The 70,351-nt window shown below is 38.7% G+C and overlaps 2 long non-coding RNA genes across 4 annotated transcripts; one reads left to right on the plus strand and one right to left on the minus strand.

Moving 5' to 3' along the window:
- Nucleotides 1-31,184: 31,184 nt before the first annotated feature.
- Nucleotides 31,185-36,590, plus strand: LOC118564978. 2 transcript variants are annotated; one of them, XR_004932108.1, is made up of 4 exons: nt 31,185-31,312; nt 31,882-31,923; nt 34,265-34,345; nt 36,196-36,590. It is a non-coding gene; the product is annotated as an uncharacterized LOC118564978 (long non-coding RNA). The 2 variants fall into 2 exon arrangements; XR_004932107.1 differs by lacking the exons at nt 31,185-31,312; nt 31,882-31,923 and having other exon boundaries at nt 34,234-34,345.
- A 5,704-nt stretch (nt 36,591-42,294) lies between these two features.
- LOC118564979 lies at nt 42,295-47,182 on the minus strand. Of its 2 annotated transcripts, XR_004932109.1 has the most exons (4): nt 46,901-47,182; nt 45,220-45,305; nt 44,988-45,109; nt 42,295-43,231 (listed from the first exon to the last, which is right to left on the minus strand). It is a non-coding gene; the product is annotated as an uncharacterized LOC118564979 (long non-coding RNA). The 2 variants fall into 2 exon arrangements; XR_004932110.1 differs by lacking the exon at nt 45,220-45,305.
- Between the last annotated feature and the right edge of the window lie 23,169 nt (nt 47,183-70,351).

Genomic DNA, 70,351 nt, shown 5'->3' on the forward strand with positions numbered 1-70,351 from the left:
ATATGAACTGTATTTACATATATGTTTGCTAAAATAACAAAATATTGACAATATTGCTACAATGGTATGGCTTAGATATTCAGGTGCAACATATATGTTGATTTTAAATGTTGAATCATACTGACCACCATGAACCAAGGAGTAAACATTATCATCTATAACCACAAGAGGGCGCTTCAGGCTTGTCAAAACTATATGCTGCTCTTGTACCTCTTACAAATTAATTGAATTATTAACTTATAGACAACAAGACACAACATATGTTTGTGTATTCTTTCGCTCTTTCAGTATGAATTCACGTGGCAGAGCATTGTGTGGTGCAGTTCAAAAGGAGAGCCCAGGCTAAGACAGAACCCGGGTATTGGGCTGTCCGTGAAGCTAATGACAGCTAGTGTTAGCTTACAGCTCTGTTGCCTGGGCAGTTTACAACTTCAGTTTATCATACTGTTAGCTTAGCACGTAGCACTGCTACGCTCACGGTCTAATTTCACCGTAATTTTTACCGTGACGGCTCGTTACGCTGAAATACACTGACAAGAACTTTCCAGTATGAAGTTAGTGGCTTGTTATGCTAATTTACCCCATTCAACCTCCCATGTATGTTTCATATCATTCTGCCAATTGTAGATGCAGCTGTGAACCAGTTTTTAGTTTGGATTGTATGAAATAAATGTATAAATAAATGTGATTTATAGTCTGGTGTGACTTATGTACGTTTTTTTCCCTCTTTTTAACTGATGCGACTTATATTCTGGAGCGACATGTAGTACAAAAAATACGTTACATATTTGATGGCCTAGTCAAAGTCCATGCATGTATCCATTGAAAATCTGCAGAAAGATTTGAACATTGCTCTCCAATGTGATTAAGTTTGGGCTACGCTGAAAAAAAGAATAGACTAATTCTCTATTCACCAGATAGGCAAGGTTGGTAGGAACCTAAAAAGACTAAGAGCTGCATTGCTGTGAAAGGTGATTATACAAAAAATTGACTCTGGGATGTTTTTTTTACAGCACTCTAAAAAAAAACTTCTATTATTTTCATGATTATACATGACATTGCGTTTATCTGTTGTAGTACAAATAAAATGAACACAAACCCTTGTACAAGTAACCTTGAAATTATTTTTTTCTTAACAACAAAATGTTTCACTGCATATTGCACAGTCATAAAACAGAAATATAATATGATTTTACTCTGGCTCTCTTCCCTTGTCAGCAGTTCAACACAGATGGTAGATTAGCACAAACTTGCTTGCATCAAAATGAAAAAACCTGAAGCAGAGCATCCCCCCCCCCCCAAAAAAAAAAAGAAAAAAATGCTTACCTTTTACTTTAGTTTGGTGAAAGTTTGGAAAAATGTCATTGCCTTAGTATCAAAGGATTCTAAGGGCTTGTTCCTAAACTGGACATAATTTCTACCATGGAGGATCTTTCTTTTTTCATCTGAGCGAATATTGAAGAGCTGGAGTTAGTTTCAAGTTGAACTCTTCGGTTGTTAAATCTATTCCAGATGAGACTAGAATAGGTGAGTGGCATTTGCGCAGGAGAAATGTTTGGCGAAGAGAGGTAGCATGTTTGGGACATGGTAGTAGGGGTGGAGGGGGAGGAACGGGACCAATGAATCCAAGATTGTGTTGACCCCTCACGACCTCATCCCAGTAACTCAGAAACCCCAGAGCAACAATGACATCACTCTCTCATTCCAAGACAAAGAATCAAAGCGCTGCTGTGCTAGAGCAGCACACTGCGTGCATGCACACTGAACTATTAGACCCTGCTTTAAATGTGTGTTTGTGCATGAGAGCAGTGATGACCATAGAAATGTGAGAACAGTGGGTGGGAACATTTTCAAAAGTAGAAACAGACTGGATTTTGAGGTGTATATGCTTACCAGTTATTTTACACTTGATCTCCTCCTGAATTCTACTCAGTGAAAACAATGACATGAAATGATATTTCCATAAGCCTTTGGCTTTTACATGTTATAATTTTTTCTTCATACCTATGTTTCCACTGTGCATACGCTAAGAAAACACAAGTCTGCTGTATTTCATAATTTATGATCCCAAAAAGTGAGAAGACTTGAATATATCAACACCACAAAACACCAGACACCACAAAAGTAATTTATGGGTGGTCTGTGCATTGGCTCTAGAACTACTATCACTATTACAAATTAATACCGGCAAATCACAGCGAAGCCCATAATAGACCACTGGATCTTTTCCATGACTCCATCTCAATAAGTCTGTATTTATTTTTGACTCCATACTTCACATTTTGCTTGTTTCTTTAAACAAAATTATCTTAAATAAAACAACAAATAAGTAGCATTGTTTTTCCTATTCTACATCACTCTCTTTATAATTACAGAGAGTGACCCCTCACGGCTAAACTGAGAGCTGTTTTCAGTCCAAAGCAGAGCAGAATGTGACTTAACTCAAGCTAAGCTAAACCCACTCTCTACCCTGCAGTAGATCAGCAGGTCAGTGACGTACTTTGTCCTTATGATGCATATGGAAGTTTAATGCAACAAACCTCATATAGCTTCTCAGTGTTCTTGACCTACAAAATAAAATTACAAAAAATCAATCCAACAATCTTCTAAAGGAGACATGCACCACATTTTTCGGACTATAAGTCATACTTTTTTTCATAGTTCGGTCGATCTTGTGACTTATATTCAAGTGTGACTATAAATTTTAAATAGTAAATCATACTGACCAGCATGAACCAAGTAGTAAACATTACTGTCTATAGCCGCAAGAGGGCACTCTAGGTTTGTGGACACTATATGCTACTCCTGTACCACTTAAAATTAATTGAAACATTAACTTATAGACCACAAAGACTAAACACGCTGTTAGACAACAACTTTCAGTGTTACCTGTGGTTACGCTGAAATGTGTTGATGAGATCCTTGCCGGTTGGAGTTGCTGGCTAGTTATGCTAATTTAATCCATTCAACCTCCCAGATATTGTTTATATTATTCAGCTGATTGTGGATGCAGCTGTGTAATTGAATAAGTTCCCTTACCAGATCAAATGCCAGTTTTTAGTCTTGGATTGTGTGAAATAAATTTCTAAATAAATACGACTTTTATTCCGGAGCGACTTATAGTCCGAAAAATATGGTTATACTGCATGTGCACATATTCAACTAATCTCCAGTGTAAATGTCTTTTGGTGTACAGTGTATGGAGAGTGTTGAAACCAGTGGTTTAAGTGAAAAAAAAAAGGCAAGGGCCAGTACTTCCCTTGATGTCATACAAATATGGAAAGGAAACATGGGTCATATTTTTATGTAGATCTAATGCTCTATGGATCAATTGTTTTATTGTTTGGAAATAATAACAAAAAACAACAATAAAACAACAAAGCCAGTTCTAAATCAAATTCATAAGATTCAATTTCAACGTGTTACGAAGCCATGGTTATTAACTTCAAGCCACATGGCCTTAACATGGACATAAAAAATAACATTAGAAATATATATATATATATATATATATATATATATATATATATATACGTATATTGTGGGCAATTTACTGATTATATGTTGGATGTATAAAGTGAAGAAGCCCTTCTGAAATAGAATAACACTATTATCTTTTTGTGTAGATTGAACTGTAAAAATAAATGTATTCCTGGGAAAATCTTTAATTACTTAGTAAGTATCTGCATAAAGGTAAATAGATGTTACAGTGCCTTATATGGTTAAATCTTATACAAACTAAGATTGTTAAATTTTACTTATCCATATATGGCTAAAAGCAGGAGATTAAACAGTAGACTGAAATGTCTAAACTGTGTTACCATGTAATATGACACTAAGGATCGTTCACAAGGATTGCGATATTTGTGTTCATGTAGCTTAGTTAAATGTAAGGTGAAGTTACTGAGGTATGAACAATTCATACTCTCCTGGAAGACAGTAAATGAAGACCATGTGATATGCTGAATCAGTGGTTATTCCTGAAATCTGTTGAAAAGGAAATAACCTTCCTGTAAGCTTAAAACAGCTTAGCGTGTCTTCCACTTCTATTCATACCACAGGTTGGCACATTTGGTGAATTACAACACCGCTGTCCTCTAACCAAGACAGAGCGGTAAACAACAGTAAAAAAAGTCAGGTGGGTAATGAAGTGTAGATTCCCACTGCAGGATTATTACAAATAACATTTTTCAATAGCACTGTGAAGAATAAAAGCTGCCAGTTCTACTTTGTGGGAATTTGGGTCAACGGTGTCACAGAGAATGAGCAACTTCTGACAGATTTTGCTTTAACCGTGACTACATTCACTTACCCAAACTACTTCTCTCTCCCTGACTGCCAAATGATGTGACCATTTAATAATTCTTCCCTTTGGTGTTGACTAGGATGATGGTGACTGTATTGACTATACTGCAGGTGCATGTAGAATTTGGGGGTAAGATGCAGGGATCTTCCAGGAAACATTGTTAGGATTTAAAAATCATCTTAATGGAACTCTCTACTAAATAAAAGTTATTTTGTTACTCCAAGATCTTTGAGCATGAAGTCTGTCCATTCCAGTCTATTCTTGTCCTCCTCAAAAACAGGTCCAAAATCTTTTATTCTTTCTAAAGAAAGAATTAAAGGTTTGGATTGTATCCTCTTGAAAGACCAAGTTATTGGTCAAGTTGTCGTTCTGTAATGAAAAGTAAATGTTTTTCCGTTAAAAGTAGGCTGATGCCTAGTTTCAAAAGATTAACTTGTGAAAATGCTAAGATACAATGGAAAACAGGATCATTATCTTTCTGAAAATTCAATATGCCCAAAAGTAACTGCATCAATTTGATTTGTTGAATTCCACAGAGAAGTGCTTTTTCACCATACCCTGCCTGCAGTTGACAATAATGTTGACATTAATTACATCACAATTCACAGGAAGGGTTATGTTTTCTTTCACACGAACAAAATAGAAGATACTAGTTTAGAAAAATATTTTGTTTAGTGTGGACAGAGGTTTGTACAAATACAATAGTTAAATAAATGTGTCTCTACAAACCCTGCTGTTTTCATGCCGTCGCTGACTCCGCAGCAATCATACTTGCTCGTCCCGAGCAAGTATGAGGCGACAGTGGAAAGGAAATACTCCCTTTTATCTTCAAGAAACCTCCAGAGGAACCAGGTTCAGTATCAACAGTAATCCACTATGACTGACAGGGGAGAACGGAAAGTCACTGAACCAGAAATGAACTTGAAAAACCTTTACCTGGGAATGAGATGTACTCATGGTCTCAAATGACAACAATTTGTGACATGTCTAATGGTGCAAAAAGCTTTTCTTTGTAATGCTAAATAACTCGGCAGAGACTGTTCACCTCAAAATAACAGCCTCAGCATGCCCAACATTTCATTTGATTTTCACTTTCCGTAGACAAGTGTTATGTAAATATTAAAGGACCTTGAAATTGGAATATGCTAATTGTGATAAGTGTGTGATTGGTTTGATATTGCTTTACGAGCTATGTGGTCTTTAATAAAGCGACAATGTGTTTAGTTCCAAATCATGCAGAAGATGCACGCTGAGCTGTCTAAAGCTGGCAGAATGGACTGTTCAATTAGGGAGCAGATTTAAGATAAGAGTGTTGATTCCCAGGCCCAATTAATTAGCACAAGAAGAGAGGAGAGGCAGCCAGAGAGCAGGGGGGAGATTTAAGCGGAAGGTGCCCACCAGGGACTTGCTCTCCTGCTCCTACCTTCTCACCCATACTCTATGCTCTATTTGCTTCCCTCTCCTGCTAATTCATTTGTTCACTCTTTTGACTTCTAGCTCACCTTACGGTCTCCCTGTGTCATTAGCAGTCTTTTAAAGCCCAAGACACAAAAGTAATTGTATGCTTTTGATAGCAAAACCTTGCCCAATTTGTGCTCAAAAATACATAATTCTGTTAAAATTGTTCTCATTAGGCCAGTTTGACAAGAAACTAGTTGAACTTTGTGTGGAAATATGGCTAAAATATATTTATCTCCTCTTATATGGAGCCTGTTCTTCAGCGTTCACAAAATCTACTTGCTTAATGCAATCAGTGTTGCCTTTAGTTCGTGTTGATGTGTAATAGATACAGCGTTTCTGCTTACAAAAAAACACCTTTTTGTCTGGAAGCTGACTCCAGACAAGGTTGATTAAAAGCTGGTAACATCTTACCATCAGGAAATAACTCTGAGCACTTCTATTTAGTAACAATCCAGATTGGTTGGGCCAGGAGACTGACTGTAATTGCTAGTTTAAGTCCACGGCAACATCTACTGTCTTAAAACCTTTCCCATCTCAAAAACACCATATCAGCTTATGCAAACGCCATGTTATGAATCTTTAAACAGTCTTCATGCTTATATTGCCCATTTATTTTCTAAGAAGGCACAGCATTTCCAACCTTAGTAGGAATTGATGCGCCAATGAGCTTTCTCTACTGAAAACATAACATGTAAAGTATTTGCAGTCATAGTAAATACAGTAAGACAGTGAAAAAAATCAACAAAAAGAGTATTCACCTAAACACCCATAAAAATGTTTATTTCATTTTTTTAGGGTTGGATTGTTTGGGCTTATATGGGTTATGTAGTGTAGTATAAAGAAACAATGCTTGAATAATGCTACCATTTAAAAAAAGCTGAAGGGGACAGAAACAAAATCTACCTACACAATAAAGTAAGGGGGGAAATGTGAAGGCGTCACCCAAATCTCATAACCAGCTTCTTACTCCATCAGGCTACACCACATTTTAGCATGCATCTGAATGGTTTGATTTGTTAATGGTGTAAAGACTCAGGCTATTTTGTAAATAACCAATGTGAACATGAAGATAGTTTAAAGGTTCATGAAGCACTATTAAGCTTTTGAAACTTGAGTTGTTTTAAGATGGTAGAAGTCCACTCTGGGCATTGGACCCAGAGTGGACTATAGCTGTAAGATTCACCCACGCTGATCAAATAATTAGAATCTATAGTAAATGAGGACACCAAGAAGGTTAAGCACTACAAGTACGGTAAGATATTAACTACCTAAACCTGTTTATTATTTTTAAATACAAATCCTGAGCTTTCCATTTTAGTCTGACCATTTGCCACATGTATTACTCATGAGGTTTTAAGTTTTGCTCTACATATTTATTCAAAACTGAAACATACAATACAATACGATACATTTATTCTATGTAAATATTGTTTGACAATTATGAATTTCAGGTGTCGCCTTATGGTATGTGACCAACTTGATGATATATATGTCTATAATGTTAGTAGTTGGGTATCCTTTGTCCTGTATTTCATTTGTCCTTTAATGATATTTGAATGAATTAATTGGAAGCCTCTTAGATTAGTTTTTGATGTTGCTGGACCCTTCCTCCAGGCTAGTAGCACAACAGTAGACTGGAAACCAATTACTTCTAACTTAAAAACACCACTCAACAGCATATATATTTATTATGGGGCATAGCCAATACTTACGATGGTTTGCCAATAAGAAAAGGCTGTGAATATATTGTGCCTGGACCCATGACTTCCCCAGTCCAGTGCTCCCACCCCCAGCCTTCCCTGCTTGAATGTCACAGAGCTAAGAGTATTACCTCCACAGCCCTGCGGCCATCTATCAGAGCACAGTTAGACATCAATAACAGAAGTTCATCCCAAAACTCTAAAATGACCTGGTCAGAAAGAGGAAAAAATAAAAACTAATCAATATTTGACCCGAGTGGAGGGACTAGTCCTCATTTCGCTGTATGAATTTTTGATGCATCTGCTGCTTAAGCTCCACACTATCAATTACGAGATAAACAGGGTCTGGGTGATTGTTGTCATGGTGCACAGGGCTGCCATCCAATTAGATCTTGCTCCGGCTAATGTGTTAATATCTTACATAATTGGTGTTGGGGGCCATTTTTTCCCCCTTTCTCCCTCAAATGCCAAGCTGATCCTTATAGAGACGAATAGTACGCTATTAGCAGAATCTTATCTGGGTGAAGTAATATAGATGAAACAAACAGTGGACAATTTGAATATCTGCTTCCTTAAACTACCCTTTTTCTGTTTCATTTTCTTATCAAACATTTTGAACAAATAACTTCATGGCAAAGTTTTTTTTTTTTTATCTTTTAATTTTAACTTTTAAAAAGCTCCAACACTAGCTTTGTTGTCAGTATTTAGAAAATAAAGAACAAAAGATAAAACTTTAAAAGACTTGGAGAAAAAAAATCAAGCATGAAGACCTTCTAAACCAGACACAACAAAGGAAAGAATAGTTGGATAAAGCAGAATAGAAGTCAGACAAGAAGAAGAGGGAAAGGGAAGAAAAAGAGAGAAGGGAGCGAGGGATGAGACGGCTGCCTGGAAAGACGATTAGTATTCATGCGGCGTGGTGCTCCAGAGAGGATTAATGGACTCTGATGCCTAATATCCTGGAGAACAATTAATTTGCCCACAGTTTTGTCATGGTTGAAAGTCAAATGCTGGAACAGATCGATGCGCACAGCCGCCAGTGAAATCGCGGCAGCCCCTTCTGCCAGGCGCAGAATTTTAATTTCATCATCATCATTTTCCCCGGCTGCCACCCTCGACGAAGCTGTCCATGACATGGCTGAGAGGGCCGCCACATCCCGACAGCCAGGGTGCACAGGCACACACGCAGAGACACACACACAACTAAAAAGCAGAGTAAACACGCAAACAGGCCACACACTCATATTCACATGTTCAGCGATGAACTACCATCTATAGGCAAACAGTTCACTCACACAAATAGAAATACGGATGTAAAAGCCATTACTCACACAGTGAAAATGCTTTTTGAAAACTTTCAGGAAATTAAAATATGGGATGTGGCTCATAAATAGCCTTCTGCCCTTAATCCTGCTCATATTGTATTCACATCAAAGCCACAAACTTCAATATATGTTATTGGGATATTATGTGATTGACCAGCAAAAAGTAATACATAATTGTATTACAAAAATTCTTTTAGATAAAGTTGTCACCTAAGCCCTGAAACGTTTGCCCATTCCTTAGTTCTCGCTTGGTCAGACTGGAGTTAGGAACATCTGTTTTTCGACAGTGCCTCAGTGCCTAACCCTATCTTTAATCCTTCTTAGTTGGATTTTGACTTTGATTAGGCCATTCTAATATGTGAGTTTGTTTTTAAACCGTTCCATTGTAGGTTTTGGCTGTAAAATGAGGATTCTTGCGTTGCTGGACTCTAATCATACAGCCGCAGTCTCAAGTCTTTTGCAGCCTCTAACAGGTTTTGCTAAGGCATGTCATCTACAGTATGTAGGTCCATTCATCTTTCCATCAACTTCCCTTGCCTGTCCCTGGTAAATAAAAAATTCACAGCATGACGCTACCACCACAATATTTTATTAAAGATATACTGTCTTCAGGATATTGGTTTACCACCTAATATAAAGTTCAGTTTTAGACCAATCTTACCAGAGCACCTCCATTATTACTGTGACCCCAACATAACTTGTGGCAAACTGCAAACATGACTTCTTTCTGTCAATTCAGGCATCCTCTCAGCAGACTGTAATCACTAACAAAGTGACTTCTAAAACCATTTGGTTGCACTGGATTCAAATTTGGGGTATCAAATAAAGGTACTGAAAAGATATACATGCAACACTTTTTCCACACATACCGTATAAAAAAACCCATATATATATACATATATATATATATATATACATATATACATATATATATATATATATATATATACATATATATATATATATATATATATATATATATATATATATATATATATATATATATATATATATATATAAACAGTATATCATTTTGATTCCACCTGATATTTGTGCAGTACTTAATGCGGGTCTTCAGAATAGGTCACAATAAAATAAAAGTCTTGGTTTCGAATGTGACAACATAAAAAACATCAAAGTGGAGTAAACAGTTTAGCAAAGCACTGTACATAGTTCAAACTAAATCTGCTTTACGCGTCAGTTTCATTTATAGCACTAACAGGGGTCCTTTAATAGTGTTTAACTCTGCATTTAAACATTGTATATGCACTAAAAACAAACAATACAGACCTTCAGAATCACTATTTCATATCACCATACCATGTCTCATAATCAAATCTGCATAAACATACAATCCTAGGAGTGGACCTTCTCTAATGACATCACAAGCACAGAAGCATGTCGAATACACTGTCAGCAACACGGATCGTCAGAGGCTGCAAATATTTCATCAGAGATGCAGATGAGTCAATTAAAGATATGTAGAGACACAGTGAGATCATGCCTGGTACCCCCCTTTATTTGTCTTCTGGCTTCTTTGCCTAGTTCAAGGATATTCTCTTTAGCACAATAATGCAACACAAAAGAGAGGGGGGCAGGAGACAATCAGGAAGCCAAATGACACAAAAATAAAAGGTGTTAGGGAACATACACCTCTTTACATGAGCTAGCATTAGCTGAACCGTAACTCTCATTGCATATCGGTGTCATTGGATTGTTAAGCTTTTAGACGATATTTGTTAGAAAGAAAATCAATGGCATAATGACAAACTTTTAAAATGTTATACTGTGCTTTCCAGGTGAAATATTAGCTCTTTTACTTATTTAATTTTATTTAATGACAGCCTTTCACAATGACTCTCTACACTCATACTCAGTTCATTATTATCATTGAGCACTTGGCTTTATTTCCATGTTTTTTGTCATATTTACCCTCTGTAGGGAAGAGAAAATATGTAGACATCGTATGAATTATTAAAGGTGCTGGTGCTAATTTATTTAATGAATTAAGAAGAGTCCGGTGGGGGGTATTTCAATAATGGAGCACTGTTAGCAGTGTTTTAATAAGGATGGCACACACTGATTGGGTAATTACATCTCAGATCTCCCCATGCAGCTTCACTCCCACATGGGGAGGAAGCAGTGTGACAGTGGAAAAGTCGTCTGGCCTCTGTATTTCTCTTGAAACTCACATGGTGACATGAATCCCCTCTCATTGGCCTCCCATTAGAGGCTGAATTTGGTGGTTATTGGATAAATGAATGCAAAGAATAATTTATTACCAAGTGAATGTTTGTTGATGAGATAAGATAAGATAGGACTTTTTTTATCTCACAATGGAGACATGTATATCAACTGCATCAGCTCATGTAAAAAATAGTTAAGAAACAAAATTAAGAAAGAAGCTATGTAGATAAAATAAAAAACAAAAAACAAATCAAAAAACATTAAAAAAATGTATATGAATATGAATATGCAGACAAATCCCAACATACATATTCCATACACATTCACAGACTTACTCATGTCTGTCATTGTATGTTTATATGGGAGAAATGGAAACCTGCATACTCATCTACATTGTATACACCCATCTTTGTTCGACCATTGAAGTTTCAAATGTTGAGAAGAAGCTATTTTAATATGTAGCCTCCTAAATTTGTATAAATTCAGAATAGTCCGACCTGAAGGCTAAAGCTAACAGCTTGTTTGAGTGGGGCCAAGATCAAAGTGGACTTCTGTCATTCTAACTCCAATCCATCAAACATAATATAAATATGTCCATCTATCCTACATCCATTGTTTATTCCTGCTTATCCTTACAGGTTTTTGTCTGCCATTGGGCAAGAAATTACACAACCCCAGCCAATCACAGAAAGAAGTTTCAGTAAATGGTAATATTATTTAAACCAAAGTCACATTTGCAACTGTGGGTGTTTACTGAGAACCCAATGAATATTTATCATAGAAAGGCAAAGCAATTTTAATTATAGTGTAGTAATAATTTTTAATGATTTTTACATAGCTTTTTTTTATGTCACAGTTACTCTGACCGGAAATGCTTTAAATATTTGGTTCCTAGTATGTGTTTCCCGGCAAAGATCAGTAGTGGCACACCGCCTCCCAATCTGTTTCCTGTATAAACAGGCATTAACTTCTTTGTAAATAATCAACTCATGAGAACATAATGGACAATTTTATAAAACAGTGTTGGCATAAATCTGGGACTTTTTTTAAACTATTATTAAAAAATAGTGGAAATTCACTCTGATCTCGGTCCTTCTTGGATTAGCTGTTGGCTTTAGCCTCCAGAATCAACTAATCAAGATGTGAGATATCTACTGCAGGTAAGATATTAACTGTTTAGAAACCTTTAACAGAACCTCACTTCAAAGTCCCTGAGTTGTCCACTTAAAGTAACATTATAACAAAATATTCACAGAGCAATACAGAACTCACACCTTTTTAGTAAACTGTTCAGTCTTTTTTTTCATTTGTTCCTCCTTGTTCTTATTTTTAAGCTCTGACTCTCCATTTATCGTTGTCTTTAGATTTTTCTTAAGACTGAGCATTGCCAGCAGAGCACTGATATCAACCATTGACATGTGTGTTAGTAAAATGTGATGTCAAAAAATGCATCTTTTTTATCTGTAACATCAGTGGAAAGATTCGTGCTAAAGACACACACACAAATGCTTCTGTTTTGCCAATAGCTCCTAATCTTACTTACAGGGGCATTGTAATTACATCCATTTATAAAGAGTCTGTGATTTGACTTGTGGAGGTTTTTGTGCAGAAATATGTAATAGTTATTCATTAAAAATATCGTCATCATAATTTGTAGTGCTTAGTTAAATTACATCATCTGAGTGATTTGATATTTAAAGGGACAGTGTGTAACCAATTTGGTTTTTAATTAGCCAAAATCAAGTATTGCCTTTATAAATACATATTCTGGCAAAGCCTAATAACCTCACATGAAAAATGAAAGGTTTCTCATAACTTAGAATTAGTATTTTATAAATACATAGTGTCGGCGCACCCACCGGGAGGCGGCATGTTGCATTCCTATTTCTGATTTCAGAAGCCGAAAAGGGACAAACTGTCGCGTTTTCCCTGTCTGTCTTCTATATGAAGATGCGCTGTTGGTAGTGGAGGAGTAGAAAACAAGCAAAGATGGCCGTAGCTCAATCTATTTGCTGTTTTCTGTTGAAATGGAGGTTCAATCTGAAAAACTCACAGAGAAAGAAATGGCAATTAGAAGGATTTTATTGATACAATATTTTAAGTCTTTGGCGCTTAGACCTCGGCAGGAACATTAATGCTGAATTATACTTTAATATGCATAAGTAGATGTATGAGAACAGGGATGTTCCCCCCCAGGTCTGAAACTGGTGGTGGAGTGGAGATAGAAGAAGTTTGTTCAGTCCATATGGTGATCTGTTTAAGATAGATGTCCAGCTTGATAAACACAGGTTTGCATGAACTGTCCATGATGAGCAAGCTTGAAGCGACTGTGGAGAGGAAAAACTCCCCTTTGGGAAGAAACCTCTGGCAGAACCGGGCCCAACATGGTGGTCTTCTGCCGGACCAATAACAGGCGATAGGGAGTGATGAAGACTGAAGGGAGAAAACACTCTGATGGGTTGAGGATGGAGGAACGTCTTGGAAGCTAGATGAACTCAGCTATGATGGTGGAGAAGGGGTTGGGTTGAATCGGACATCTGATTCGAAATCCAACATGCAATCCGTTTGCGCTTGCTGGTTAGCAGGCTGAGACGTGGATTTGAAGTTGCTTTTAAGATGAGCGTGGGATGCTGATTGGCTTCATGGAGGTGCGGTTCGTAGCTGATTGGCTCACATCAGAGGCGTATCGGACTCTGATTGAATGGAGGCAGGCGATGAGTTTCTTCAATTGAACTTGCGCCTTCAGCTTCATTTCAATCTGAAAAACTCACAGAGAAAGAAATGGCAATTAGAAGGATTTTATTGATACAATATTTTAAGTCTTTGGCGCTCAGACCTTGGCAGGAACATTAATGCTGAATTATACTTTAATATGCATAAGTAGATGTATGAGAACAGGGATGTTCCCCCCAAAAATGCCGAGGTCAGAGCGCCTGGCTCATAAGGCAGTGTGACGGGATAGTGGTTTGAATGGGAGATGATTAGGTGAATGAAATGAACAAGGAGAAGTGAGCAGAGATGCTTTCTTGCGGAAGATGTCTTGCGTATGCTTCTTGCGGGAGATGTGAGCAGAGATTCTTTCTTGCGGGAGATGTCTTGCTTATGCTTTCTTGCGGGAGATGTCTTGCTTATGCTTTCTTGCGGAAGATGTGAGCAGAGATGCTTTCTTGCGGAAGATGTCTTGCTTATGTTTTCTTGCGGAAGATGAGAGCATGAATGCTTTCTTGCGGAAGATGGCTTGCGTATGCTTTCTTGCGGAAGATGGCTTGCGTACGCTTTCTTGCGGAAGATGTCTTGCGTACGCTTTCTTGCGGAAGATGTCTTGCGTACGCTTTCTTGCGGAAGATGTCTTGCGTACGCTTTCTTGCGGAAGATGTCTTGCGTACGCTTTCTTGCGGAAGATGTCTTGCGTACGCTTTCTTGCGGAAGATGTCTTGCGTACGCTTTCTTGCGGAAGATGTCTTGCGTACGCTTTCTTGCGGAAGATGTCTTGCGTACGCTTTCTTGCGGAAGATGTCTTGCGTACGCTTTCTTGCGGAAGATGTCTTGCGTACGCTTCTTGCGGAAGATGTCTTGCGTACGCTTCTTGCGGAAGATGTCTTGCGTACGCTTCTTGCGGAAGATGTCTTGCGTACGCTTCTTGCGGAAGATGTCTTGCGTACGCTTCTTGCGGAAGATGTCTTGCGTACGCTTCTTGCGGAAGATGTCTTGCGTACGCTTCTTGCGGAAGATGTCTTGCGTACGCTTCTTGCGGAAGATGTCTTGATTATGCTTTCTTGCGGAAGATGTCTTGATTATGCTTTCTTGCGGAAGATGTCTTGATTATGCTTTTTTGCGGAAGATGTCTTGCAGATGATGCACTTAGAGAAATGAGTAATCATGACAAGATGCGACACAGGTGACATGATGCATAACAGGATGCATAACAGAATGCTTGACGCAGCCATGAAAGAACACATGACAAGACGCAGGACCAGATACTACGAGACGCACGAGAGAGTGCATTGCAGGATACATAAAGAATGCATGAAAGGATACATAACAGAATGAGTGACGGGATAACTGTCAATATGAGTTGCGATATGAATGAAAGTATACATATGATTAATGATGATATGAAAGAAGCATGAAAGATCAACTATATGATAGGAGAGTTACGAACTGTGATGATTATGAATGATAAACTCAATTTGAAAGAGTGAAACATGAAGGGTCTGACGAAACATGTGAAAAGTTTCAATCCACCACCAGTATTTGCAGTTAGATTACCTTAAAGCCGAGAGGCATTGGGCAGCTAAAATGAATGGAACCTCAGAACGATGTGTGAGGCATGATGATGATGACCGAGCCCATTGTTTGAGTGATCAGGAACCTGTGAAACAATTATAAAGAACCCCCCCCCCCAAAACCTACGGATGGCAGCATCCGTAAATTTTTAAACACATCCACGACAGAAAGGCATTATAGAATATATTTCGATCAGGCGAGAAGCAGACCAGACGGTCAAAACGGCAGCTCTCAACCAGAGTATCCTGTTCAAAAAGGAAAGAACAAATTTAGCGAACTCTAGCTGCCTGGAAATAAAGCACGACTCTGGCAATGATGCATTTGTGAGATTGAGGTGACCAAGCAAGGAGGGCAGCTGACAGTTGAAAATAACTGATATGGGACGAGACTGATATCTTGTGAATTCGAGAGCTTAACTGCAGGCAGGAACCATGCTGGAACCAAGTTGAGATCAATACCTAGAACTCGATTTGCAGGCCGACAGGTTTAATTTAAAAAGGACAAACTGAGAATAGTGAAAGGAAGATCTAGGAGAGGAAGTGACCACAAGATGAATGAATGAAGAGGATGAAGATGGTAACATGACTGAACATTGTGCTAATTCAGGCACCACGGAGAAAGCGTGCTCCAGACGGGCAGAGAAGAATGAAAAGGAGAAGCAGCGTAGCTTAATGAGAGGGCCGTTTGCCGCGAAGGCCTACCAAACAGGGCCATTGCCGCGAAGGCCTACCAAAACAGGGCCATTGCCGCGAAGGCCTACCAAAACAGGGCCATTGCCGCGAAGGCCTACCAAAACAGGGCCGTTGCCGCGAAGGCCTACCAAAACAGGGCCGTTGCCGCGAAGGCCTACCAAAACAGGGCCGGTTGCCGCGAAGGCCTACCAAAACAGGGCCGGTTGCCGCGAAGGCCTACCAAAACAGGGCCGGTTGCCGCGAAGGCCTACCAAAACAGGGCCGGTTGCCGCGAAGGCCTACAAAACAGGGCCGTTTGCCGCGAAGGCCTACAAAACAGGGCCGTTTGCCGCGAAGGCCTACAAAACAGGGCCGTTTGCTGCGAAGGCCTACAAAACAGTGATGTGGAATGGGAGATGAAGGTGAGGTGAATGGTGAGGTGAGGGGAACGGTGAGATGGATGGTGAGATGAGGTGAGATGAATGGTGAGGTGCTCGGCCGGTGCTCGGGGTTGCTGCATGGCTGATGCATGGCTGATGCATGGGGCTGATGCATGGGGCTGATGCATGGGGACATGAAAGAATGAATGCTCATGACATGAAGGACACGAAACAGGCACATACAGAGTACATGAGGAGTAGGAGACGGGCACATGGCAGGGCACATGGCGGGCACATGGCCGGGCACATGGCAGGGCACATGGCAGGGGTATGAGACAGGTACGAGCGGGGTACGAGACAGGGCACGAGACAAGGCACACAACGTAGCACGTGGCAGTGCACGATGAAAGTAGGTGAAGAGAATTTGACAGAATACTTTATGAATGCCTGGCCAGAGCAGCAGAGCTCGTGAAGGGCACAACAATTGGTATAAATCGCTGGATTTAAAATGCACTTCTGAAATAAAATGGGTTAAGTAACAACTCAACCCTGCTGTCCGGTTAAACTGAACGTGAATGACATTGAAGATACTTAATGCGGAGGGATTGCCAATAGTAAGTCTTTGAATGACGAAATCAGAGATTTAAAATGCTGAGACATTTGCTAATACAGCCTGCAGGTTGATGATAAAGGGGAGACGAGAAGAACGTTGCCATATCAAAGATAGTAAGAGAACACAGGAATGGGAAAACCAAAGAGGAAAATGGTAAGGTTAACATTTCAACTTACAAACTTAATTAACACTTAAAATCAAGCATACTATGGACAAGAAATTACTGTAGAAAATATGAACAATGAGTTGAATTAGAATGACATAATTATGAAATAAGAGAAGATTAATGGAGTCCATCACGAACCATACTGCAACCAGTAGGTGGCAGTAATGCTACTACAAGCCTGTAGCCAACCGCTAAAACCAGAAGAAGAAGAAAACGAAAACAAACAGAATGGATGGGATACTTCTGCCTAACAGACGGACAGTTCAGGAGCATGATGAGCGAAATGCATGTAATGAGAATGAAAACATGAGTGGATACATGTTACCTTGAGCTGCTAGGAGCGGGCATGAGAGGAGATCCGGCTGAAAGTTGCGCAGGACGATAGCCGCTCTCGGCTACGAAGCAGAGCGGGACCGGAACTGAGTCAGAGTTGGGACGGCGTCTACGTCGCTTGTGAAAAGCGGGGATTTGCAAGTTCATAGCGCCAGGAATCGGAGCTGATGAAAACAGAGGTTGGGAGACGGAATGAGACGCCACGGCGGAAGAAGGCTCGCTAAGAGAGCGAATCCAGGTCAGTGCTGGTTAAGATATGCTGGAGCGAATACAGAGATTGCAGAGGATGGATGCGCGGCTAGATGGCGTTCCTAAGAGCAGCAGGATTTGAGGATGAGTTGTTATCGTCTTGAATCGGACATCTGATTCGAAATCCAACATGCAATCCGTTTGCGCTTGCTGGTTAGCAGGCTGAGACGTGGATTTGAAGTTGCTTTTAAGATGAGCGTGGGATGCTGATTGGCTTCATGGAGGTGCGGTTCGTAGCTGATTGGCTCACATCAGAGGCGTATCGGACTCTGATTGAATGGAGGCAGGCGATGAGTTTCTTCAATTGAACTTGCGCCTTCAGCTTCATAACACCCATGCTCTTTGCCCAGCGAGAGGGAAAAGAAAGTAACCATCCATCCATCCATCCATCCATCCATTTTCCGACACGCCTATCCCTTGTGGGGTCGTGAGGGGTACTATTGCCTATCTCCAGCTGTCAATGGGCGAGAGAGGCGGAGTACACCCTGGACAAGTCACCAGTCTGTCACAGGGCAACACAGAAACAGACAGGACAAACAACCATTCATGCACACACTTACACATAAGGAGAATTTAGAGAGGCCAATTAATCTAATCAACAGTCATGTTTTTGGACTATGGGAAGAAAGTAACCAAGAAAAGAAAAAGTGATAACCGGGGGAAAAACGGGCTGTTTTATTCGTCTCTCTCTCCCTCTCAGCGAGAGAGAAACAAAGGTTATATATGTACAGAAGGCGGAGGGATATCGTTCTCTGTGTGTAGTACAGCAGCAAGACCGGCCGGGTCTCTTTACTGGTGTTTATACTCTCTTATTTTAGACCTCAAATAAGCGACTTCACGTTCAGATTCAAGCCCAAAAAACAGCGACTTACGGAATTTACAAGCGACTTTAGAAAGAAAACAAGCAGACTTGACGACAGTACCAAAAACTATTTCACACGATGACCGTCACTATTAGCAGTAGCTAGGACACGTTAACATTAGCCCCTTTTCCATCGTATGTCCCAGGCTTGGTATTACCTTGGTAAACAAAAGTCTGGGGCTTTTGGGTTTTCCTGCTAACATTAGCTAGGGGCCATTTATGTAAAACAGCTGAATGACGTGTTGTGCGTAGCGATGAAAAACTGCAGTACCACTGCGGACCAGCAGAGAAGTTGTATTCCTATTCCGCCACTCATTATGCCACTCATCCGGACTCCGAAGAAACGGGAGGACAACACACAACCGATGGTATTACATCTCCTTAGTCCCGTTTACACTGCCCCAACCCTATTTCTCACCGCCGGGTTCTGCTCTACTCTACTCCTGTTCATATAAATAAATAAAAATAAAGCACAGCTTCTAAAACAACCAGCCAAGATTTTGACTTTGATATCTGTTATGCGCAAATATCCCCCCACTAACTTAGTAAACATTTTATGGTGCCTTTTCAACCCCAACAATCGTGATTCAGTCTGCGGGAAATCACAGACAGTCCAGCCAAGTAGTAACGCTGCTGCAGTGGCCGTAACACCACAGTCTTCCCGGCCAGGCTCGCCTTACTGCACAGATGAAGTTTGAAGGTGTACTTTTTCACCTAAAAAAAAAAAAATTAAGGTTATAAAATTGATAGGTTTGTAAACTCCTCATCTCCGTACACCACCTTTGTGGCAGAGTTTTTCTTACTGCAGTTAACCACGCCCCCTTAAAAAGCCCAGAGAAAGCAGTGAAGTACTGGGTTGGTCAGGGGACCAAAGGCCGGTCTGGGTCCGGGTAAATTAAATTAGTCGAGTAAATGTGTATGCAAACACTACCCGCGGTTTGCAAAGCTCCAGGCTTCTCAAAACCCCTTGGCCTTTGAGTGGCAATGGAAAGGGGTCTATTTTTACACTTTTATACTCCGAGACTCCTGTAATAGCTATGACGGCAAAGTAGTAGGGCTAGGGCTTTAAAGGTGTATAGTTGACATACTTTGTGATATTCCAGTACCAATTTCAATGTTTAGAGCAGTAAAATAATATTTAGTTGTTATTTATGTATTAAAACACACAAACAGTAAGCTATCTATCAACATTTGTGATATATGAAAATCTAAAAGGAGTCAAAATTATAGAAAGGGATTATTTCAATTGTGATTTTCCATTTAAATGGATAAGATGATAAATATGAATAAAAACTGAGTATTATAAATGAATGCACTCATTTCTAGCTTACATATTACAGTGTAAGATTGTTGAGTTCAGAATATACATCAAAAATATGTTTATTTTAGTGTGCGATAATAATTACATAATTAGGTAGCTTCATGGTATGGAATTCTAAGATTTATCATTTTCATATTTTTCAATTTTTGGAAAAGGGTGTAGTGACCTTATATTAATACTTAATATCATATATTTATATATTGATTAAAACAATAAGAACGGCCAGTGTAAACATAGAAAATAATTGGTTAACACTAAAACAATCCAACCACCATCTGGAAAAAAAACTGATCAATGCAAACAGCAAGAAAGGAGCAGAAAGGAAAGTGTACAAAATAATCACTTAGAAGAAAAAAAAAATAAAATAAATATCATCTTTGGGTTTGAACATTTTCATAAGCTGACAAACCTTGTTTGAATCTTGTCTCAGCGTTCAACACATCTAATAAATTTCTGTATGACACACAGAGGCAAAGAGAGACTGGGAGAGAAAGAGAGAGAGTGTCTATAATAAGGGCTTCAATGGTCCAGACTGGGCCTGTAATGGGACTGGATCCCAATCAATAGAGATGCTCCTCAGGCCATTCGTAGGCATAATGACTTTAGGTTTCTCAATAATTAAGATATTGTCACTGTGCTGACTGCAGGGTCAGCCAATCATTAACCTCATGTTAAATATGCCTTTGTTTTAATTGCTTTGCCTTAACTCCCCCAGATATGCAGGGATGAAAATTAAAGGGAAAGCAACCCTTTTTTTCTTTCTGCTTGTCTTAAAATGAGGAAGGGAGGTAAAGGATGATAAGTCCTGCAGCGTAGTTGTACCTGCACATTTGAGATGTCTGTTTCCCAGCTGTAATGCATCCTATTTTTACTTCTGAAGTCTGTTATTTCTTTTGAAAAAGCGGTCAATTGTAAAGTTTATTTCTTAAGGGAAAGTAAGGGGTGTGGGGTTACTCAAACCAATTAATGATTGTACCGCTGTAAAAGAGACAAAGATAACAGGTTAGTAGGTATAAAATATTTATATATTCTGTCCTATTTCTATTAATAGATTTACATTCAGTGTATTCGAAAAAGCTTGTTTGGATAATGCGTTCAGATTCCATTTAAGGTGGACTGTACCAACTTTGAACTTGCTATTAACTTTAACATCCCACTATTTTTATTATGATTAGCCGAAAAGGAACTTCCACAACTGAAACCCACAATAAGGGCATCCAAAGTAATTAGAGAAATAGATTATTAATATTTAGGTTCCTTATCCATGTCGTGCAGAGTCTGATGGTGCAAAATAAGCCATAAAGAATTGGAAGGTCAAATCAGACACTAACGTCACTGTCATGAAAATGCTTTGACCAGACTTTAGATAAGCTTTTAGCAGGTGAATGGTTGCTGTCCTATCCAGGGTGGATGGATGGACATTTTCACAAAGCCCACATAGGAATAAATAGCTAAAAATAAATAAGATGTGACCAAATTTCTGAATACCATAACTTACTCATTGGACATTTAGGCTTGCTTATTGTTAACAAAGTGTCGCAGTGTTTTTTTTTTTATTTAGTGTTTTCATCATATGGTGTTTTTTTATAAGAAATTAATACATTATTAAGGATCCTCTGTTACTGAAGAAAAGCCTGCAGGCAATAAGGAAACCCTGAAATTTCACTACTGTTTTAAATGCGGTACCGCGCGCGAGCTATTTTTAGAAACACAACGTCACGATGACGTCACATCACGTGGTACGCAGTAGGGCAACCTTGCATAGTCCGCCGCTGTTTCGCTGTAAAAGAGACGTGCGTTACCCTTGGTTTTACTCGGTAAACGACTGCTTTTTCCAAATCTAAGACCATGGTTTTTAAACATTGTTGCTATGGAACGTGCAACAGCGACTCGAGGTACGCTGATCGGCCGCATATGAAGGATGTTTTCTTCAAGACTGCCAAGGAGAAATGTGTGCGCTTGGAACACCGGGGCGGTCGGCCTACACAACAGTTCAACCCGGAAAAAGTTACCAAATTCACGTACATATGTAGCAAGCATTTTGTCGGAGGAAAGGGCCCAACCGAAGAACATCCTGACCCAATTCCAGCGACATCAAGTCAAGGTAAGAGTATTTTGGTGGCCGACATGTTAATAAAGTAGCGCCTGCTACCATGACAGCATATAGGCTATCATGGTAGCAGGCGCTAACATGATAGCCTGCTACCAGGATAGCTTACTCAAAAACATTTCAAATGAGACAAACATTAAACATATACCCATTCCTGGACGGTGATTGCAAACAACAAAAAAAAAAAACGGCCGACGCTGCCATGATCACCGCGCAGGAAAAAAAACCAAAGCTTACCGTTCATCAACTCGGCCGCTTTCCAGTCTTTTTAAGCCATCGAACCTCAAGCCATCGTTTGAGCTGAAGGTTGGTGTGTTCTTCGACAGTGCGACCAGTAATCCGTGCGCCTGGGACATCGTCTTGGGAAAGTTTAACGGCTGTAAAGTCGGTCATATCGCTGTTTCTGTTGCGCTTGTAATAGCTGGGTTATCCGTGCTTTCTCTCCTGTATGCCCTACCTAAGCGGCAAAAGGGGCGTTGCTCTTGAGACGGTGACGTCACGTGCGCGGTACCGCATTCCCAGAAAAGGAGAGGATCAAGAATCAAGCTTTTTGTCATTAGGAGTTTTATCTTACATATTATCTTTCCAAATATATTTTAGAGAGATTCACAGTTTTTATTTTTATTACACTGTGATAGACTGCCGACCTGTCCAGGGTATACCCCGCCTCTTGCCCATTGACAGTGTCGAGACCCCACAAGGGATATGCGTGTTCGATAATGGATGGATGGATGTTTATTACATTCTTAGTCAAACAGAAAGCTGAATTAAGATATAATGTATTTTTCATCAAATTTATATATTCTCAAACACATACCTGACAGATTCAATTATTGGGCCATTCCTTTGACTGTTACAGAGTAAGACAGCTGTCAAAAAGACATGTGCATGATTCTAACCATGTTCCTATTTGTACATCCACAATAATTCTGTACACGAAATTCTGCTGTCATATATGTGAGTCCGAAAAATTACGTGGGTTATGATCATATTTATGTGAATATGAATCTTAAAGCTGTAAGTGTAAAGTCTAGAGTAGGGGTCACCAACATTTTTGAAACTGAGAGCTTGTTCATTGGCGTTGTGTCATACGAAGGGCTACCAGTACTGACCTTGGAACTAAAGTCAGAGTTCATCTTAATGCTAAGTAAAATAAACAAATTGTTCATGGTTTATTATAGATATTGTTGTTTTTTAATCTGTATAAATGCAGAATATGAATTTAATATATGAACAGGAAGTGTAAATGTTGGTGACCCCTGCTCTAGAGAATACAACTCTAATTTCTATGACTACAAAGTCTTCACTGCTGTGGGCACTAATTCATGTTTGTGGGTATGAGTAGTGAAGTGTTGAAATGATATCACAGAGGGTGTGATCAAATGAGAAGTGGGTCTCTGCAGTGAGTTTCTTGTGGAGTTTGTGTAAGACATGATTGTTCAGAATGACAGTTTTGGGTGGGATTTGAAGAAGCCATGATGGTCACATTTCATAGCTTTCTTTCCCCCACTACCAAGGAGCTGCAGCACTGTCTCATTTGCATTGCATGTACTGACCTCACCCTCCCACCCCCCACTTCAGCTCCCCTCACCCGAAATAATTACGAAATAATTATGAGCCATGGTGTCCCCAGTTTTCATTTCAGAAATGTGTGTTATGTTATTTATGTTGTTAGGTTAAGGTGACCAAATTTCATCTCTGGAATATGGTCCCCTTATAAGGCTAAGATACTTTTTTTTAATATAATGGATTATATTGATATTGGCAATAAGGGTCTAGACTGTCAACAAAGCATTGTCACAAGCACTAACACCTCACAAGTTGCTTCTTCTCATCAGCCTAACCATTAGCAATCATACTACAGCTGGCTATTGTTCATTAACACTTTGCACAAAGCTCTGTCAACATACCAACTTCAAACCAGTCTGTAAAATGTTATTACGTTGGTTTGTCCCCAAACATCAACCGGTCCACAGTAGTTATACAACCAAAGTATAAGCTCAGTGGACCTTCCCCATCCTATGGCTTCCCAGTCAGTCAGTGTCATGGACTGACATTCAAACACTGCAGAGACTCAAACCTGCTTAAACTCAACTGCAACAAGTCAGACATCATCATCATCTGTCCCAAATCCCTTACCAAAACCACCAACAACTTCAGTCTCACCTTTGACAATACCATTTTGTCCCCTTCCAATCACATCCGCAACCTTGGAGTCGTTATTGACAGCAATCTTTACTTTGAACGGCACATGAACGACATCACGAGAACTACCTTTTTTCATCTAAAAAACGTTGCGTTTCTGCCCATCACTTCTCTTCTCTGCTGCTGAAACTCTCATCCATGCCTTCATTTCCTCCAGACTTGATTACTGTAACTGTATTCTTTATGGTTCATCATACGAAGTATTCAATAAACTCCACCACAAACAAAACTCTGCAGCTCACTTCCTGCCGTGATCACATCACCCCAGTTATCCAAAATTGGACAAATATTGGGACATTGTTTTCTTTTAAATAAAAGAAAAGTCCCACTCCTAAAAATGCAGAAATCTATTTTAAAATGGTTAATTACTTAACCAGAACATCTTAGGCTACGTTCACACTGCAGCCTGAAGTGACCCAATTCCGATTTTTTTGCCCATATGCGACCTGTATCTGATCTTTTTATGACAGTCTGAACAACACAGATCGGATTTTTTAAAATGCGACCCAGGCCACTTGAATATGTGGTCCTGAATCCGATACGTATCTGATCTTTTCAAATGCGACCTGTGTCTGTACGGCCGGGTCGCATTTATCCGACCTGTACCTCACTGATACTCGACAGACGGCATTATTCTGAGTCCTGCTATGCAGAAGCGGGAAGAAAGACGACACCCATGGAAGACAACAATGAGGAGAGCAGTCAATAGAGGGAAAGCTCCGGTTAGAAAATAAATTAATGACCGCAAAATGCGCGCCAGCATTACAATCCATGTTTACTTCTGCAAACACTGAGGACGCTTGCTACGTGTGACATCATCGCGTCCTTGAGTGCGCATTCGGGACACTTCGGTTGAACGCATTCAGTTCACGCAAGAGATCACATACAAGTCGCATATATTTGGAAATGTGAACGGACACGCAAAAAAATCAGATTTCACAAAAAAATCGGAATTGAGCATTAAGACCTGCAGTGTGAACGTAGCCTTATTGGTGTTAAACTAATAATTGCTATTATAAACTTATATGTAATTTGTTACATGCAGTCACACATCAATACACAGTGTCTGAACTGAATTACTAATCATCTTATGTTGCACAGTATTTGCTCAATGAATAAAAAATACCAGATAAAGATAAAGATTTGTTGTTAAAAAATTATAAAACCTTTAAGTTTTCAGAAGTTTTTTTAATTAAAATTTAACATTTACAAAATAAGGTCTGATATTTTAGACAGTATGAAAAACTTAACAAAACTACTGATTTATAATGTTTCTGGTAAGTGCTTTTTGTTGAAAAGTAAGATTCATTTGCTTCATTCACGCTTATTGTAATGAGTCTTTTTCAGTGAGTTTGCGAAGAGACTTAAAACCACGTGACTCCAAGCTGGTCTCTCATTGGTTACCTAAATATTCTCCTCAGGGCACAACTCTGCCATCATGTCCAATCAGAACTTTTTGTATCATTCTTCTTCCAATGAAATTAATTCATGATACCGGTCCCTCAAAGTCACAGTTGGCAGGTGCTAACAAAGTGTCAGAGATAAAACATTTTTGTCACAAACATACTTTATAGAAATGTTGTATGAAAACAATATAGACATTTGTTTCATCATACCATAACCCATTCTTTCACAAGGTTTTAGAAGATTTTAATAAGGCCTGCATGTTTTCTTTAAAAGAAAATGTTCTAGTCCTTTAACTCATCTCTCTTAATCAGGTATACGGAGAGTACATGGGATTATTGTCACATGGTGAACAAATATATGCATTGCAGAACCTCCTAATACTCCTCGCCTTTCTGTCTCGTCTTTTCATATTATTTGATGTTTGTAATGTTACTCTTAGGCCTGCACAACATATAGAAAATATAAAGTGGTTCAAATATCATGAAGCACGATATTAATATCGCAAAGAACCGTTTGGAATGCAATAGTTGTGGACTAATATATTCAAAGTGTATAAATATACATTTTACATCTCAATAATATATTCAGCTTGTTGGATGAAGTCAATTTCCATGACTCACCCAGATTAAAACTGTCCCTGTCACGATGTAAAAGCAGACGAGAGAAAGTCAGGAGTAAGAATAATGTGGATTAATCACAACTAATATAATCATCACAATATTTACCCATGATATTACCATTACATGATTTTCTGCTATTGTACAGCCTGAATCCCAGTCCCATATGTTTTCCAAATAATGTAAACTGCTTTTAATGTACCATAGTATATAATCTGGAACTTACCTCCTGGTGGAAACCTTTGTACAATGGGATAATTTCCATCTTCTCCTCAAATTATGACTTTAGCTAAGGGACATAAACTAGCTACTTTCAAGAAAATACTTCTACAGCAGCTTCATCGAATTTCAGGTTTGCACCTTTCACCTTAATTTTGTTATTTTCCCATGTAACAATTTACAGTTGTATTCCCTCCAGGCGCCATAACAAGGGGGGATCCTCGTTGTTATGGTCTCATTTTTACATCACAGAAATGCGGTGGTGATAACCGCAGGTACTTGGTGGATAGTATGTGGGGTGAACACATTTTTTTATCAACCAAATACCTGTTTCCTTTTTGGACTTAAGTTTTAGGCATTTGCACAAAAGACGAACATTGTACCACTGCTGGTAAAGGAGGGTGCTCATCTCTTTTCTTACACATACACAGCCCACTCAGATGGCAATATTCCTATCCCACTTCCCCCCATCCCGGCAATCACTCCCAGCCATTCCTGCCCCAGCTGGGTGATGAGGAACAATGAATTTATATCTGACGTGTTGTCATTCGTTTCTCTTTACTACACAGAGTTTTTGTGGCTCACTCTCTCCCATGCGCCGCCGTGCCATTGGTTGCTGGTAAATGGACTAAAGCGCCACTCAATAGGCTGATGCACTCCGTCAAGGCGAGGGGGCTTGACCTTTCCTGGCGTGGGGAAACGCAATTCATATCGGCCCCAGACCAGCTGCCCGCTAAACGAACATCTCATCCAATTTCCAGACGCCTGCAACACAAAAAAACAAGAGTGGTTTGTGTGCGTGTGTGTGTGTGTGTGTGTGTGTGTGTGTGTGTGTGTGTGCACTTGTCTCTCTATACTTGTGTGGCTCAATCCCTGACGGAAGACCAACATTGTGTGGAGATTCTCAGTTGTGTGGACATTTTGCTGGTCCACACAAAAATAATCATGCAATAGGCTCCTTTGACCCTAAAAATTACCCTGTAAATTTTTTACTGGTGGACCCCAGTGAGATAGGAGTCACTGAAAAGTGTGTGAATGACTCTGCTCTAGATCACCCTCTAATGGAAACTCTCTTGCACTGCAACGAAATAAGTGGGATTTTCTGATTGGCTTGTGTTGGGAATTTTCTGATTGGCTTGTGTGGGGATTTTTCTGATTGGGCAGTTCTGATCATGTGACACCATACTTAGAATGCCACTCAGAAAAGGATTCAAAGCCAAGTCCATTCTATATTAAGAAGAGAGGATGCTTTTTATCTAATGTTTTACTTGTTTTACTTGTTGAGATTAGATCTATATGGAGTTAACAGATTTTTTTGCAAATGGATTTCTTTTTAAAATAAATAAATAAATAAATAAATGAATAATATTAATAAAAATAATGATTATTAATAATAAATAATAATCATAATTACACATTTTAAAGGCAGTGGTCTATTTATAGTAGTATTTTAAAAGCTTGGCATCTAGTGTCAGTATTAAAAAATATTTAATTGACTTCCTGGTAATTATGACTTGAAACTTTTGAAAAAATATTTCCCACAACAAAAAGAAACAATTTCTGTTGAAAATAAACAACATTTTTGTAAAGACAATTATTGATTAAAAAATGACTGTTATATTCAGAGGGTCCTTTGCACATATGTAAGTTTTTTTACATGTTTATTTTCAATTTGTGTTATTGAAATAATCAACTTAGAAGATATTTTAATTTATTTCTCACAAAATTATTTATCTTTGGGTTGGAGATAATCATTAAAACTTGATTAAAAAATGACAACATTTATAATTTAATTTATATCCCCACAAGACAATATTGTAATGAGTTTTGAAAAAAAATAGTTTGTGGTTGCAAAAAAATATATCCCAGATATTTGTCACCAACATCTGATATTTATAAAATGTGATGAAAATGGGCAAAACAAGGTCAACTACTACATTTGTGAGGAATATTTTTCTAACCTTCAACTCTATTGCATTCTTCAGTCTATCTGGAGCCCCTCAGGCCGATTGCCCATCCCCAGAAAAAGGGAGATTTTGACCTTTTGGTGGAAAACAGAACTTTTTAAAGTTTTTTTTATCCCCCTTTCACAGTACTGCAGGTGCCCCAAGGTTTCCAGCTTATGCCTTAATAGAAGGCCTCAGAAGCCTGAATCGGCCATTCAGCGTTGGGTTCTGGCACTTAGCAACTGGTTAAGGAGATACTGGTGGTCTCATTTTAACTGTCTGATCAGGCCCTTCGCAACAACACCAAGTATGTCCCAATCGGACTTTCATAGCCCAAGCAGCAAGATCAAACACACTACCATTTCTTGTATGTCAATGAAGCACAGCAGCACTGAACACTGACCATTTTGCGAGCTGTAGGGTGGAGTTAAAAGTTCATGCATGGGTCAGTTTTCTTGTCAGGTGTTCCCCTTTCAAAGGTGCCATGCATGAGTGCAACAAACTAACCTATGTGCAAATGGAAGGAAAAACAACTGTTTTGCAAAATGGTGGATTTTTCTTCACAACTCCATTCAAAGTTATTGCAGTGCCCTAAAGAAAACGACCTTTGGGACCAATTAAGGCTTATGGTGGAAGGTAGGAGTGGCCTTTCAGAACATTGGTGGTCTTTTTTCGATCGTCTTATTGGATTCTTTCCAACAGTGTTAAGTTTGGCTCAAAACAATGCTCCAACTCTGAGACGGCCCTCCAAACACTCTCCCTTTTTGGACCTGTTCTCCTTGGAGTGTGTTTTCAGTTAACTTTTAAACAGCTCTCCCCCAGCCCATTGCGCAGATAGAGAGCCCATATTCATAGAGTGCCTTCCTCTTGCAACCTAAATCATGTGTGACAGTTTTGGTAAGTCTATGTTAACTAGAATTTTTGCAGGTGTCTCTTTTGCAGCAATACATCTTCTGGTGCTCCTTTAACCCTACTTGGATCTGTAAGGGTCGACAGAATTGGCTGAGTTTGTCATAGAAGGTTGATTTTCAGAAATGTTGTTGTGGGTGAGAGACTAAGTGGATTCTGTAGCTTTGGTATCTCTGGGTCGTTTTAGCTGGGCATGACAGAGGCAAGAAAGGGCAAATAATTGAACCTTTGACACCTCATAATTCAGAGACACCATGTCTGAGCAAGGCCAAAATCGGTATGCAGCTTCCCCTGCAAAGCCCCTACAGACATGTAAAATATCAGCTCTCAAGAAAGTTCCTACAGCTACTTCTGGCTGGCAACATGCTAGCCGTTAGCCGCTAATGGGGTTATGTTCAACAACTCCTGGAGATGCCACTCCATGAGTTGGGTCAAAATCCTTTGCTGGGAACTGCCTCAAAAAGGAGGAAAACCCCAAAGGTCACGAAAGGTCAGCAATTAGATTGGCCTCCTTCAGCCACGTAGACTTACAGAATCTGGCTGCAAAACTCAACATTTAACTAAAAAGTGGTGTAGTGTCATTCCACACAGGTTGGTGTCACAGTGGAGCCTGGGTGGGTCATTGCTCCGGTGTCAGCCATGTCCTAATGGGGTCAGAGGCCCAAAGGCAGTCTCACTCTGATATTGAGGGAACCCTTATTCAACCTCCTCTGCATGTCGCTGTGGTCTATCTGGAGCTCATCATGCTGGTCGCCCATCCCCCTTTCACAGTACTGCAGGTGCCCCAAGGTTTCCAGCTTATGCCTTAATAGAAGGCCTCAGAAGCCTGAATCGGCCATTTAGGGTTAGGTTTTGGCACTAAGCAACTGGTTAAGGAGATACTGGTGGTTTCATTTTAACTGTCTGATCAGGCTCTTCGCAACAACACCAAGTATGTCCCAATCGGACTTTCATAGCCCAAGCAGCAAGGTTAAACACAGTACCATTTCTTGTATCTCAATGAAGCACAGCAGCTTTGAAGATGAATGATTTTGCGGGCTGTAGGATGTATTTGAGTCTGGGTTGATTATCTTTGGAGCCTATTAGTTGTTCTTGAGGAGTCGTTCCCCTAATAAACCTAATATGTATATCCATTGCTCACTTAAAGTACAATAATGTTGTGCAGCAATGTTAGGAATATATTATTACCTAGTAGATGCCTAAAACCAGATAAAACATTTATTTTAAGAACAGGCAGAAATAAAATACAAAGTTTAAAATGTCTTAGTTCTGAATGGACTTAATTATTTTTGTGTAGTGGGGGAAATCACACTGAAATGTAGCGGAGGCTGAGGTCCAAGAGATGAGCTAAAACAAACTCTCTTTGGATTAAGATTATCAGATGTTTTTCTTCTTTTTTTTACAACCAATTTTTTGCATCTGTAGTTTATTTCAATTAAGTAATCTTACACATGTAATATGATGTGCATGCATTTATATCAATGTTTACACACAATATTATTTAACAAGCCACTCCTAAAAGTTACATACCCAAAGAAATAAACTATGTGTAGTTATTACATCTTTAAAATCAAGTTACTGTGACTTATAATGTCTTCCATTTCGATTTAGATTTTAGCAGACCACAGAAAAGTGTAAGGGAGGGGGAGGGGAGCCTTCAGTTGAACACCTGCACTGCTGACCTTTCAACAAGCCTAGTTGAATTCATGGGAAATGGGAATCTGTTAAACTAATACAAAATGGATCTATGCAATGTCTTCAAATGATTCTGCATCATGTAAAAAACATGTCTAAAATTCTAGTTCAACAAGATAATATGTTAGTAAAACTAGTTGTTGTTTTTTTTTAAATAAATTTTCTTCCAACAAGCACATTTGCCAATAGAACTAAACATTCGTACAGGTCTTAAACGCATCTCAAGAAATGTATCAAAAGTCACTTGCAGCAGGAGCACGCAGAAACAGGAGCCAGGTCAAGAAACAAGTCTTGTAATCGGAGATAACAGCATTTTCCGAAATCTTGGGAAACATCATAGAAGGTATGATTTGTTTTATTTACATATCAAACCTGTTGTTGCTTTCTGCTAATAAGACAGGGAGGGTTGCTTTGTAAAGCAGTTCATATGATGTGATTTTTACACCTACAGCCCTGCAGTGTCTGTTGTTCTAATTACTACTCTGCAATAAAAACAATGCAGTGGAAAAGCTTAAAATACTGTAGTGGTGTGCTATGTTGAATTTGTGTAGAGCTCCACTTGCTTTCTGAATTAGGCTAATCAGATGCTAACTGTGCTGAGTGCACCGGGAGTTGAGGCTTCATTTACAGCTTTGGCAGCTTGAAGTGCTACAAACATGTATATACTATATTGTTTTTAAGGGTGTAAATGTATTTTTTAATACCTGCTGTGAATAACCTTAAGTGCTGTGCATGTTTTGTTAAACATAATCAACATTTACTCAACCATAGACTTTGTACATTTTGGCTTTTGAAAGCTGCTGCAAAAATGTGTTTTATTTATATAAAAAATATATGATATGATATAAATATGATATTTATATGAAAGAGTTTATTTCTGTTTTTATATTTATGCAATGGTTTTCTCTGCAGATAATGATCAGCAAAACAAAGGAAGGATGGGGGAAGGAAAGGGTATGTTTACTTTTTCTATATTGTTATTATTATTTTTTAATTTATTTTCACAACAAAATATAAAAAACAGAATCCTGTTTCACTAAAAGAGAAGAAAATGTGATGGACAACTGCCAAAAAACCCTCAAGGGGCTTAATGAGTGGCAGTCTCCATAATAACAAATATATTTCAAGAAGAAAAAGAGAAAAAAACAACAACAACAAACAACAACATTTCAATATATAAAACAGTTAAACATTTAATTTAGACCACAAATCTATATGGAAAATTCAGACAACTAAGTAGCAGCAACTTTCCTCTCCGTTTAAATTCTTCTTTAGAAAGATCTGTCAGTGATGTGGGAAGACTGTTCCATATCATTGATCCTCTGTATAATAACTGTGTTTGAGTTGTACAAGAGTAAGGAGGCCTGATAAGACAACTACTACGAGTTGGATACTGGTGAAATTCATTATTAAAAGTAAAAATATTACAAAAGTGCTGAGGAAGTAACTTTTTTATAGACCTATAAACGAATAAAGCTATTTGAAGTTGATTCACTTGATAAACACTAAGAATACTTGCCTGAGCAAACAGTGGTTGTGAGGGGTGTCTACGATTTACACAAAATATTAGCCTTAAAGCTCGCTTCTGAAGTCGAAAAATAGATTCCAGTTTAGTTGGGTGGGTACTAGCCCAACCAACATTACAGTAATTGATATATGGATATAACATTGAATAATATAACATAATTGCAACTTTTTTGTTAATCAGGTGACAGATTTTTCCTAGTATACCAACCACTTTGGCTAGTTTTGTACTTATGGCACTAATGTGGGGTTTCCAGGATAAAGAATCATCTAGAATAACACCAAGGAAACGAGCAGATCAAACATTAATAGAAATATTATCAATTTGAATTTTCAATTGGAGGTTTAAACGTATCAAACTTATAACCAAAAAATATATAACTTGTTTTTTTATGTTAAGTGACAATTTGTTGGACTTGAACCAATAGGATAACTTGTCAAGTTCTTCATTAACTACCTTTATTAAAAATTCAGGATTTTTATGGGAGTAATACACACTTGTATCATCTGCAAATAAGATTTTAGAAAGTTTATCTGAAACATTAGGGAGGTCTTTAACATATATTAAAAATAACAAGGGACCAAATATGGCCTCCTTATGGTAAACCACACTAAAGAGTATATGAACTATAGAACATAGAACTTTACATTAGTGTTGCCAAACAAAATTTTATTCTTGCTTAACTCTTTTCTCTGTGCTGTTTGTCACAGCTTGCAACATTTTGCATTTTTGACATACTCTCACCTACCTCTTATGATACCTCTGAACACAGCCATTATTGTCTAAAATGCTGGCAACCATCTCTGAGCACACCCTTAAGTGAAAATGTCCAAACTGTTCCCAAAGTGTCAATATTTAGTGTGACTATTATTTTTCTACCAATGCTTTTGCATGGATTTCATTAGAGCTTCACATGTTTCCACTGGAATCCTTTTTCACTCTTCTGTGATGACATCCCGTTACCCTCAGTCTCTTCTAGCAAGGCAGTGGTCATCTTGTGAGTGTGTAAAGCGTAGTTATGTTTGAATACTGCTCTGCAGTTCAGTTTCCACAGTGAGGAAATCATCCTCTACTTCAGAAATGTCACAGTACATGTTTCCTCAAATAACTTTGGTTCTCTACAGCCAGCAGCACCCATACAGCCCAAAACATGACACTACCACAACTGTGCTTAACTGTAGGCAACATACACTTTCTTTCCAGGGCTGTAAAGTACCATCCAATGAATTCTTTGTGACTCAATTTAGTCATTGGTGTTGCCAGATACTTATTTGGGTGGTAGATGCCTCAGTAAACAAGCTCTGTGCCCAAGGTACAAAACAACCCCCCGCCTCCCAAAAAAAAAGCAGCAGGGGCTCTTGAGTGTTCAGTGTAATTGTAGGTTTTACTCTGGTGTCCTCAGTAAAACCTAACGTGAACTGTGATTTGTGATTTTTTTTTCTTTTTTTCAAAGTAGTAGTTTTTGCGATCACCAAATTTCTCTACCTGAAATGAAACATGATGCACTTTTCAGACATTGATCATTGCATTAATCTCTGGACACTGTTGCAACAGGTCTTTAAAAGTGGGACGTGTGAAATGAGAAAGGAGCATTAGTTAGAACTTTTATATTATGGACATATACAAGTTCTAACTAATGCTCCTCTCTCATTTCACACAATTTCAAAGTTTTGTAAATTCCTACAGAACAAATTTGCTACACAGGTTTATTTCTTTAATGTCTTTTAAACATAGGGGTGTTGAGGTGACAGGCATGTTCTTTTGTTCTAGAACTTGATGCAGTGACCCTAAGATCTCCAAGTGAGAACCAAGGAGAACCATCAAAGCAGTCTAAGCAGGCAGGAAAAACTGGTAAGCTTTTTTATTTTAACTATTGGATTCTTTGTTTTGATAATCCTTAATGCATTTTTTTATTGGATTTCCCTTTTTGTAATATTAAAGTATGAAACCGAAATGAGTTTTTTTTTTTAATAAGTCCAGTCATATGAGAACTGAATTGGAGTCATCAGCCTTTAGCTGGTGTTCTAATTTATTTTTTTTGTGATATCAGTGAGACTTCAGAGATATGTTCCTTCTGATATACTGACAGTCCAGTTGCAAAATATCAAATGCTTTTTTTTCCAAGTAGCGGCAGAGGAAATTGTCCCAAAACGGGGTTTTACTAGTTCACCAGTCTGACAGAAATAATCCACAGTGATTTGTAAAACTTGCAAGGAACCGGTAAAAACAAAGTCTGGTAACGCAACCAACTTGTTTCATTACGTAAGCTGCTCACACCCGCAGCAGCGCGAGCTGTTTTAGCCCCGCCCCGCTCCGCGTCATCTTCGGAGAAATCTTACGGAGCTTCTTCCAAAACAAAGCAGGTATAGCAGCTAAACTGAGCTCCCTTCTTTGTGATAAAATGGTATTGGTGTATTTATTTTGGTAATTTTACTGGTCACTTTAGTTTATTCTTTGTCAGTATTTAATAACATAACTCAGGTCTTATTTTTCTTAAAAAATATCTGTTATGGTTAAAGTTGGTTAAAAAAGATTTAATTGAAATTCTGTGTCTGTGTTCTTCATTAAAATGAAATCATTTAGCAATATCATAAAATATCCAGGCAGAGCTGCACATAAAATATGATATTAAATATTTTCAATAATTATCGATATCGATCAATATGCATTTTTTAATCGATAAACTTTTTTTCTATATCGTTCAGCCCTAGTACAACAGTTACTATTGAATTAGCTTGTAAAGCGCAGTGCCTCACCGCACAGAGACATCACAGGATGTGATGTCAGGTGGACATTTTTCCCCAAATATGGGCAATAATGGCCGCCCCCCCCCCCCTACACAGTGATCAAGACGACAATTTATGCTTTTATTTTCTTATTGATTAACGCTAAATTCATTTAATCACCACGGGCGTATTAGTTTAAGGTATAGTTAATGATCCACTGATTTTCCCTTGTTGACTGGACTGGTCCTTTAAAAAAACTTATAATAGAAATTTCATGAATTTGATATATCACAAGCAGTTGGACATAAAAATATAATGATGCTCAAGGGCCCAGTTTTTGTCTCTCTATGCACTAAAAATTTTGTTATGTGCTTAAAGACAGCAGAGTGAGAAGAACTGGGCATTTTGCCCCCAGAAGCCCAAGTTTAGAACAACCTATTACCCATTTTCCATTCATGGTTCCAGCAGTACATGGCTCCACTGAGCTCGGCAGACTGCTGCGGTTCATATGCAATTAAACTTGCATATGAACCTTTTCTAGAGAGTTGGGGTCTCTGGTATGCCCAAGTGGGAGGTTCTTGTTGTGTGGAAGGAGTTTGTGTGAGATATTATTGGTTAGTTTGACTATTGTCGTTGATTGGTTGTATTGACTTGCCATGTTAGGTACACTGAAATGTAATTTAACTAATAATTTAATTTAAGGTATGACAAACATGCAAACAAATAAGAGATCAGGTAGAATGCAATCACGTTATCACACCAATGTATGGTAAAATGGTCATTTTGGCTGTAAATTAATCTATTGCTACCTTAATGTTTAAACTGATAAAATCATTGTGTCGAGATTGAGGTTTGGTATAATGGTTAAGAATTTAGATGACAAACCTTTGTTAATACATTGATGTAATGTAAATATTACCTACAATGCAAAAAATGCTAAAATGGTTTGAAGTATATTCTTTATTTGTGTTGCAGGCAAAGATCAGGATGTGAATAGACCAGCTATTGAACCTACATCTCATCGACGGCTTTGGAGTAAGGCCGAAAAGGCAGCAGTATGGCAACAGCTTTGCCAATATGTAACCTTAGAGAGTTCCTGGTAAAGAACCATGTCTTGAAGTACTTAAAGTTGAGCCTGCACTGAGAAGCCAAACTTGGAAAGACATAAAAAACAAGTTTACAATACTATTACTGTTCAAAAGCCGAAAAAACATTCTACATTAGATATGGTCAATCTTACATTGTTTGGTTAAAACTACAAAAGAAGTTGTAAGCAGTGCATATTTGGCAATGGTCCTTTGCCTAGTGTTTGGACAGCAGCAAAAATATGTATTTTTGTTCCATAAACAAATAAAATAGTTTGCATTCGGTCTCCACATTGTGTTCTTTAGTATTTAAAATGTTTATCTTAGTTCACAAAGCCTGTATAATGTAGTTAAATTGGCACTACTATATCTATAAAGGACAGTATATGTGAGAAGATATGATGCCGGGGGTTAAGGAAAAAAAATAATTAATTATTAGAAGCTTAGAATGGCTTTTTTGATGAAATAAAGCTTGGCTGTTGGTGAGAAAAAACACACCCAAATCTACCTGGCAACAACAACTGGTCCACACAAGTCCACAAGAAAAAGATTTATTTTATTTTGAGCTTTTGGTTATCTAAGGTCACATTCTGAATCTACATTTTTTTCTAGAGGTGGCAATGTGTTTTGCACTGTTCTATATGCAGTGGAAGTAGTGGTCCACACAATGAACTATGAGGACGGAGTCCACACAATGTATTAAAGACATGTATGTGTGTGTGTGTGTGTGTGTGTGTGTGTGTGTGTGTGTTGGGTGCTGGGTGGTTGGGCAAGAGGAGAAGGTGGAGGGAGTGGGGTTAGAGGGAGAGGGGCTTGTGGGCAGGGAAGTCCTGATGGATTTTAGATTGGTTTCTCAATTTCTCTTCACTCGGGAGAGGTGGGGGGAGAAATGAGACAAAGAGGAAAAACAAACACCAAATGCTCAAATGGACACACACACACACACACACACACACACACACACACACACAAAAGGGGGGGGGGAAGGTTGCTTAAACTAACCCTTTGATTTACTGAGTATTCATTTACTTGTTGAGGTGTTTATTATTGCAGGTTGTTAAATGATTTTCTGGGCCATTGCTTGATATATCTTCCTGCAACCTTTTTTAAAAAATTATTTTCAATTTGTTCTTCTCCGTATCTAAATCATCAACACCAGACAGGCTATTAATGACAGACCACCAAGAGAGATGGTTACTGTGGAGACAGCGTTCCCTGAGGATTCACTCATGATGAACAGGAATACAAACACACAAACAGAAAGCCACAATCAACTTCTCTGCAGTCCCAGTTACATTTTGTCTGTTACGCACAGACAAAATGCATAGAATGGTCCTTGCAACACTTGGTGAATCGTTTATTGGCTAGAAGAGGATGCAGGCTGCAAAAATGCAGAGTAAATTAGACATGCGCTTTTTCGTCACATACATGCAATTTAAGGCAAGTGTGTTCAGATGCAACGCAAGCAGCCTGTCTGAGAGAGCAATGATGATCTGCTACTAAAACGGTTAAGATTTTATATGTGTGCTTACTGGTGTCTGCATGATGTGTTAGAAAGGGGCACATATTAATAACTAATACTAATTAAAACAATAGTTATTTGTGCTTTACAGTAATTGTGACTTGGGCCCCAGATAGACTGCCTTGGATGTTTGTTTTTTTTGTCTGGTTCTGAAAAAAAAGTGGGTAATTTTTACTGCTATCCTCTGGCTCCTGCAGGAACCAAGGTAGATTTCTGGGGTCTGTGTTCTACTCCTGCAGTTTCCATGGCTGTGCCAGCAGGGTAAAAGTTAACCCCTGAAAATACTCCAGGAAGGAAGCCAAAGGCTCCTACATCATGGGGCAAGTAGAGTTTGCTCTTGCTATACCTTTTATTTTTTATTTCTTTCATTTTTTTAAAAATAAAAAACAAAACAAAACTCACCAAATCACTTGCTACAGTTTGAAAAACTCCCAAAATCTCTATTAGTTATTCTAGTGGTTTTAAACGATCAAATTAAAAATAGGCATTGGAAATAATTACTAAATTTAATTCCCAGCCTCCTTTATCTCTGAGTTATTTTTACTCAAGCTCATCACATCTGAACCTCAGCTCAACCTGGTCTGTTTAGTCAAACAGCAATGGGGAAAAAACAGGAACTGGATCTGAACTGTGCTGCTTTCTCTCTTCCTCTGAAAATCAGATAAAATATGCTCTGCATTTCTTTCCAGCATTTCGGAGTTTAAACTCCTCTACAGTTCATATATGCTGTTAAACTATAAGAGAGGAGTTATGTGTATTTCTGTTTGCAAACATATTTAAACCTAACCACTAAGCTTGAATATCACAGTCGTTACAACCAAATACATCATAATCAGCTAGCCTTAGTGGATATATTAATTAAACTAAACTGAATGAATGCTCTTGTTAAAACCATTTGTTAGAGATTTAAACCTGCAATGCTTTAACATTTTCCATCCTTTGTTCTGATAAATTAAAGCAATTACCTCCTGAAAGATGTGATTGACTTCACCTTGCAGTCTGATATCAATGCTGTGTTGGTCAGATTTTTAGTTGTATTCTGGATTGGGATGTGGATTCAGTGAGTGGCAACATGGCTGTCCCCAGGTCACTGAAGCTGAAGCAGGAACACTAACAACAGGAGGATTCTCTCAGTGGCAGCGGACACGATGTAGATAAACCTCCCTGTTTTGGGTCAGGAAAATACGAGGTTCTAGGGGGTTAAGTTTGGTGTAAAAATTTCAGGTTGCACAGTCAAGAAAAGCTTATTTTCTCTGGATCAAGACCTCTGAAGGCCCAGCCGTGAAGCAGCTGCCAGTAATGGGGGAGGAACATAACTTTGCAGCAATTACAAACTGTTTAGATAGTGATTATATTAATAATTATATTTTTCTAATAATTTGACATCTCGGTAGACTCCACACATGTCTATGTTTAAGTGGACTTTGTAATTGCTGAAGTAAACGTCATTAGATTTCAGCATGTTATTTTGTGCACAAATTCAGTACTGGGGGATGGGGCTTATCCCCATGCCCTGCTATCAGGTGGCGATAACGTCGACATTAATAACAGCGACGACGACAACAACAACAATAACAACAACAAAAGATTAAGGCTAACAAAGTGCTGAGGTGTTGATTTTTGCAAAACAATTGTGGTTTGTGTTTTCTCTGACAGGTAAAATTTGAACTTTGATCAGAAAAAGTGGAAGACAAATAAGACAAGAAAAATACATAAAAACAACACTTTTCCATGCAGAAAGCAAGATCATCTCTAGAGTCCAGTTCACATGCACAACGCACAAAAAATAATCATTTTTGATGTGTTTTTTTTTCACAAATCCCACAAAAACTGTGTGGATTTGTTGCGTAAAATCTCTCTTTTTCTAAATATTGCCATAATGGACACAGATCATATTACAAATGAATAACTATTTTATGCAATTCCGTATTATTCAGCAGACAGCAGCTCCATTGATTGAGTGGAAATCATGTCGGACATGTTTCTCTTTTCTTATGGTTGAGCAGTATTTCAACATTTACTGCAAGTGACTGTCAAAGGTTTTGAAAGCTGAGTCTGACAGCAGGTTCCTTCTTGGGCAACGGACTAATCATAGTTCTGATGTATACGTTTTTTGAATATATTTCAATAACTCATGCTGATAATTTGGCACAGGTGGTCTGGAAAAAAGTTAATCTTTAAGCAGATTGCTCTCGAGTTTTTCCCAATGAGCTGCACCGCAACAAAAACTCAGCCTCAAAGCACCTGGGGTCTCTCGGGTGACTTGCATTTCCCCATAGCCCTGTTTCTGTCTGCCAGTGTTTACACAGCTCTGGAAGGCCTGGCCCAATTGAACACATTTAGTGAGCCTTCAACCTTGGACTCATCAGGGATTCAGTATTTCATTCTACCTTCCACAGACTAGTTACTTCCTGTCTAGCAAGAGGATTTTTCATGTGCCATGATGTAACCATTAAACATTTGAGTGAAATGTGCACTTTTTTTTCCTGCACTCTGACTTAATGTTTGTTATTCCTATTACAGAAGTATCAATGATACCTGTTTAGGAATGACTGTCTTCTTTCCCCCTTCAATGTCAGTGCTGGTGATGGGTGGGATGTGGGTTGGCAACAAGGATAGTGATCAAATTTCCTACACCCCACAAAAGCAAACGCAGCTAGTCGGCAGTGTGTGCCGTGCATCCCCGGAGTCCAACTGCTGCTCTGAAACCAATTTAGCAGCCTATGCAGCATGGAGCAAACCTTTACCCCACTCTTTTCTTCTATCCATCCATCTAGCCCTCCCTCCTCCCTCTTTTCCTCTCCCTTTCAGTGTGGGCTCAGTTCTTTCTTCCAAAGTGTCACTCTTTAGAAAAGTGGGAGGCAGGAAAGGGTGGGAGAGTTTGGGCTGGAGAAGGGGGGAAAAAGAAGGGAAAGGCATCTCTTCTTTCTGAAATCATGCTCTGGATCAGTCTGGAGAGGCCTGGTGTGTTTGGATTGGCATGGTTGCTGGCAGACGATAGAGGGAGGTGGAGCTGGAGGAGAGTTATAAATAAACATTTCAACAGCGCTGCAGAGAGGTGTCGGCAGGCCTCAGGCCACAGACCTTCCATGGGCTCTCTGGCGCCTCTCCAGGTCACATTACATGAGTAAACTGCCACATAAGAAAAAACGCTATGTGTGTGCGTCTCTTTGGGAGTCTGTGTGTAACAGAGAAAGAGTCACAGAGAAAAGAAACTACAAACACTGAGGTGGGGGGGCCGTGTTGCTATGGTGGCAAACTGAATGAAGATGCTACTTTACGGCATCCTACATGCAATTAGAAGATCAGCACCATATTTCCTAAAGGCAAAATGTTTCATTTGCAAAATGCTAACTAAAAATGAGAATTAGGGAAAAGTCTTCGGTTAAACTTTACCTTTTAAAAATGTTTTATTTGCATTGTATTTAGACAGGTATAAACAGAAGGTTAAGAAAGCTGGTAAGCTCCCTCCTATCGTGCCATAAAATGATAAACATATGTCTTCTTGCAAAATTTATCAAATTAATTGATGTCTAATTTCAGCTGTAAGCAGACTAAAGTTTATTGTGCCTTGTGCAAGTAATAATACTGCATTTCATTTATTGGGATTTTATATTATAGAGAATCATGTTCACAGATGCTTTCCATCCAGTCTGACTCGAGCTGATCTGCGAAGAAGAGCAAGCAAAGACTTAATCTTCTAGGTGTGCAAAGCTGGTACAGAGACGCCCCAAAAGACTGACAAAGTCAGGGTCTACAAAGTTTTGACTAAAGGTGTCCAAAGAAATATGCATGCCTTTTTATAAAGATTTTATGGTAAATAGCTTGTACTTGTATAGCACTTTATCAGGTCAGACGGCCCTAAAGCGCTTTTCTCTACAGTCAGCTTTTCACTCATTCATGCGTTCATCCAAACCCTCACAGTGGTGAGCTATGTTAGTAGCCACAGCTGCCCTGGAGCAGATTGACAGAGGCGAGGCGGCCATACATCGGGGCCACCGGACCCTCTGACTGCCACCAGCAGGGCATGCAGGTGAAGTGTCTTGCCCAAGGACACAATGATTGAGATGGTCGGAGCGGAGGATTGATCCTGTCAATTACAGGACAACCTCCCTAACTCTAGCACCACCATCGCTCCCAAAACATTTAATGCAAAACTTTTATATAACAATGTGTCGTTTTGTTCCACTTCACAGCAGCGGACTATTTTGTGCTGGTCTATTACATAAAATCCCCCATTCCAAAAAAATACACACTGTATACATAGTCCTATACATTGAATCTGAATAAGCATTCCGATGAGGCTTGTTTTTCAGATTTTTCAGATTTAAAAATTTAAAGAAAAAAACCCTTTAAGCAGGTATTAAATAAACTTTTTATTAACCATATTTCTCTATTATGAATATATTTTTTATTGGTCTGATGTAATATTCTAATCTGATATGTCAGATTATTATGTCTGTAAGCCAAAAATCATCATAATTCACGAAATAAGCACTTGAAAACATCAGTGTGTTTATAATTATTCTATATAACGTGCTTTAACTTGTGAATTGAGTAACTGAAATTTGTAAATATTTGAATACTATTTTAATTTATTGGCTATGGATGTATGCAGAAAGGAGTTGTTACCTGCACTTTTTATTTGCATATTTTACATGTTCTCTGCCAAATCTTAATATAAAATAATTGTTTTATTTCTATGAAAGTATTTTGAAATGTCGGGTTCTTTGAAGCTCACACATAGTCTTCTTAAACATTTAAACTAAACTGATCTTCCAGGAATTTGACCTAAATTATTACTACACATTGCATATTAAGTGAAACCATTGAGGGCTGGACCCAAAGGATGAAGTCAGTTTTGGGAATGAGCGCATACTGTCTGCACTTTATGCTTCTTTACCCACCCTCAGACCTGGGGATTTGGGCACTGGGCTGAAACAGTCACTGGCAGCAACACCACATCTCTGCAGCTCATGTATTTGTTTTTGAAACGCTAACGAAAACTGTATCATTGGGCAAAGAAAGTTTACTGGAATGTTATACAGTATTTACAGGCTGGGCCTCTTTGAGATGTGTGCCTCGCGATACTAAAGGAAAACTATATGAAACTGCACGCTATGCAGTATGACTTCATTCTGCACACAAGTTCCTAAGTCCAATATAAACTTTGCTTCCTTGAAGGTTTCACACTCAGGCCTTAACGGTCCCCTGAAGTCCCCTTGTGTGACTCAGGTTCACGGCTGATCCCACAGTTAGAAAAAAGAGATGTTTTGGTTTCATGGTTACTTATTGCAGGCAGAGTTTTACAGTTGGGTTTTGGCAAACAGAGCTGGTGCTTTTGGCTGGAGCGATCCACATCTGTGCTCAGCAGGCGTTATCTTGAGCCATCACCAATACCTCCCTGCAGAAACAGAACAAGATACGCTGATCATATATTTACCGAGTGGATGAGCTGTAGAACAGAATAAGGAAAAGGAAAAGTTTCGCAAAAAAAAGTAGTATTTAAGATAATTTAAGTTCTATTGCGCTTGCAGTTAACTTCAAGAGTTCTTGAACAGATTAAGACTTTAATCATTATAAATCTTTGGTTCTGAATCTGCAATGTCAAAACACAGCTTAAAAGAGCAGAAGAGATTGGCTAAAAAGACTATGAACAGCAATGGTTCATCCAGCTGCATTTTTGAATGAAGATGAAAGGGAAAGCGGAGGATGGAAAGAGTCAAAAGAGAAACAGAACTCGCAGGAAAATGTAGACCACAGAATGCTATGAAGTCAGAGGAAGCCTATCTTCTTTTTATTTAGTTGTGGTTTTGCTCCACAATTTACTATAAAAACCTGGCAGGGTCCGATGGGACTAGTTAGCAGATCCCACTGATATGACTTGACTTGGGTGGTTCCACCACAGGCTTGGACAGGGGTGAAGAGACTTCTAAACACTTGGAAACTTTTGTGTGTCTGACTGTAAATTTGTCCACTGTTTTGGAGAGAGGTTGCAGATTCAGCAGAAACAGACACTGATGACCCTCTCGTTTGCACTGCACTGTTTTAGGATCAGGCAAAATGCCCCTTCATCTTTTTTTTTTTCACCTCATGATAGCAATTATCTCTTTTCCAGTTAAATGGCTGGTGATCCTGCTGCCCCGCAGAAGACAAAATATTTGGGTAATGTCATGTTTGGCGGTTGGGCGAAAAAAAGCCAAGTGCAGACAGCTGTCAATAGAATTCTTTAATAATAAAAACAGGAAAATTGGCACAAGGAGAAGCAGCTTTAGGACACAGTTAGACAAATAGGTAGACTGGATGGAGAGGAGGAGAGCTGGATGAAAGAATCCAGCGAAGAACAATGAGAAGAACGGTGAGCGTATATACTGAGGGACAAATGGAGGATTACACTGAATGCATGTGAGTTAATCAGGAGTTAATGTGAAGCAGCTGGGGAAAAGGAGCAGGGAGACCGAGGAAAGGGGACTAAATAACATAAAAAGAGAACTAACTTTTAAATTATATGGGACAATCTTACTTACAGAGAAAAAAAAAATACCCAAAAAAACAGAACACAAAAATGAACAAAGAAACAAAACAGAAAAAGATAGAAGCAATAATCAATGAAAATGAAGAAAACAGGGATAAAAGAGAAAGCCAATAACCTAACGTCCCAGAATGATGACAGGTTAAAGAGAAATATGCATGACAACCAGGAGCAATAACATCAGATTCTAATATTTTATTTGTTGTAGAACGTATTAGGAAGATATGTGTTAATTTAAAGGTGCTCTTCCAGCTATAAAGCACTTAGAAAGCGTTCATACTCTTAGCACCTTTTTTTTTGTTTGTTTGCTTTGGGGACTTCTAAAAGGAATGAGCTGCACTGGATTTTATCCAGGATTAGCAAAGTGGGAAGACCTGACAACAAATACGCAACAGTTTTTGGGATTTTTATTTGCCAAAATGCCAAAACTTGAAAACCAAACATATATTTTGTTCCAACTAGGATTTAAACAGTGAATAGTACAATGCATACATTTGATTTTTGGCCATGCTCCATTTTTCCACACATATGTTATTTGACATCTACTTTTCCTCCCTATTTTATTCAGTGAATGAAAAGGTAATGGAGATACAGATAGCAGCGAGCAAAACCAGTGCAATACTATTACCCTTTCCTGTTCCTGTAGGGCCAGGAGTCTTCTGGGAGGTGAGCTGAGAGAAGTCCTGGCAGACAGCCACTTCTGATGCCGAGGAAACAGGGGCGGAATCAAGAAACCTGTTTGTAACAAAACTGATGGGATTTCAACTCAGAATTAGATAAGCACAATGAATAATTAGAGTTTTCTGACTGTAGCTGTATTATTTACTAAAAGGAACTAAAAGGAAGAGTACTATGCATACTTTTTTGTATTGTCAGCTCTGAATACGTGCTGGAGCCATCTCATCTTCTGTTTCTAATTAAAGTGCAGCACTATTTTCCGAACAGCCTTTACCAAGAAAAAAAAAATTCTTGTTATTCGGAATGTTTTGCACAGTGGTTTTTCAGTATAAACACTCCAAAAATATTACACAACTGCACTGCCAAGGGACAGAAAATAAACAAAAACATGGGTGTTTTGCATGGTGAAGGTTTAAAGGAAATGTTCAGGATCTCTTTCAGCATTAAAAACTAATTTAATGATGACTTAAATGCATACTGCAGATTTCACTAAGCAAGTAATCTGTTAAAATTTGCACTTGTTGGTTTACATTTTGTTTACAATTAGCCGCAAGTTATGGGATTGAAACAAGAGCTCTAAACATAAAGAATGAACATTTAACTTTTAAGTTAGGGTTGAAGATGAGGTACACCTAAACTTAACCTAAACTGGAAATCTGTCTGAGAGGACGAGGGATCAGTAAAATAAGCTATAAAGTCAAACAGGAGGTAAATACTAAAACTCCTGACCTGCCCCATAAGAAAACCCCTTTCTCCTCAACCGGTGCTACTAAACACAACCCCCAAGACCGCCAACAAGCTGCTCTCCTGACAGCCACAGACTCTGAGGCCTAAAGAAAACAAACTGACTCTGATTATGAAAATAGTGCCGTAAGGCCCTCCCAGTGCCCAACGCTTATCTTACACAAGGCGAGCTTTGTGCTCTGTGGGGGCTTCTTGCTGGCCCTCAACCACCCCGCCAGGTGGAGACTTCCAGGGCTCGGCTCTCCTCCTCCATCACTTTCCCTCTCTTTGCCCTCGTGCGCACGGTGTCACCTCCACCGAGACCGCTGAGTATATTTTGAAAAGGGAGCATCAGGAAATTGATCCACAGGCACCATGCTGTTCTGAGGGCAAAAGCAATTCCTTAACAGTTGGAGATGATGAGGCTTTCCAACTGCAATGCCAACATTTTTTCATACATTGAGTAGTTTAAATAAAGGTTTGACATATGGAAAAGCCAACCCCTCTTGATGAGTATAACATGGGCCTGTTGCAAGGTTAGATATAGCAAGAATAGAGCATTTCTAATATAAATCCAGATTTCATCAAGTTACATCAGGAAACATTGGAAATAAAAGGAATAATAGGAAAGTCAGAGCAAAGGAATTTCTAAAGGTAGTTTTATGAGTGCAATGTATTTTTGGGCATTACTCTGTCATTCGTTTTAAAAATGTGCAATAAGGTTTGGACATAAATTTGTCAGTCCTGTTTCCTGGGCTTTACCTACTCAGTCATACGTGTCAGCTGTGTTTCCACCTTTGTTTTATTGTATTGCTTTGATGATTTTTGTGTTCTCTTTGTCATATTCCGATGCAATATGTATATATGATATGTGTAAATAATCTGCCAAGGGACAAGCGGATGCAAATTAGCCTCAGGCTACATGGCTTATTCACAAATACTGTGAGTTTGTTAATTAAATGGAAAAAATAACGAGTTTCCAGGTTCAGTGGAGAATACTAGGACAGCACTAAGAAGGAAAGGTTATAAGTGGTTATTAAAGGAAGTACTATTTGATGATATGTGATAAAGATGGTGAAAAGGTGTTTTCTTACCATTTATGACATGGTGCAGTTACAGAGAGGAGGTGAGTGTACTTACAGAGGCGGAGATTGACAAGTTGTGGCGAGCAGTGCATGATGGCACTGGATTCTTGTTCCTTTTTCCAAGAGGGAGATGACGATGGAGGGTTGGAGGGTGGACAGGCAGGTTGGTGATGATGATAGAATGTGAAGGAATTCAGACAGCAAATCCAGGGAAGAAACCAGTGAAGTGGTGAGGAGATTTTTGGAGGCAATCATTTTAGTTGTCCAACAAACTCTATGAATGAGGAGGCAGAGAAGTGGAATCCAAGAGCAGACTGTTTGACTGGCAAAAGGTTTTCCTGAAAGGAGGATAAAAAGAGTTAAGATTGGAGTATCAAAGAATTCGAGAGCAACAATCTAGTGGAGGCCTAATCAACACTCACAGAGTAAAACAACCTGCCACCTGCCTCAAGGAACCAACTCCTCTTTAAGCTCCTCCTGATTAAAATCATTTAGCTCCAGGAGTGAGGTCACACCCTTCAATCAGAGGGGGTAAGGCGCGCGCACACGCACACACACACGAACGCACGTGCACATTCTTATTTTAAGTACAAAGTGAGGACCTTGCCTTGGCTTCCAACCCTTTCTATGGCTTAACCCTAAATTAACCTTTATCAGTATATACGTGACCCTAACCTAAACCTAATTGATACTCTTGTCCTAAATCTAACCTCTAGCCCCAAAAAAGTGGGGAACAAAAAAACATCCTCACATTACATCAAAGTCCTCACTTTACTAGTAAAATGCGCAAAGTTTCTCATTCAGCTGCAAGTACAAGCTGACATGCCCTGTGGGCATGACAGCTTCGGTTTCAGTAAAATGCACCCAAACATTTACATGCATTTACCAAAAAGAAAAGAAAAGTAAACATTCAGAAGTAATATTGTTGTTTTGAAAATATGATCAAATAATTCAACTTAAAAAATGTGTCAAGCAGGCCATGCTAATGAGCATTTTGGTGGCTTTCCAACAGTATGATAATATTGTTATTTTGACAGTTTTATCCTACTAATTTTTAAATGTGGAAACATAAAAATATGCTCTGACCTTAGATTCCAGGATAACACTGTTCACAGCTTTGTCCACCCGTTAGAATGAACATTGGAGTTTAATTTTTCCATTGGTCTTATTTACAGCAAAATAAACAGTGCTGAAAGTGTTTTCTCAGTCAAATCTCATAAGTAAAGGATAAACAAAATTTGTTGGGGAATGAGCTGGTGACTAACTAGTTTTGAAATCTGCCTCAATATTAAGGGCAACGTGTGGAGATAAAATGGGTTTGTGTACTTGCAGCTGCCTGACTTTAGGACTTGATTACTTCTGATCATTTAGATAGCAGACATTTTTCTCTAGCAACCACACACCACAGCTGTCAACAATTTTTAAACAATCAAAGATAATGTTGATGATTTCTTTTACTCAAGGAAAGTTTTTGGAGTGAGCTTGCCAGTACTAAGGCAACCTTGTCATCATGCATTGGTGACTGCTAACAAAATTTACTACAGCAGAGAACTAAATTATCAGGCAGATTTGGTGGATGATTCTTAGATGTGGATAACCCATCTGGTTTGCTGTCTGCATTCTTTATCTTGTTTTTTATCTTGTTTTCCAACATTCATATTCATTTCCAAAACCAGAAGTGCACATAAATTTTTGTACTGAAGTGCTCTCTCTTGAACAAAAAGGGTCTCTGTAGCCAGTTGGTTGATTTTGCTTCCATCGGGTTTGATAAACCTACCCAAAAAAACGCATTTAGAGAAAACATAAGGACAAACAAAGAATTTATGTCAACAAGCCTGTCTTTACTTTAAACCCTCAGTGGCCCTTCAACTGACTAGGATTTAAAAATTCCTGACCAAAATCTTTGTCCCTAAAATCTGACCAAGTCAATTAAGACTTGGCCCAGAACCAGTTTGATATTTAAAGTCACTGCAATGTAGTCAATACACCTGAATATCCATTCTGATGAAGCACAGTAGTCGGATTAAAACTACCTTTTAAACTCACAACTTTTAAGCAGGTACGGAATGTACTTTTCATTAAACCCATATATACGTGTTTAATATTTTTTATTGGTCAGATGCAATGTTTTAATCATAAATTCCATGTTTTTTTAGCTGTAAGGAGAAAATCATGATAATCAACAGAGGTAAAAGGCTTGAAAACATCACCCTGTGTGTAATCCATATAATGTATTGCATTTAGTGAATTGAATTACTGAAATAAATACACTTTTCTATAATATTACAAATTATTGAATATGACTGTATGTGTTTGGATACTCAGTAACATTCATGTGCAAAATAAACAAATAAATAACATTACATTACATGCTGGCAGTAAGTCGGATTCAAATCCAGTGAGAGTTGGACTCCGCCAAGGGTGCCCTTTGTCACCAATTCTCTTCATAACCATTCTAAACAGAATTTCTAGGCGCAGCCAAGATGGTGAGAGGATCTGATTTGGTGGCCTCAGGATCGCGATGCTGCTCTTTGCAGATGATGTGGTCCTGTTGGCTTCGTCAGGCCGTGATCTACAGCTCTCACTGGAGCGGCCGAGATGAGGATCAGTGCCTCCAAATCCGAGGCCATGGTTTTGAGCTGGAAAAGGATAGAGTGCCTTCTTCGGGTCGGAGAAGATGTCCTGGGTGAGAGGCTTGGTCATCCGGAGGGGACTCAGAGTAGAGCCGCTGTTCCTCCACGTCAAGAGGAGCTAGTTGAGGTGGCTCGGGCATCTGGTCAGGTGCCTCCTGGATGGATGAGGTTATCCAGGCACGTCCCACCGGGAGGAGGCCCAGAGGAAGCCCCAGGACACTCTGGAGAGACTCTGTTTCTTGGTTGGCCTGGGAACGCCTTGGGGTTCCACCTGCAGATTTTTTTTCTTGACATCACCTGATATTTTTCCCAAGGGGTTTCTATAGGACAGCATTTTGGCATCGACTTAACATATTCAGCTCCACATTTCAATAAACATCTTCCTCCTGCTGAAACTTTAATGCATCAGGGTTTGCTTAAGTGGCATACTAACATAGCACATGTACCCTCTTTAGTATCATGACTTGTTGATCATTTGACTGCTAACACATTTCAACACTGTTCAGGGAGAGTGATCGCAGACACACTTAAAAAAAAGGAAGCTGCTTAATAATTCAGTCTTCTGCTTTAAAACTCAAAAAATTGAATTAGTTATTTTCCAGCTGCTCTCTTTTGCACCTTACTGCTACCTGGGCACATTGTGCAGGGCAGGTCACAAGACACAGGCAGCCAGGAAACTACAGCAGCCAATGCACTCTTTGTTTCACTTTAAAGCTCTTTGTAAAGGGTAAAAAAAAAAAACGGTTCAATTTACAGATTCATAAAAATAAAGAGCACAGCCTAAAAACTCCAGCCAGTTTGTGAGGCAGCACAGCTGAATGCGTGCTCAGGTCATATAATTATTGACAATACAGTAAGAGCATAAATGAGGAGCTGAGCTTTGTTGGGGACTCTGAGACACATTTAAAAAAAATGTTGTTACCGGTAAATTATGTTTGTGTTCAGATCTTAACATTGTGAGTATGTACCATATGTAGCACAAGATGCTGAGCTGAAAAGCATTATTTGACTTACCCGCTGTTGTCCTGAGCCTATTCAGTTGGAATTCATTAGAAAGCTGGGTTACATTCTTCACATTGACACCAAAAGAAATAAGAGTTGCGGATGACTGTTTTTTTCCGAGGTCTTTATGGAGTGTGTAAGTGATCTGAAAAGCACAGGGTGGCTTCTAGATGAGCCTGGGTTTGGATCAGAACCTTGCATCTGGGGCACATGTGCTTTTGACTGGGACAGAAAGACGAGGACCGAGAGCCAAAAGATCTTTCTCACCAAACTGTTCTTTATGTAAGAGCTCTGAAACACAATCTAATGACTTTCTTTTCCATTGCATATTGTCTATCCACTCAGCTCCAATCCCTCTCCTTTTCCCTCACAATTTAGATTTGAAATAGTTCTCATGGAAAGGAGAGCATTGTGAACAACAGGATTACTTGCAATCAAATGTGTTTATAAAATAGCGCTGCCGACACGCCAAACTGAAAAAGTGATCCCTGCAAGGACCAGATCCCTGTGGGCGAATGTGTTTGGTGGGACAGAGGAAACCCAAGCCGCAGAGAGATAAACAGTACTACTAAAAAGAGAAAGAGACAAACAACAGAGGAACTATAAAGACAGAAAGCTGTGGATGTTATGGTTTTTTGGCCAACAACAAACCACATCTAGTTTCCCCCGGCAGTCTCTTGGCACTGCTGCTCCATTAGCAGCATCAGAAGGCCCATGGCGGCCGACAGAAGTGTGACCGGAGATTATTGTCCTGCGTGCTTGTTTGGGTTAAGGCTTTAGATGGGGAAATGGGATTAGGCTAGACCCGGCTGGGGAGACACACACTAATGGGAAGCAGAAGAGCGCTCGCCTGATCCCCCTCCACTCACCGAGAGCAACCCTGTTATCCCACCTGATTGGATTAGCCCCCTGTTAAATGTGCTATGATAAGGGTGGACCACTGCTGAGAAGCTCCCTGGTACATCAGGGGTGGAAGCCCGCATGCTATACAGGGAGCAAACTGATTCCTCCACACTGTTATGTCTCGTGTCCGGGACTGTTTCAATTGTGTTTACATGATTGGGGGGTGCAAACAGCTTCAAAGTAGACTTTTACAAACAACTCCTTAAGCATAATTGTCTCTCCGTAGAGAAAATCCTTTTTCATATTAAGTGCTTAGAAGATATGTTGTATTATGATGTTTTTTTTTTCTTTTATTATTATTGCAATGCAACCTTGTAAATGCTTTTTGTATGTATGCAAATCTTCAAGCCTTAAACTTGCTAATTGCAGCAACTCTACCAATCAGACAGTAATTACTGGTATCCTGCCTGCCTTTCCTTCCAATGACTGAGCAGCTAATTTGAGCTGTGGTTTAAACAGCTGGAAAACAGCATCCTGTGGCAAAACTGGAGGCCTGTGTTTGAATATGCATGCGTGTGTGTGCATCTGTGTTGCCGCTCATATATGATGTATGGCACTTTTTATGAAAATGCAGTGTATGATATAATGAATTTAAGTAGTAGGAAAATCTGGGTGGTTGTGTGTGTAACGCAATATTCTTTCAGAATGTGTTTTGCACCTCCTTCTTTTGCCCAGAAAATCAAGGCCTCAGTCAATATGAAAAGTCATTCTGACAGGAGATGCTCAGAGAAATCGGCTGGCAACCGGAATTGCCATGATTTTCTCTGGGTGATTTGTTCTGAAACGAAAGAAAAAAAAGAAAAACTGTTCTAATGAGTGTTACCGAGTCTACTGCACTCATTGGTGTGGACGTTATTTTTGTGGGACGACGACTCAAAGCTTGACATCTCCAGCATTAGTCAGTTAAAAATTAAGTTTTTGAATGTACAGAAGTGTAGAAATTGTTTAATAGGAGTGAGCATTACTTAAACAGCAACTTCACAGATAACACACATAGACTGCTTCATAATCATAACAAAGAACAAAAACTCCAAAATAAAACCAAAAACATTGAAAGAAGCATAAAAATTGAAGAGGACAATCTGGATAAAAGTGTAAAATAATCAAGAGTGTCAAGAGAATACAGTGCTTTGAATACTCTTCTGATTTCTTATTTTACCATGGTTGTAAATGAGAAATAAGAATTGGTTAAATCAGGATCAGCAGGTCAAAGCTTTACAAAAACCAGATACTGGAAATTGACCACACCATTCTGGTACCTCTACTTGTGGCTCCCCGGTCAGTGTAAATTATTCACCCTGATTAACATTTGATTAGCATTTACTAAGGTAAAAGATTCAGGTGATATGCAACCTGCCACAGTTAAGGATGAAAGGATTACAGATTTTATAGTTACTTCTAAATTGTGCTTTATGAGAGCATATGTCAATAATTTAATGATTGTCTACAAAGCATATGTCTCTCCTCACTAATTCGATCACTATTTAGTGACAATAAGGTGGTCGCTCTTAAAAAAGAAAAAAAAAAAAATCTATATATATATATATATATATATATATATATATATATATATATATATATATATATATATATAACTTTTAGAAATCAATATTTTACTTTTTCTGGTCATTTTGTAGTACTCTACAGCCACCTCTTTCTAACAGCAAGGTAAACTATTGTGGAATCAATTAAAGCTAAGCCACATGTCCACCTGACAGGCACTTAAGAAATTAGCCCCTGGAATGCAGATCACTGTTAGCTAATTAACTAAACTGTTGTTTATGAAGCACGTGTGTCGTTACGAAGACGGTTAATCTCTAATGGCCACCGAGGAAAAAACAAGTGTGTTTGCCAACTAAAATAGAGTTCTAAGTGTGTCTGGTTATTGAAAGAAATGTAGTCAGATGAGGAGATAGTCTAACCCTCCGCCTTTGATGATTAAAATGTTCATTATCACAAAGTTGCATTAGTGAATGTTCTGTTTATTTTTTTATCTTTTGTGGAAGCTGGTTGAGCTGCTGCATGTACACGAAGTGTTTTCTTCTCCACAGCCATTCCAACACATGCACTTCTTTTTACTTACACACAATTTCACATTCCATGTTTTCATTTTCATCTCATCTCTTGCTCATTATTTGCTTATTTGTGACTTTAGTCGAAACAGGCTGAGAACACATTTTCATATACTGATGTGACAGTAATGCGGTGTTGTAAACAACAGGAAATTTTTTCCTGTTTTTGAACTATCAGTGAAGAAGCAGCAACACACATAAGATTAATATCAGCCATGCTAAGGCGGGCAACAGTATTAGAAGACCTTTTTCAATATGATCCACCATGTTTTTCTTCTTCATCTAATAACATTTCCAGGAAAAGAAGTGCTTTGTGCGCCTGATCATGGCGGTGAATGTGTCAACAAACGAAAGGTTCTGGCCCAGGCATCCACAACAGAAATTTGGCTGAGAGAGTAACTACTGTACCTGTGTAATGGCCCACTGACTGCTGCTGTGGTGGAGTTTCAAGAAAAAAATTATTTGAAGTCGTAATTGAGAAGACTGAAGACTAAAAGGAACAATTAATCTGCTTCTAAAATGGATCCTAGCATTTATAGTGCCTTACAAATGTCTTCCTACCCCTAGAACCTTTCCACGTTTTGTCACATTACAGCCACAAACTTCCATGTATTTTACCAGGATTTTATGCGATGGAGCAACACATAGCAGGGCATAACTTTGAAGTAGAAGGAGAACAGTACACAGTTTTCAAAACTGTTTTCAAATAAAAGATTTTAAAGCATCGGATGCATCTCATGCATCTACAGATGTCTCTTATCAGATGCCTGTAAAAAAAAAAAAAATCCAGCACAAACAACTATTTTCAGAAGTTACCCAATTAGTAAATAGAGTTTAATTATGTGTAATTTCATCTCCATATAAATACAGTAGTTCTATGATTGGCTTGGAAGTTTATTAGAAAACAATACTGAACAAACAAGCACCACTGGTCATGGATAAAGAGGCCGAGAGCTTAAAAGCATGGTTTGAATACAACAATAATTCCCAGACCATAAATGGGAAATAATCCCATTTCTGGCTGTGCTCTTTCTATTTTTTAAATCCCAAAATAGAAAGAGTACAGCAAAACAGCAAACCTACCAAGATATGGCCCAGTAAAATAAAACTGTGTGTAGACCAAAACAAGATGTGACAACCCACAGTTCTCTACCTCCACTGCAGCCCTCTTTCTCTTTCCCTTCTCACCCGTCGACTCGTATGCATATATTTGCAAAGGCTAAACACACAGCAAAAACAGCATCACCTTTCAGAGGAACATGTCTAGTGAAGAAGTAAGTAACTCATAACTTTATAATGCTGTTAGCAAGAGAACGGATTAATCCGTTGGACGTGCTCTCCGTCATTTTGCTCCTACGCTACAATGCTCTGACGGTGGCATTTTATGGGCAGAGAGGGGTAAGCCCAGAGTGGCAGATGTTCACATCCAGGTATGTGCCTGCGCGGCCGGCCCGGCCTTGTAAACAAGAGACTGGAGAACAACACAGAGAGATAGTGTGTGACGTCATACAATATTCCATTTGAAAAGATACCTTTAGTTTTTCAAACAACTTTTTAGTTCTTTCGATCTAAAATAATGACATTTCGCTCGTTGCTCCGTTAAGGATTGTATTTGAAACATGACAAAATCTGTAAAAAAAAAAAAAAAAAAACTTCAAGGGATGTCAATACTTTAGTAAGGTAACGTTTTTGTGTTTGTATTCTACTCCATTAGCAAGTAATACTTAAAGAAGTTGTCTTAGAGTTTCAGAATGCTTATTTACCACACAGTGAACCATTCTGTATTGAAGGATTATCTTTCTTTTTTTTTACTTCGCTCGGTTCAGAGCAGAGGTAGACAAAACAAAAAGGGGGAAAAAAACAGTAAACAGTAGTCATGTTATTTTCCTTTAGTGATGACAGAAGACAGCAAAACGCTTCATTGCTTTGCAAGCTGGACTTCATTGGAATTTTCCATAATTGATTTAAAATACTGGATAGTTTCAGATGCAGCAACAAAGCATTCCTGCAGAGGATACAATAAAGTAATAAAGCCTAGGATTTTTTTGGGGGGGGCTTATATGATTTTAAGAATTACGGGGTTTGCTTAATCATTAAAGAAACCAGAAAGAGACCAAAAAAAAAAAAAGAAAAGAAAAAAAGAGCGGCAGATCTTTTTCAAGCCAATAAATAAAAACACCAATCATTCATTTTTATCTTTCCATGTGTGTATGACACAGAAAAAACATTGGGATGTAAAACATTGGGCAATTTTTTTTTATTGTTTCACGTATTTCTGTGTTGACTGGGAACATAGTGTGCAAGCATAAGCCAAGAGACTGAATGTACTCATATGTGTGTACCTGCACGTTGGCTCAGCATTCTCTGCAGTGTTTGTGTGTGCGTTCATGGATGTCTGTGGGTCATTCTCATCCAGAGCAAGTTGTGAAAGCAAATTGCTAGCACATGTGGTGGATTTTCAAGTGTTTAGAAAGAAGCTGGTTTAAAGAAGAAGCCGGTGGGGGTGAAGGGGGGGGTGTTCAGCAGTCTGCAGACAGAGACAGCCCGCCTGAACCCCCTCTCCTACCTCGGCTGAAACCAGTACCTTTTATTCCTACTCATGGGAGTAAAGGTCAGAGGTCACTGGGGAAGATCTGTTTGATTGGACACAGGCCTGCAGTATCAAACGGGGAGGACACAGTCAAGCCGTAAACTGTAACGTGAGATGAAAGTGATATTTTAAACAGAAACACCATAACCAACAATGTTTATTCGGGGCACAAACACAAAGAAAAGAAGGCAAACAAACACAAAACATAGGACACAAATATGAGGAAAAAAGGAAAAAGTCCTGCACACCCTACCACTCAAACCTTGCCTTAATACTCCCCCAACCTAGTTCATTCCGGGGGTGGAGGGGTAAAATGTTCCAGAAGTGGGGATCCAAGCACAATTTCAAAGATGTAACAGAGGGTAAAGATGAAAACGCGCTTTTAATCTTGTGTAACCCTATAGGGCTCTAAACGAGAAAGGCTTTGGAGAAAGGATCCTTTAGAGGGGACATATAATCCTAATTAAAACATGGAGACGAGCTACCCTTTATCCTAAGGTCTCTCAGCTGTTGTGCAACTCTATTCTCCTTCAATATATTTTATTGTTGTTTAAGCAATCCTGAAGAAAATATAGCGTGAGGGAAAAAAGTCAAGCATTTAACAATGTTTGTTTTCCAGCTTCCAGACTCCATCAGTTTATTGGCTATGAACTAGGGCGGTTAACTTATGGTTATTTTGGTAGTCGACTAATTGATCAGTGTTTTTTTTTTCAATTGTAATCCATCTCCGCTTTCTGTGGGTACACCTTCCATTTTCAGGACTAAAGCATGTTCTACATTAGAAACCAAAAAAAAACTAACATTATTTGTATTTTAAAGTCTAGTCTATGAAATGCAGGAGGCCAGTGTAACAACTTTAGTACTGGAAGGATGTGCTCTTCTCTTTTTTTAGCTTTACTGAGGATGCAGGCAACAGTGTTCTGGATCATCTGCAGCTGTCTGATGAACTTTTTCAGCAAACCTGTGAAGACACTGTTGCTGTAATCAATTTGACTAAAGATAAAAGCAAGGATGAGTTTTTCAAGATTCTGCTGCGACAGAATCAGTCCTTTGATCCTGATTTTGTTTTCAGTTGAATGCAGGCTGGTTTTATAATTGTCTTTATGTGCCTCTGAAGGTTCAGGTCTCAGTCCATTAGTACAACCAGATTTCAGGCTTGATCAGTGGCGTCTAGCTGTAATTACTGAAGCTGTGTGCTGACTGCTGATTGCCCCTTCTTTGGTCAAAATTAATTATTTCAGTTTTGTTTTGGTTCAACCGGGGAAAGAAAATATGGCACATCCACAAATTGATTTGTTCTATGCATCTACTCAACGCTTGAATAGGTTTGGTTACCAGGAATATTGGAGATTGGTCTGTAATTTTGCAACATCACTTGTCCTGTTTGTTCTTTTTCACATAGTCGTTTGATAATCCCTGTTTGTAATACCGGGTGGAAAGTCCCCTGTCAAAAGAGGATGGGTTTATTAGTTGAATCAAATTACACACTGTGAAAACACTAAAGACTAAAAATTCAAATAAAATAGAATACCTTGCAAAGGAATTCACCTCCCTAGGCCGTTTGCATGTTTTGTTGCCTCCAAATTGGGAATTAAAAAAGCTTGTTCGAGAGTTTGCACCATGCAACATGTCTAAAACTTAGACAATGTTTTTTTTTTTTTTTTTTCTGGTGAAGCAACAAAAGAAAACTCTAGTTTGCATGAGCTTGCCACATCTTGCCATTGGGATTTTTGCCCATTCCTCAAGGCAAAACTGCTCCAACTCCTTCATGTTGGATGGTTTTCTCTTGTGAGATTTTAAGTTGGAATGACGTCTGGACTTTGCCTTGGCAATTCTAGCACATTTTAAAGGTGCTGGAATGCCCACTCCAGTGTGTTTTAGCAGTATGCTCTGGGTCATCGTCCTGCTGGAACGTGATCCTCCATCCCAGTCTCAATTCACAGGTACACTGATTAACATTTTGTCCCTGTATTTTGCACAATCCAGCTTTCCCTCAACTTGGACAAGTTTCCTATTCCCTAAACATAAAGATGAAGATAAAGATAGAACAGAAGATGGACAAAGGAGGAAAAAGTGCATGAGGTATATACCGTACATCCAGATATATACAGTGGATGGGAAAAAAATGAAAATAAAATAATATCAAAATATCACATAGTTATTGCACAGTTATTGACGTGTACAGGATTATTGTACAGGTTATTGAACAGTGTATCAAATAGTTATTGCACAGTTATTACAGTGTTATTATACCAGGTTAAAGTCAGTGGCATTGTAAAGTCTGATGGCAGCAGGGATAAATGACCTGCAGTAGCGCTCCTTTTTACACACAGGGTGTATAAGTCTGTCACTAAAGGAGCTGCTCAGCTCCTTGACAGCCTGGTGCAGGTGGTGAGAGGTCTTGTCCATGATGGGTTTAAGCTTGGACAACACCCTCCTCTCCGCCACTTCCTCCACAGAGTCCAGACTGCAGCCCAGGACAGAAGTGGCCTTCCTCACCAACTTATTCAGTCTCTTTCTGTGCCCCTCTGCTCAATAACTTTGTCCTTGACTTGTTTGGAGAGCTCCTTGGTCTTCATGGTGTGATGTCTCATGCTTAGTGGTGTTTCAGCCTCTGGGGCCTTTCAGAAAAGGCTTGTTTATACTGACCGATCATGTGACACTTAGATTGCACACAGGAAAACTGCATTTTGCTAATTATGTGATTTTTGAATATAATTGGCTGCACCAGAACGCTTCATAGTAAAGGGATATGACACATATGCATATGCAAATGTTCATTCTTTTAATCTTTTGGTTATTTTTTATATTCTTAAATACTTCTCCTTTCACTTCACCAACTTAGAGTATTTTTGCAGATCCATGAGACAAAACAAGATTAAAATATTTGCGTTACAGGTTGTAATGTAAAAAAATATGTAAAAGCCACGGGGGGGGGGGCGTACACATCTGCAAGGCACTGTGTAGCATGAGGAGGAGCTTCAATGATGTATTATTTTCTTCCCTAAGCTTCTGTAGTTGATTTAGTAGAATTGTGTCATTTTGTCCAAATTGGTTAGAGGCAACATTGGTACTGGAATGGTGCTATTTTGATGTACAGACAACCCTTGTGGTGTCCTTAATTTTCTCATTCAACATATTAATTCATTGCGGGCCCTGGTAGATTGGACTTCAGATTCTACAGACACAGGAGGGCCAGCTTGCTTCCGCCAATGCTTCAAAATTTTGTGAAGGGTCCCATAACATTGTGATTTTACAGTTTTATGCTGCATGAGTTTTTTTTGCGGTGATAGTGTGCCCTAAAGATTGCACTTTCTCAAATACTGCATACAGCTCTGGAATTTAGCACCTTTACAGCTGGCTACTTTCCCATGCAATAGTAACAAAACAGCAAAGGAGGAAGATTGCACATGTAGCAGCAACATGTGGAATATATGCTAGCAAAAATACACAATGGTTACGAGAAGTGCACGCTGTCCTGCAGAAAAAGTAGTTTGAAAAATGAATGTTCAGATGCACTCATATTTAGGATTTCCCCCGTATTTGTGTCATGCTCATGCCCTCTGGTGGAGGCACTGCAGCGAGTGCAAGTTTTATTCCTGAATCTAAATTGTTGCTCACGTCTTCTACAAAGGAGTTCTGATGGAGTACAGTCCGTTTTTTCAGAAAGGTTACAGATGGTTAAAAAAATGTCTCTGTCTCCACTAGTCATGCAGCAAAAACCTAAATACCATTACATTTTTATTAGAAAGCAATTGTGAATATGTGTGTACATGTATCAGTTGTGGTATCCTAGGTTTAAACAAAATACACAAGAGAGAGGATACATTTTCCACATTTCGCAGCTCTTTCTAGTGCCGTAAAAAAAGACATTTACATGGTTCTATACCATGTACCAAATATATTTTTGCATCAACATTTTTTTATAGTCCAACTCACTTACATTATTTGAATTTTGCAACCCTACTCTGAATACATAGAATAGTTATATTTATATTGAAATGTATTAAGTCATTTCACAAATATTAATTACTAATTGTAAATAAACCAACTTGTGTAATCTTTGGTGATATTTTAGATCTGTTTTCCAGTATTCACGCACCAAGACACACACACGAATACACATGCCACGTCCCTTTTCCACTGATCAAGGTAATTGAGAACAGCCATGCCCCCCAACCCCTCACCCCTAACACACACACACACACACACACACACACACACACACACACACACCGATCTCAGTTGTCCTCTTTTATGAAAGCCCAAACATCTGGTCCACATACACCCCAAATCTTCATCTCCCAGTCACCTCAGAGCCCAAAACCAGACAGACCAGACAGTTCCATGACAATGAAGTATTTGAAGACCAGCATGGAGAAATAAATGAAGGCAAAAAATATTTGACTTTGTTCTCAGAAAAAGGACATGTTACAAAGCTGGTAAAACAAACATCAAGCTGAAAATACTTTAATTTTTATTTTTAATAACATATATTAATACTGAACTGAAAGACAATGACACAATATAAACTGAAATTATTTTTAAATATTTTATGGACTCAGTACCACATAAGTCCTGCTAACCCAAGCGTGTTGGAGCTTAAGGGGGCCTAGTCGCGTTCGGTGACTTTAGGAATTTCTACGCAAGCAGCTCAGTCTGGTTGCATACAATTTCTTTTGTATAATTTTTTCCAATTATCGCACCCTATTAGCCTATTAGATTTTATTTCTGTTTTACACTTTGTTTTGCTCTGTTAGAAAACAAAGCACCTTTGTGTATATTTAAAATAACAAGACCGGAAGTATGAAATTGCTCATGCACGCAATGAGTAAACAAGGGGAAGCAATGGAGCAGAGTGAGTCAACATGGCCCAGCGGAGAAGCGAATAGATTGGGTTGGTCTTCTACCATGCCAAGCTGTCGCTCTACAGTGAGACATTCCAGGATGGTCCACTAGCTCTGACAGTAGCGGCATCCATTGTGATCTTGCTTTCTGATAGTTTTGCGGTACTGCTGGCAGACGACACACCAATGTTTATGTCTACTGATCACGCCCGGTGCAAAAATTCTTTTCAGGCTCAAAAAAAGACTGATTGAACCCCAGCAGGACAACCACTAGGAGCATATTGCTAAAGAGACAGTGTCTAACTAATTTGGAATTTTACTATCAAATATCAATACTTTCATAACTACATATTCTGCCAAAGTCTTAAAACAAATGCATAAAAAATGAAAGCATTCTTATAACTTATAATTAGCTGTTTATAAATACATAGGTGGCGGTGCACCCAATGGAAGATGCCATATTGTATTGCCATTTTTGATTACAGCAGCTGAAAGGGGAAAACTTGTTAGCCTTACGCATTTTACTTGTATATGAAGACGTGTTGTCGGTGGAGGAGGAATATAGAACAAGCAAAGATGACCGTAGATATTTCTATTTGCCATTTTCTGTTGACATGGAGGACCATCCATACTCTTTGCTGGATGCAGAGGTTTCAGGCCTTCTGCTGGACATGCCTGTTAATCCAATAAACGTGAAATTTATTTTGCCATTATGTTAGAAACAGGGCAATGTAGTCCAGCAACTACTCTGTCCTTCTGGCAGAGGCGGCTAATTTGTTTATTGGCTCTCACCTGACAGGACACTTGAACTTGTGCAAGATGTTGACATTGTCACATTTATGACTATGGCTTCCGTAGTAGTTATTACACGCTTAACGGCAAGGTACCAGAGCATACTTTTTAAGTATTTCTACTTTATTTGGTACACCACTAGATGGCAGTAAATCTTACTTACTTGGACTTTAAAATGAAGATATAGTTTTTATGTGTCTCATTTTACAGTGAAAATATGTGGCTGTCCCTTTAAGGTTACAAAGTTAAGCCATACATGCTCCTTGAGAAATTTTTACACAGAGAGCAGAATTCAAGCTTTGCAGGAATTTGTCCATATACCATATACTGTCCAGGTGGCAACGACTTTGGTTGTCTTCTTTTTTATTTCTCTACATTGAAGCATAAAGTATTGCTTTTTGAGACCGTAAACACTACTTCATGTTGTCAGACAGGTTCTGTTTAATTGATTTTACAACGTAACATAGCTAATAGTTTTCACATTTAACGATGGAAAAATTTAATTTTCCCGGCTAGGTTGGCATGGATTGCATTTCCCCTTCAGTAAATAAAATCATAATTTATAAAATCTGTGTTGGTATTTTCTAAAGTTACCTTGCCTGATATTTAAATTACTTTGACAAAAAGGCAAAAAACAAAGAACATGTAATGTGAAGAAACTTTCTTCAAAGGAAAAAAAATACAAGGACTTTTAAAACAAGGCCTAACAGTCTTGAAAATAAACTCTCAATCTACTGTCATTTTTACAAAGAAACCTGTGTGAGTAGCGCTCTAAAACAAACTCTAGCCCAGACACCAGCATCCTCCTAAATCCAGCTCTGCCTTTGTGTGTGTATGTGTGTGCATGTGTGTACTTGTACTTGCATCTGAGTGAGAATTGTTTTGGTGCATTTTACTCATAAAGTCAGGATTTTAATGTGAGGGCTAGGGGTTAGGTTTAGGACTAAGGTGTCAAATAGGTCTAAGTTAGGGTTAGGACATAGAAAGGGTTGAAAATTAATGGAAGCCAATATAAGCAAAGGCAAGGTCCTCACTTTGTATTGGAAACGAGGATGTATGTGCAGGCGCCTGGCGCCTGCGCGCGTGTGTGTGTGTGTGTGTGTGTGTGTGTGTGTGTGTCTGTGCACATACATCCAGCACTGGAGGCAGTGTAAGTTACGTGTTACAGATAAGAGATCTGGCTGGGACAGATTTAATTAACAGATATCTCTCTCTAATGTAGATTCTTTTGGCTCCTTCAGATCCAACCTCTTGTGCTTATCCGACTAAAAAAAAAAAAAAAGAAAAAACTTATCTTGGCTTTGCACTCATCATAATTTGTTTCCTATAGCGTTTAAAGAAACAGGGGTTTCATTCTACACCTTCATGTTTTACTTGCATCAGACACCAGTGGACAAGATTATTGCTCAAAGTATCATTTCCAACATCTTCAGTACATATTGCTCTCACATGCATTATGAGTCTGGTGCTGCTTTTTTTTACGTTACATCTAGGAAAAAATGGGTATCTGGATATGAGCAAGCTTGTATTAATTAGCCCTCTGTAAACTAAAGCTAATAGAGACTTGTCCTGTTAACTATCTCTCAAGGTGACCAGATTACTTACATCAATTAAAACGTATTCTGTTGGCCACATGCCTGAAACACACGCTCTTCCTTAGAGGAGAAGAGGAGATCATCACCCAATAAATCAGCACATGAAAGGAGAAAAGGTGGAGAAAAGTAAGTGAAACAGGAAAATGCAGGACAGGGATGACTCCTGTTTCCTCATCAAAGCTATTTGCCCTGCAGCCCTACACAAAGTCCATTACTGTTATAAAGCAAATAATGAAATTTAATTTAATGCTTGTGGATTCGGTACTTGGATTTTACAGTAACTATAGACTTAGTTATCACAGCTTGATGATCTAATAAAAGTTGATGGAACAAAGGAGAAAACTATTGACAAATAAATGAGTCAACACAGGAAGATCAGGTAGAATTCCTTAAACAGCAATACAAGTCTCCTAATGACATCATGAAAATAAATGTTTATATCCATATAATACTTTGTTAAAACGTGTGCTCTCACTGTTGTTATACATTGCTCTGTTTTTAATGATTTGTTCATAAAGTTTGACTTTTGTGTGTGTGTTTGCATGTAAGCAGGCATATCTAAATGAATACAAGGATTGCTCTGCATGTGGTTTGTGGGGACCCTTCTAAAACCTCTAGACATGACTTTGCAAAGGATTCTTCATAACCTAAGCATCCTCTTCATCAGACTGTTCTACAACAGCAGAAAGTCAGAGGCTTCTCCAGCTCAGCTGTAAGACAGACCAGGACATTGTCTGAAATAAAGTATTCATTCATTCATTAGTTCCAATTTAGAAATTGGTTTGTTCGCCCATCTATGTGTATCTTTCTGTGATAGAAATTTTTGCAAAACAAAAATTTTGCAAAACATTTCCTACACCTTGAACTTTTCACATTTTTACATGTTATAGCCACATATTCTAATGCTTTTTATTATGCCAATGTGAAGTTCAGATTGTACAAAGTATTTACTCAGGAGGGCTCTGTACAAATGCATGCCACACTTTCTTGATTTTTTTTCCAGTTTTTTTTTCTTATTCTTCCCAATGTTGCACTACTGTTTTTGTCTATCCCAAAAACAATAAAACAAAATAATACTAAAGCCTGGGATTGTAATGTGAAAAGTTCAAAGAGGTCTGAATACTTTTGCAAGACGCTGATTGGAGTTTTTGAGCATGGTGCAATAACTCCCAGGTAATCTTTCATCTCCAGTCGTTACACTGATGGTCACAAGCTGAACTTGCCTTAGTGAGTGGCCTTGTCTATACGTATTAGGGAAAATTATTATGTTTTTTTGGACTTTCATCCACATCTAAACTGTTTTACATCACTAAAAACTGTTATTTCTGGAAACGTTGGCCAAAGAGGAGCTTCGAGAAAACCCTGTTTTTGAGCCTGCCTGTGTACCTGGCAAAACAGCGCTTTAGGGTTCCCCGCATCTGTCTGTGATAAAAAAAATAAAAAATAAAAAATGTGGTGCTGATGTTATATGGTGCGACTATTGTTATTGAATAGGCCATTCAGTAGAAGAAAAATGAATGCTGAATGAAAGGTGCTGATTTTTACGTTGGTGACTGCGTCTTGTCTATCTCAATGTTAAACTGGACGACTTCACTGTTACACAATCAACAGCATCTCGACTTGTTTATTTCCAACCGGTAACCACACAGCATTTCCTGTTTTCACTTCAGTATTGAGACTTCAAGGTAAAAGCATAATGTCATAGTTGGTTCAGACGCTTTCTGCTTGTTTGTTTTTGCAAGTCTAGCTGCTCCAATATGTTGAGGTGTAAAGGAGAAAGAGCACTTGTAGGTCAGGTATTTTACACAAACTGTGTAGTTGGTGTAAAATGTGGTTGTTTTGGAGGATTCTGATTGTTTCAGCCTTGTGGTACACTGCACCCTCTGCGTTTGGTATGTTTAAAACAATGGTCAGCGGCATATTTTTGCTGGTTCGAGTGAATGAAAGCTTTTCTGAAAATCATCTCTTGTGTTAGATACTATTTTTAAAAGCGATGCGAGAGATTCATCCCCATGTGTGTAAAGGGCCTATGTCAGCCAACACACAGCCCACTTCCCTTAACCCCCATGAATCCAAAGTGTGATCTATATAAAAGAATGGCTTAGTGGGTTGTTTAAGAGAAAGCTCCAGAAGTCGGGTTTCTGTATTTACCCCAGTATCCTCTTTCCAGTGTTTCCCAGTTGACTTTAGGTGTTGCGTTACTTGAAATTGGATCAGTAGCAATTCATTATGCAGCTGATGCAACCTCATTGTCTCTTGGTTGAAAAACTAATAAAGATCAGTCTCTTTAGACATGTAGCAAACCACCGGTACAAACACAAATGTCATAGAACTAAACAGCCTTTACACCAAGAAGAAATGTTATTGTATAAAGTCACAATGGCGAAAGATTGCTGCATTTCAGAAGCATTTGAGCATCAAGATGGATGCGCATGTTGTGCTAGAGCAACCAGTTTATGAAATAAAATTAGTAGCAAGACCATGCAAATAGATCCATGCATGCATGAACACACACACACACCAACACAGTGCGCTCGTCATTAAAAGGACTGAAATACAATCCAATGACACATAGCACTCTGTTTAAAAGCATACTTTCACGAGGGATGAGGAACTTTAATTAACCTGGGTTGCAGATGGGATGGAGGCAGCAGTTATCTGGTGGCCTCTGGCATGTTGCCTGTCCAGCCTGGTGATGTGAAATATATTCTTATGGACATGAAGTCAGCAACATGCACGGTTCCCTCTCTTCCTAGACACATTAACCTTGCAAGTACGAACACCAATCCCAAAATAAAAAATCTGTGCAGTCTGAGAGCATTAGCCTTGCAAAAAGTAAAGCAGCTATAATAGTTTCAATACATGCGTTCTAATTCTACACATTATTATTGATTTTATTTTAATCATATTTAAAATATTTCAAGGCAATGCAGCCCTAAACCTGTCATATCCTGGCTCTGTGGTCTTCTTTGTCTCCCTGACTCCCCCATGCACACCTCCCCTGGGCTACTGACTCCAAGAACCTTGGGCCCGGCTTTCCCAGACGGTGATTTAAAATAACAATTGCATGCATATCAGGTTCCAGGCCTCTGAAATACATGTGAGATGAGGTAATGTGATCAGTTCAGAACACCATCTAAGTCTCTTTCCCTGCTTTCTGCATGCTAGTCTGCATATGCCTGTGTGTATCTTAATAACTTCTCTCCTATATTTAAAGGTGATGTTTTCTGTGGATTTGGTCCTCAGAAACAAAACAAAGAAAATTAAAAGAAGTATAAAAAGTGCAAATATTTCTAATGTTTAGATGTGTTTGAGCATACTTCAGTGAGAGCTTGGAAAACCTCACTGCTACCATATATAGAAGGTGACATGTCAGACAATCTTTAAGCATACCGATTGTTTGCTGGTGCTAAGTTTGGTACTAAAGGTTTTAGAATTCATTTCTGATCTTCTACCAAGACACACAAAAAATACTGCACTCTACAAAATAACTTGACATCTACCAGCAGCCCTTGCATAACCATCTGATCCAGAGAAGCTGCTATGTGGAGTCGGTCAAAGACAAAAGAATAGCCTCGCCAGTGTAGATATAGTGTGACTACTTTTACTTGTTAATAATCCATAATTTTATATCAAGGACAAAAAGAAGCAGGAAAAAAAGTTGAAGTCCTGTAGTTGCTTTTAATATTCATAAATACCAGTGTTTCAAAAAGTGCCAAATTACCTTTGTTAATCTGTAATAAAGATTTTTTTTCATCTTTGTTCAAAAATTAAAAACCCTGATTTGCAGTTTTTCCTTACATGAACAATTTATGAATAGTATTCGTATATTGTTGAATAGGGCAAAATCAGTATAGGCAAATTGAGATTAGTTGATCTCTAAATTTAAATAAAAATCTGTAAAAATTGAGGGGCATTACATTTCTAGCTTGGTCAGCCAGACTAACTTTTGCCTCTCTTCCATAAGGCTGAAATTAGTCTGGAACTGCTCCCACAGAGGGCTTTTTCTGGGGCAGGGGTAACAGGCACAAAGTAGAGAAACTACAGACGTGACGTGAAAAAGGTACAATCATAAGCATTCCGCTGTTAACATTTCACAATATAATTCAACATGGCGAGTCGCAGTCAAGCGGAGACTTCGGTGAATGATTCTTTTTAAAACAGAGGAGAGTGCTCTAGCAAACGAATGCTCCGTAGCGGCAGCCATCTTATTTGTTTTGGATGAGTGTATCTCGGTGCCGCACATCACTCAACATATAAAGCCCGTCCACGCCTGTGATTGGTTGGTATCAGTAAAGAGGGCTCTATGGGTGCAGTTCCAGACTCAGTTCGCTGTATAGCAAAGGAAAAGTGAAAATGAGTCTGGTTGGCCAGGCTACTACATTTCATCCGGAAATATTCAACCCTTCTCATACCAAAATTGCAAAAAAAAAAAAAAAAAGGAGTGGCCTCTTTGCATATGGCTTAACCAGTGGGTCATCTTCCGATAACTGTGGCTCATACCATGCAAGGCTCCACACCCTGCTGTATCCAGACAACTTTGTTAATATTCTCCGCATCACCACCTGTCAGATTTCCATATAATGCTTTATGAGATCACAAAATAAATTTACGAAAAGTCCCTTCCTCACCAACTTGATTGTGGCTCTGCATTTGGTAGCTGTGTTTGCCTCTTGACCTGCATCCCTAAGGCTACAAAATCAGCCTTCGGCATTGTTCAGTTGTGTGGCTGGCTTAAGTATATAAGTTTTATTTTCCTTGTTTTTAAATAAAATCACAGTAAGATGTCTTTAAAACAAGCCTGGGAATAATATTGTACGACCAAAAACTCTGAGTTAAATAGGAGTGCATAGTAGTAGGAACTTGGCTTTAGGCTAATTTATGTCAGTACAGTGATGAAGCACAATTTCTGCTTTGGTTCAAAACAACAATACCTTTTCTCAGATTTTTTTTAAAGTTATCATGAGCAGCAGTTTTTTTATGATTTCTGGAGTCCTTTAAATGTTTTTCTTTGGACACTGCTGCTTTGTCATTCATTTTCAGTATAATTCAAAACTAATTTTAAATGTATTTATTTAAGTTTTTTTCGTTTGAGTCAGTCGTTTTATTCTCTTTAGCTAAAGAGACTGAATGCTGTTTCTGCACAAAGAACCCAATAGCTATTTAAATGTCATCTGTCATTTTCCTCTCAAAGCATAGTTTTTTTCATTCACCGAAAAATCACAGTTTCCTGAAAAAAACGGGTGCAAATACCAAAGTCTATTAATATATTTTTTTGTGCTTGAATAATTTATTTCTCTTGTCAAGTAACTTTGATAACTACATAAAAAAAATACAAAAAAATACAACAGAAATGTTTAGCTAAACTAAAAATGGGATAACTTGTTGTATATGCTGAGAGAACCTTTGTAAAAATGCCTACACAAAAAAATTCAAAACAATGAATCTCTGTTCACTCAGTATGAGAGCTCGGGGACTGTTTTCAATTAGAGCCCAAGTTAACAGCATTAAACTCTTACATGGTGTCACTGAGTCAAAATTACAACTCAGTTAATACCTCATAAAATGGTCAGAGTTAACGATTGTGCAAAGAGACAGAGCCATAATGTTGCCCATAACATTAAACTAAGAAGTCAGGGTTACCTCACTGCACATGGGCAGGACCCTATAAGTCCCAGTGAGTAAACACCAATAATAGCTTCCATTAAGCAACTCACGTGGTGGTGTGGGCCGGGCCTGTGGGGGCCATTAAAAATTCTGCAGCACAAGGCGTTCCCTGCCAGACCCAAGCACAAGTGTTATGACACTGGTGGATGGCAGCGCAGTGAGGTGATAACAGGGACTCATGGAAACAAAGAGCCAGGGGGGACAAGCAATTAGAGAGTATAATAAAAGCAGCCACTGTAAATTGCAAGGAGAGAAAAAAACTTCAAGTGAATACTGCACCATGGTCGACCAGAGCTCTGATTAGAAACAGGACCACAGGAATTGGTGTTTTTTTGGGGGGTTTTCTCATTTGAACACCCTCTACATTCTAAAAGTATTCACTCTTCTTTACCTTTTTTACATTTTTGTCACATTATAACCACAAACCTAAAAGTATCTTATAGGAATTTTAGGATCAGAACCAACACTGCATATTTCACATCGGTTTACAACAAGGAACAAGTTACATTTAATTTGTTTTACAAATAAACTTTACAAAACTTTAGTATATATTTGTGGCCCTAGTATGGACTAGCAACCTGTCCAGGGTGTATCCCGCTTCTCACCCAATGACTGGAGAACCCAAGAAGGGCAAAATGAAAAAAATTAAATTGTTGAAAGAAGCCCATTTGTCACAAGCCATACAAGGGACAAAACTAACATGTGGAAGAATGTTCTCAGATGAGACTTAAACTGAACTTTTAGGCCTTCAAGCAAAGTGCTGTGAGGGGCAAACGTAATACTGCTCATTATCCTGATCCGCATGGAGAGACTGCAAACTATACCTGACTGGAGGTTCATCTTCCAGTAGAACAGCAGTTCTGAAGAGACAACCAGAGCTACAATAGAACAATTGAACAGCTTAATTATGTTCTTGTGTTAGAACAGGAAGGGATTACCAAAGTGTGGTGCAGTCGGTGTGTGAGCTGCCATCAGGGGGCGCGTGAGATGAAAAAAATGTAACGCAGTGTTTTTTCCCCCACACAGTAAAGACGTGTAAATAAACATCTCCTTTGTAAAAATTAAAATCAAAAACTGTAAATTTAATCAATAAATAACAATGTATTGTAATAATCTATTGCTAAGTGCTGTTGCACTCTTACTGTTTCTTTAAGTTAAGTGGTTTTGGGGTTATACTGGAAGAGTGGTGGTTCGGGGGACTGGTGGGGTGAAAGCTGTCCCTTTGTGTAAGTGTAAGCAGCAAAACCTCGGTCTGGTGCTTGGGTGTTATAACAGAACGTTACAGTATTCAGATAGAAAATGTGTTTATTTAGAAGAAATCTTCTTCTATGCTTCATTTTAAGATGAAATCATACACATTGTGCTGTAATATGCACAGCTGGCTAGAATCATACATTCTAGCAAA

This window comes from Fundulus heteroclitus, chromosome 12 (genome assembly GCF_011125445.2).
Source record: "Fundulus heteroclitus isolate FHET01 chromosome 12, MU-UCD_Fhet_4.1, whole genome shotgun sequence".
Taxonomy (NCBI): Eukaryota; Metazoa; Chordata; class Actinopteri; order Cyprinodontiformes; family Fundulidae; genus Fundulus; species Fundulus heteroclitus.